This window comes from Endocarpon pusillum, assembly GCF_000464535.1.
Source record: "Endocarpon pusillum Z07020 unplaced genomic scaffold scaffold2147, whole genome shotgun sequence".
Lineage (NCBI taxonomy): Eukaryota > Fungi > Ascomycota > Eurotiomycetes > Verrucariales > Verrucariaceae > Endocarpon > Endocarpon pusillum.
In genome coordinates this window covers 1-58,744 of record NW_006916143.1, presented here as the reverse complement: position 1 = coordinate 58,744, position 58,744 = coordinate 1, and the positions used below count along the sequence as shown (strand labels likewise).

General features: G+C 47.8%; 14 protein-coding genes across 14 annotated transcripts; 7 read left to right on the top strand and 7 right to left on the bottom strand.

Moving 5' to 3' along the window:
- Window positions 1-4,432: 4,432 nt before the first annotated feature.
- EPUS_08704 (uncharacterized protein) lies at window positions 4,433-7,012 on the top strand (the record flags this gene model as incomplete). Its single annotated transcript, XM_007803279.1, has 4 exons — window positions 4,433-4,749; window positions 4,838-5,109; window positions 5,170-5,554; window positions 5,641-7,012. 4 exons carry the CDS (start codon window positions 4,433-4,435, stop codon window positions 7,010-7,012), a joined length of 2,346 nt encoding a protein of 781 aa, XP_007801470.1.
- A 10,389-nt stretch (window positions 7,013-17,401) lies between these two features.
- Window positions 17,402-18,452, top strand: EPUS_08703 (uncharacterized protein; the record flags this gene model as incomplete). Its single annotated transcript, XM_007803278.1, has 2 exons — window positions 17,402-17,855; window positions 17,941-18,452. 2 exons carry the CDS (start codon window positions 17,402-17,404, stop codon window positions 18,450-18,452), a joined length of 966 nt encoding a protein of 321 aa, XP_007801469.1.
- Window positions 18,453-19,093: 641 nt separating this feature from the next.
- Window positions 19,094-21,091, bottom strand: EPUS_08702 (uncharacterized protein; the record flags this gene model as incomplete). The annotated part of the gene is made up of 1 exon (XM_007803277.1): window positions 19,094-21,091. One exon carries the CDS (start codon window positions 21,089-21,091, stop codon window positions 19,094-19,096), a length of 1,998 nt encoding a protein of 665 aa, XP_007801468.1.
- An 896-nt stretch (window positions 21,092-21,987) lies between these two features.
- On the top strand, window positions 21,988-22,767 carry EPUS_08701 (uncharacterized protein; the record flags this gene model as incomplete). Its single annotated transcript, XM_007803276.1, has 1 exon — window positions 21,988-22,767. The coding sequence occupies one exon, from the start codon at window positions 21,988-21,990 to the stop codon at window positions 22,765-22,767; it is 780 nt and encodes a 259-aa protein (XP_007801467.1).
- Window positions 22,768-23,692: 925 nt separating this feature from the next.
- Window positions 23,693-24,712, bottom strand: EPUS_08700 (uncharacterized protein; the record flags this gene model as incomplete). Its single annotated transcript, XM_007803275.1, has 1 exon — window positions 23,693-24,712. One exon carries the CDS (start codon window positions 24,710-24,712, stop codon window positions 23,693-23,695), a length of 1,020 nt encoding a protein of 339 aa, XP_007801466.1.
- A 467-nt stretch (window positions 24,713-25,179) lies between these two features.
- Window positions 25,180-26,262, bottom strand: EPUS_08699 (uncharacterized protein; the record flags this gene model as incomplete). The annotated part of the gene is made up of 2 exons (XM_007803274.1): window positions 25,180-25,561; window positions 25,613-26,262. 2 exons carry the CDS (start codon window positions 26,260-26,262, stop codon window positions 25,180-25,182), a joined length of 1,032 nt encoding a protein of 343 aa, XP_007801465.1.
- A 2,807-nt stretch (window positions 26,263-29,069) lies between these two features.
- On the bottom strand, window positions 29,070-29,898 carry EPUS_08698 (uncharacterized protein; the record flags this gene model as incomplete). Its single annotated transcript, XM_007803273.1, has 2 exons — window positions 29,070-29,531; window positions 29,602-29,898. 2 exons carry the CDS (start codon window positions 29,896-29,898, stop codon window positions 29,070-29,072), a joined length of 759 nt encoding a protein of 252 aa, XP_007801464.1.
- A 2,124-nt stretch (window positions 29,899-32,022) lies between these two features.
- EPUS_08697 (uncharacterized protein) lies at window positions 32,023-33,611 on the bottom strand (the record flags this gene model as incomplete). The annotated part of the gene is made up of 2 exons (XM_007803272.1): window positions 32,023-33,078; window positions 33,171-33,611. 2 exons carry the CDS (start codon window positions 33,609-33,611, stop codon window positions 32,023-32,025), a joined length of 1,497 nt encoding a protein of 498 aa, XP_007801463.1.
- Window positions 33,612-37,125: 3,514 nt separating this feature from the next.
- Window positions 37,126-39,319, top strand: EPUS_08696 (uncharacterized protein; the record flags this gene model as incomplete). The annotated part of the gene is made up of 3 exons (XM_007803271.1): window positions 37,126-38,069; window positions 38,119-38,405; window positions 38,457-39,319. 3 exons carry the CDS (start codon window positions 37,126-37,128, stop codon window positions 39,317-39,319), a joined length of 2,094 nt encoding a protein of 697 aa, XP_007801462.1.
- A 575-nt stretch (window positions 39,320-39,894) lies between these two features.
- Window positions 39,895-40,575, bottom strand: EPUS_08695 (uncharacterized protein; the record flags this gene model as incomplete). Its single annotated transcript, XM_007803270.1, has 1 exon — window positions 39,895-40,575. The coding sequence occupies one exon, from the start codon at window positions 40,573-40,575 to the stop codon at window positions 39,895-39,897; it is 681 nt and encodes a 226-aa protein (XP_007801461.1).
- Window positions 40,576-41,909: 1,334 nt separating this feature from the next.
- Window positions 41,910-43,328, top strand: EPUS_08694 (uncharacterized protein; the record flags this gene model as incomplete). Its single annotated transcript, XM_007803269.1, has 4 exons — window positions 41,910-42,223; window positions 42,267-42,439; window positions 42,485-43,248; window positions 43,296-43,328. 4 exons carry the CDS (start codon window positions 41,910-41,912, stop codon window positions 43,326-43,328), a joined length of 1,284 nt encoding a protein of 427 aa, XP_007801460.1.
- A 3,856-nt stretch (window positions 43,329-47,184) lies between these two features.
- EPUS_08693 (uncharacterized protein) lies at window positions 47,185-54,630 on the top strand (the record flags this gene model as incomplete). The annotated part of the gene is made up of 8 exons (XM_007803268.1): window positions 47,185-47,202; window positions 47,274-47,411; window positions 47,467-47,600; window positions 47,656-48,557; window positions 48,617-48,859; window positions 53,434-53,680; window positions 53,803-54,156; window positions 54,213-54,630. 8 exons carry the CDS (start codon window positions 47,185-47,187, stop codon window positions 54,628-54,630), a joined length of 2,454 nt encoding a protein of 817 aa, XP_007801459.1.
- Window positions 54,631-55,262: 632 nt separating this feature from the next.
- Window positions 55,263-56,087, bottom strand: EPUS_08692 (uncharacterized protein; the record flags this gene model as incomplete). The annotated part of the gene is made up of 1 exon (XM_007803267.1): window positions 55,263-56,087. One exon carries the CDS (start codon window positions 56,085-56,087, stop codon window positions 55,263-55,265), a length of 825 nt encoding a protein of 274 aa, XP_007801458.1.
- An 823-nt stretch (window positions 56,088-56,910) lies between these two features.
- EPUS_08691 (uncharacterized protein) lies at window positions 56,911-58,019 on the top strand (the record flags this gene model as incomplete). The annotated part of the gene is made up of 3 exons (XM_007803266.1): window positions 56,911-57,000; window positions 57,055-57,770; window positions 57,824-58,019. The coding sequence occupies 3 exons, from the start codon at window positions 56,911-56,913 to the stop codon at window positions 58,017-58,019; spliced, it is 1,002 nt and encodes a 333-aa protein (XP_007801457.1).
- Between the last annotated feature and the right edge of the window lie 725 nt (window positions 58,020-58,744).

The window sequence follows — 58,744 nt, the reverse complement described above, 5'->3', positions numbered from 1 at the left end:
AACTATCGAGTCAAGATGGTTCGTGATCAAATAGACCAGCGCTCTACTCTATATACTCCTCTATTAAACATAAGGGGTGTTACTAGTTAACTTACGCAGAGGATCCGACAGAGTATCTATAAGGCCAGAAGCGCTGGTCAACGAGAATCAGACACACGCAGCGGCGTTTGTACTAACATTGGCAGCTGCTTACAAGGAAGAAAAAGCCCTCCGTCTGGAGAAGGAGGCCGAGCATCGAGAAGTCCTCCAGGAGAAGGAAACTTGGGAAGAAAGATACCAAGACCTTGACGGAGGCACCAGCATCGAGATTAAGGCTCTGAAGGATCGACTCCGTGACAAGGAGGAGATCATTCAGAACCTCCGCAACAAGATTACCGTGATACCAAAGCCGCAAGTTCGGGTGGAGTCTCCTTCAGAAACTCTGACAGAACGAGAATCGCTGCCTCAAAGGCAAGTCTCGTTAGAAGCAACTCCAAGCCCTTCGATAGTGCTTGGCCTGAAAACTGAGAAGCTGCCTTATCTAGAGGTCTTTGAGGATGGATCTCCTCAGAAGTTTCGCTCTTGGTTGTCAGCTATAAAGATGAAGTTTATAGTTAACGCGGCGCTCTTTTTGACAGAGCTATCCAAGGTCATTTATGTATAATCACATATAGGCGGCGACGCTCAGGAATTGCTTAAGTTATATTTCAAGAACTTTAAAAAGACTCAGATTTCTAATATATTTATAGACCTTTTAACTTGATTTAATTCTTTATTTTAACAAAAGACTATTTATAAGGAGTATCATTACTTATAATAAGAGCAGCAAGACCTTACTGCATTCTTAAGGGATTTCTGACAGCTTTCTTACAAAGCAGAAGTCTAAGAAGAGGATCAGATTATAGACCTTTAAGACAAGATTTAAGATAATCTGAAGCAAGTAATTATTCTCTGTAGATATACATTAATTTAGGAGATGATTATAAACCTAATATACGCTAATATAAATAGTTAATATATTATCTTAAATAAACTAGTAGCTAGCGTTAATATATTAATAAAACCTTTAGTTCCTAACACCTGTTAATCTGCTAGCAAATTAATAGTAAAGGAAGAGAGACTAGTAGCTAAGCCACAACTTCTGAGAAATATGTCTATAGTAAGATACTACTATTGCAAGAAACTAGGACACTATATAAAGGATTACCCTTAGGTACAAGAGCAATTAGGAAAAGAGCTGCCTGCTACTAAGACGTTATAAGCAAGCCTAGCAACATAACTAATAAAGAAGCTATAAAGATCCTTATTGACTTGTCTTAACTAGTTGAGCCCTAATATTATATAATAAATATAAAGAGCAAGTAGCAATTAAGCAACATTAATATTCAGAAAAAGATTATCTAAAAAGAAGCAAAAAACGTATATTAAATAAATTTGATGCAAATACTATGTAAGGCGAATAATAAGGGCAAACGTTAGTACTAGATATATTATAGTAAGCTTTGTAAGCTCTTTTTTGATAACTTGATTAAATTTAATGCCTTCTTAAGGGATATTCTCTAGTCCTTTGATACAGCTATGCTATAACTAATTATAGACGTATCCAGCGTTGCTAAGTACCTATACCTTATAGCCTGTTACGCGGAAGGCCGTGCAATAGGGTATGGGGGTGTTATAGGGATAGCGGAGAGTCACGAAGAAGCTATAGAAGGCAACTGTATGACTGACTGGTATGAAGATGGATGACTCTCTAGGTGCTATGGAGGCGAGGATAGAGGTATGACGCGCAGGGCGCCAAGCCTGCCCTAGCCCTCAGCCCTAAGACCGGATGCGGCATAGCACTGGTGGAGCATTTGGCGCGCAGCCAATGCTTAGCCAATGCCATGCCCTGCCCTAACGCCTCTCTAGGCCATAGGGCATTTTGTGCCGTAACATAGCCCTCCTTAATTAGCTTATTTAGAAGCTTGACCTTATAAGTACTATGGCCTCTATAGGCTATTATAGCCTTATTAATAACTAAATAAGAGCTTGGATACTAATTCTCCTTATAATTTTGCTTAACTATAGACCTAATTAGCTCTACTTGCTAAACAAATGTCTTATACTCTTGATAAGGAGCAGTTATATAATCTTGAAGTATAAAATATTAATAAATCTGCTTATATCTTACTAGGCTTATAAATTAACCTAAATAGCCAGACTCGCTCTAATGTTCTTTGTATTTGGATAATCTGTGATATCCTATATAAAGTAAATAGCTAATATATCACTAAATATCGATTATATTAACTAGTTTCCAGGGTCTGAAAAAGGATTCAGGATCTTTGCTTAACTATAGACCTAATTAGCTCTACTTGCTAAACAAATGTCTTATACTCTTGATAAGGAGCAGTTATATAATCTTGAAGTATAAAATATTAATAAATCTGCTTATATCTTACTAGGCTTATAAATTAACCTAAATAGCCAGACTCGCTCTAATGTTCTTTGTATTTGGATAATCTGTGATATCCTATATAAAGTAAATAGCTAATATATCACTAAATATCGATTATATTAACTAGTTTCCAGGGTCTGAAAAAGGATTCAGGATCTTCTTCTTCTTCAAAATCCGTATTTCGAGCGTTTTGTGCATAGCTGTTCGTTAATTCAACGATTCTGTCAATAATAGAGGGCGTAAGGAGTTTTTGGAACGTATTAAGCTGCAAGAGACCTTGTAAAAGCGAATTTGAACGCTCAAATCGTAATTTCAATGGCGGTTCATAAGCAGGGAGATCAGGGAGTCGATTGGCGTCAATTTCGAGCGTTTTCGGAAGAGGTCCACTGGCAACAGGTTTGAGCGCCGTTTTCTGCTCCGTTCGGTCAGTTCTATTGGTGATTTTGGGGTCTCTAGCTGCAGAAGGAGCACCCTTTTCTTCCTATATAGTTTTAGGCTTTCGCTGGCGTTGTGACCTGCGTAATTCCATGTAGAAGTTGGCCTTGATGGCGTTGATCCTCCAAATTGGAAAAAAAGTCATGCCAAGACCCAAAATTCTTGGCACGCTAAAAGGAAGCAAATTCACCACCGGCGCGTGGGATAGGGCCCTCTACTAAAGCCTGCAGAAGCAAGCAATAGAGTTTCTGATACCTAAGTTCTTAGTAATACAACTCGCTCGGCATTTTGAATCGGAGATAACATTTCGACCGACATCGGGTTGTAGGTCGGTGGGTGCTCTTTAAAACTTACGTGTTTATGACGCTTGAATCACACTCTGTCAGTCAAATTATTATGAAGTTTCTGAGTCCTTGTATCACTTGTCAAGACTATTTAATACGTACTTTATCTTATTTATAAAGTAAGATAGAGTAAATACATTATCATTATTCTTCTTACGCCTAACAAGCTACCTAGCTCATAAGGGGGAGCCATTATCAACCCATAGGAGAAACCTTCCGGGAAGAACATCTACAAGCCGCTCGGAACTATTGCTTGTGACCAATACCGAGTAGACGCGTCTTCTTACGAAGGGTCGCAAAGAGACACTCTCTTTTATATCTTCCTCCCCTTATTGTCTCTTCAGCGTTCGCCACCGTTCGTAATTGGTTGGATCTCACTAATGATGGTTGTAACTATGGCATTCAGCTCGCCGGGTTTCGTTAGGTTTGTGGCACCGGCGTGCCCTTTTCCCTTGCTCCACCCAACGCAAAAGCGCCGTAGAAGTGTGTGAAGAGGGCAACTGGGTCGTATCTCTCTGCATCTGAGTTGGATGACTGCTTTGTCTTCTTTTCTGACCTAAAATTCGCTTTCCCAAGCTAAAGTCCAAAGCCTTTGAATAAATACATTAGAAATACATTTTGACACATTGTTATATGTACGTGAGAAAAGTGCTTGAGAAGCTGTATGGGTATTCGGAACTTCATAATATTTTTGACCGACAAAATGTGATTCAAGCGTCATACACACTCGGAGGGTTTGAAGAGCACACACACCGACCTACTACGTACACCCCGAGTCCTGGTCATGTTCTGGCAGTCAATCCCGATGCCAAGCTTGAACTAGGGCGCTTCAACGGCTGGCGGCAACGTCACTTGTGTGACACAGATTCTTCAGGGGACTCACTCCTTGGCCTTTAGGGGACTTGGCCACCAACTAATGGCACTGCAACCTATGACGTAGATTAGCTTTCACACGTAACGATGGCTGGTTGAGGCTGTATCTCAAATTGCGATGTAATAGTTTGGTGTTGCACAATACCGTATCTTGCACAGAACCGCGTACGACGTTACACACGGAGGGTTTGAAGAGCATCCACCGACTTGCGCACCCCTTCGCTATGCCGTACAGCCAATTTATACCGATATCGTCGCCAGCTTCCCCCCCCTCTAGCTTATTAGAACAACTAGCTTTTTGCGTATCTCCTGCAGACTGTCACACAGTACACAATTCATTGCTGGTAGTAATATATTGGCCGCCATGGTAGCTGCCGATCCATGGGTGAAGGAGGACGCTCTCAAAGTCATCATTGTCGGCGGCTCAGTAGCGGGGTTGACGCTTGCTCACTGCTTGTACCGCGCTGGCATTGACTACGTCGTGCTTGAAGCCCGAGAAGACATCGCTCCGAAGCAGGGTGCGTCGATCGGCATATTCGCGAACGGGGCTCGCATTCTCGACCAGCTGGGCATTTACGGCGAGATCGAAGAATGGACCGACCCGCCAGTATGGCATGAGGTGGTCACCGGCAAGGGAGATGTAGTATCGAAGCTCGATCCTCTGGCACTGATTCAGACACGGTAAGGACTGGAATGGAAACCCTGGAGACCTCCTCAGGCACTCAAGTCAGGATTGGGTATGACGATATTGCTTCTGACAACGCTACAGGCTAGGATATCCCATCAATTTTCTGGAGCGCCAGCAGGCTTTCAAAAGCCTTTACACTCAGCTGCCTGACCGTAGTAAGGTCCTCACAGGGAAGAAAGTCACATCGGTGGTACAGCAGGCTGAAGGTATCATTGTTAGCTGTACGGATGGCTCCCAGTTTGTTGGAGATGTCGTCGCTGGTGCAGATGGCGTACACAGTAGAGTCCGCCAGGAAATGTGGCGGCATGTCGAAATGGATGGGCTAGCCAAATCCCTGGCGAAAGACAAGAAAGGTGAGTTCTAGTCAATGGCACGTTCACCACAACCAAAGAAAGAATCTCACATTACTCCAGCGATGTCGGCGGAGTACAGATGCCTTTACGGCATGTCCTCTGGCGTGCCTGGGTTGGAAGAGAAACACCACTATCGAGCCGTCAACAAAGACTGGTCCTTTCTCACTGTGGTTGGCAAAAGCGACTGCTGCTACTGGTTTGTCTTCGAGAAACTGGATCGTATATACCACACACCAAATATTCCGCGATATGTCGAAGCCGACCAACTCGAGTTCATAAAACCATTCTTGGATAGATACGTCTCACACGACGTCCAATTCCAAGCTTTGTGGGAAAGAAGAACTGCAGCGACGTTGGCCTCCCTGGAAGAGGCTCAGTTCAGTCGATGGACACATGGCCGGATCGTTTGTCTAGGAGACTCGATACATAAAATGACGCCAAGCATGTTGGTCTTTCTTTTCCCTTTCCCCTTTTCCCTCTACTTGTATCTACTCTAGCAGGGTCGTGATCTTGCTAACAGTGAAATTGCAGTGGCCAGGGAGGTAATTTTGCCATAGAAAGCGCTGCAGCACTCACGAATCGATTATACGCATTGGCTCAGAGTCATCGCCGAAGTCGTCCTGGCTTCAAAGAGGTTGAATCTACCCTTGCAGATTACCAAGATCGTCGACATCAGCGGGCACAGGAGGTCTACGATGCTGCTGCCATTACTACTCGACTGGAAACACTCAAGACACCTTGGCACCGGTTTATGCAGATGCAAGTCGTGCCGCGTATGGGCGACATGTTAGTGGATGTACATTGTCAAGTTCTCATCCAGGCACCCCAGTTGGACTTCCTACCTGTGCCTCCCAGATCCGTGCGCGGAACGATGCCTTTTCAGACACCCGAAACTGCTCTACAGAAAGAAAGTATGCTGTGGCGTGTGTTCCGTGCGGCTCCACTCCTCGGCCTTTGCACCGTTGCCGGCCTCGCACCTGGTCCGTCAATGTCTGCGCCACAATATTTGCAAGACTTCGGATTTCTTGGTGCCCTGATATCTCTTCAAGTCATCGGCATCATTGAATGCATCCGCCGGGGCAACTATTTTACTATTTCCACGCTATGGCCTTTTTTCTTGACCTTTGCGTTGTGGAAAGACTCGCTGGCCTCCATGATCCCGATCTTCCATTTCTTGCACTACGTCCAGTCACCGCTCCGCAATTACGCTGCTGCTGACAATCGTCTCACTGTCGTGGGCTACGCGAAAACTATCGTTGTCTCGATCATCTTCGGATTCTTAGTCCCAACAATACTTTACGCCGCCCGTTTAGGATCATGCTCCCCTTGGCCCCTTATGGATGAAATCAGCCATCAAGCACTGTCGCTGTACACCCTGTTCTGGCAGCTGTCTCCACTGTGGGTCATGCTAACACAGCGGATACTAGTATTGACTACCGTCGTCGACACCACCGCTCGTGACCGCATTCAAAGCCCCCGTGCGGATCTGTCCTACTTGCGCTGGGCATATGGCTTTGCTGCGGCAGCCAGCGGTATACCTCACTTGTACGAATGGGCACATGCGCCCAGGCCAATAACCGGGTACATGTCGTCCTTGGTGGGAAATCGGGTCACTGGAGCTGCAGCCACACTGCAAGTCCTATTCTCGCAGTTTGACCAGACGCTGCTATCACCCTACCATCTTGGACGAATGGTCTTGTCCATCAGTGGCTTGATCTGGGTGCTGCTGCATGTTCGGGACCTCAAAAGAGCGAAGAGAACACAGACGAGTTGGCTTCGGATCCTAGCTGTAGGAAGCATAACTACGCTTTTGGGAGGATCAGGGACGGCGATGGTTGTGGGTTGGGCTTGGAGGGAGGAGATCCTTGCTGCGGCTGGGAGTCAGGGGGACTTGAAGGAGTGATGGCCAGCGTTCGGAGACAGCACAACAAGACGGTACAAGGGGTCTGTACCGTACCATTCCAACCAGGATCACTACTAGTATCTGTACTGATGGTATAATGTACCATTTGTACGTACCGATGGTACAGATAGTGATAACGAGAGGAAAGAAGGATGAGGATCTATAGACTTTCTAATTTAGTACATATGCTACCCGCCCTTGTACGTTGTGCGTGTGAAACAGTGCCACTAGTACTTAGTAAGTATGACCGGTGAGAATACATGCCAAGAAAAAGATTTCCCCCGGCTCGACATGGCCCATCACTTGTGCAGACACATGCTGCCTGACGACGTTAGGGCAGCTCGTCACGATGGAATGCAAGCGCTGGTTAGTAGTGCAGCAAATGACACGATGTCACCAGGGCTCTTTTGCAGGTCGGGTACGATGTGTAGTTGGTTTATGGTCACTGTTCGGAGGCAGTGCCGGTCACTTTTGGCCTGCGCTAGTATCAGCAGCAGATTGGCTGATAAGTATCTGTCCTGGGTATTATCTGTCACTTGAACAAGCAGGCAGTGAAAACTCAAGGTCTGCCCATCGTGTTCAGCGCAATGGCAACCCCGTTCAAGGTCTTGGTCATTGGCGGAGGGATCGTTGGACTCTGATACTAGAGGCTTGTGGATTCCAATATGAGCTAGTATTGGAGAAGCACGCCGATGTTACTCCTCGACTGGGTGCTGGTGTTGGTCTTGCTCCCAATGGTGCGCCCATTCTCGCCAGTGTGTCCATTTGAATCAAATTGAGTTAAGTAAACCAAATCAAATGCTTAGCAAATAAACTAAATCTGTGCTTTCGTCAAATCAAATCATGACTTTGAAACTTGACAAATTAGTCTACTGAAAGTCTTGGCGGAAATGTATATTCATGATGGGAAAAAAAGTCTTGGCAGACTCTCGTTGTGAGATGAATTTACGAAAAGCCAGTCCTCTTGACAAAATAAGTATTACTTGCTAACATTTGACTCCATTTGAAAAACAAGACAAATCAAATTAAATCGACCTCTGGGATTGGGTCAGCAAATCAAAAGGGGTCAAGATTTGGTTTCATTTGATTTAATGGATACACTGCTTTCAGGAGGGGGCGTGAAGGATCGGGAGTTTAATTCTACTGGCTATGCTTCAAAAATGCCCAAAAGATCCAGGGTGTCGTACCCAAAACAGAACCTGGTGCAGGAGAAGAACTACTACTAGTAGTGGTGCAACGATATGCAAATGATAGAATCTGGCCGTGCATCAGTTTTGGGGACCTCTACCAGGTCTTGGAGAAGTGCTTTTACAAAAATGTGCTTCTTCTCTGCACTTGAAGAATTTGCTTTCTTGGCGGGCATTCTCTGGGATCTTCGTGAAGAGGGCGCTCTGAAGACACCAAAAAGGTTCAGAAAACCCTAGCGCAGTTCCGATCAGAGTGATATACGAGCGCTTCTGCTGGCCTCTTACATGGGCAGCAAGTTGCTTCGACTCATCACAAACTTACCCAGGGGAATCGACGCAGTCTTTACAGATGTCGATGTCCCTTATCAAAAGAGCTTCCAGATGACGCTTCTGCTCGGTTCGAGCGTTGTTCGTGTGTTCGCTGCACTGCACCACGCTGCAGAACTCCTTCAGGTGGGTACGGATCTGACCATTTGGCCTGTCGTTAAAGATCTCTTGTCCTTATCGGCTGTCATATCCGTGTGGTGTCTGTTCGTTGCATGGGACCTGAAAAGAGTTAATGCAGTCAGCATTCCATTCCTCCAGTCCTGCGTCTACATTCTTGCCATGGTGATACTGTGCGGTCCAGAAAACACTGGCCGGAACCATGAGCTGGCGCGCAGATCATATCATCAAGGCGAAAGGTTTTCGGAATCGAAGAAGGTCGTCTTCTGAAAATCGTTGAAGGGCAAGCTAGGGTACCTGCCGCTACTTTATCAAGAAGAGTGATCGATTATCCGATAGTGATTGCCATAAGAGGGTACCGGACTGTCTCGGGCATTCTCAAATTCCCTATGCAGATGCCTTCCGGCAGAGAAATCTACTGCTAAATTCGCCAAATCTTCTCAAAGCGCCGCTGACCTCTTAGCAGAAGGAAGCCGTCTTTGAAAAATGGTAGTAGAGCCATCAAAGTGCGCTTAGAGTTCGCCTAACTGCAATGGCAATTGAGCTGAGAGCTTCCTGCTTATCCTGTTGTGAGCCTCTAATGTGAGGATGAATCTAGAGGTATACGAAATGAATGAGATTTTTTCGCAGTCTAGGAGTCATAGATCTGGAAACATTTAGCTGTCAAAACTTATATCCAAGATACATTTCCAGTGTATTGTTCAAATTGTAGCACAAATACGAACGGGCAGAGGGCGGGTGAAACATCCCCTTTATGGGATCTACGTATTTGAGTCCGACCTGTGTGGACGGTGAGGTCCCCGGAGCAGTTCGACCCCTCTTGGTCGAATGCACACGTTGGACAGCCGAGCGGAGGCAGTATATGTAAGCAGGAACAGCCAGATGGTGCGGCCTGTTATACTTTCGAGCGGTTTGCATTTCTCGTCATCCTTGGGCCAGGTGAGATCTCTGGCGGATAGCGTGCATTCACATCAAAGCGTCGAGCTGCTTGTGAAAGCTGACATCAGTGCCCCAGACGAAGTTCAGACCGATACACACAGGAAGTCAAACGAGAAGCCCTAAAAAAGCCTTTGGAGGTTTGAATAAATCCTTTGGATGCTCATGCAAGATATGCCACGTCTAGGCTGGAACCCCGATTGTACAGAGCGGCAACCACCAGAATCAGTTATAGGCCCTGTACTTATTCACCGTAGACTTGCATCACCCTTTGCCACTGGTTATATGTGGGCGCGACTCTCTTTCGTTCATTCGAAATGTGGCGTTGCGCATTCAGGGCTCTTCTTCCCTTCTCACTATCTTGGAGGCTTCGTATCGAGTAACCCATACAGCTCTGTTGTCTGTCGTTATTCCTTGCCAGTGCTATGACACTCACATAGTACCAGCTTTCAGTAACAGCAGAGCTATTCATATATGTCTTGGACATCAGATGGGAGTGTAATCACAAAATGCTGCAAAGATTGCGGCCTCCTCTGTGTTATCACATGTTGAACTCAAAAATACGGTCTGCGCTTATTTTTGCTACGTGTGTCACCAGCGTTTTGTTACAGAATTGATACGCGTTTTGCATCAGCCACGCATGTATTTTTGGTATTTGCGTTTCACGCTACTGCGCTTCATATATCGACTTTGTATGTATAAGTACGCGCTGCTTTCGCACTGAATTAGATAGAACAACTTGCTATTTACACACTATCCATTGATTAGTCAGCACAGTTCATCATCACATGACTGTCCCGCACATCCCTGCAATTACTGCAAAAAGGGTGGTCACTTAGCAGTATGCTGTCCAGTGCTTGAAGGTCGCGGTCTTGAGCGACGCCAAGGGCGCAGGACATACAGTTTCAACGAGTCACAGCGTAGTGATACCTATCTACAACCGCCAGCAAAGAGACCGCGTAGAAATTCATCGTCATCAAGAATAAAATCAACGCTAGGTCCTCGAATACGAAATGAAACCTACTTACCGCCTTTAAGGCCCATTGCGAATCACTTGATCCAGATTTTATCTTCAGACAAGTGCCCGAAGCATTTGTGTGCTTCAAGCTCCAAATTGCAAGGTACAGCTCGAGCAGAGATTTCACGGATACTTATCATGTCAGGGATTGATACAACAATTCGTACTGTAGAAGCTCATACCATTGACTGTTACACACTGCAAAGAGTCGGAGAAATTCAAAAGGTTGACTATTCACTATTTAATTGCGACGGTGGCTACCAGGATTTCAGACTCTTCAAAATGGACATCCGCCAAGCACAAAATTTCGCGGATCATATAATGTCGGACGCGAATTTTGCGCGTAACCCCTGCGTTTTACCTGCTTTTGATTGGTCAATTTCTAATGCAATTTTTGCAGCCAATTTCGCTGTCCGACAGGGCAATTTGTACTTATATCTGCACTCGCTGTGCCCCTTATTCAAATTTTTGAACTGGCTATCTCAATTCCATTGCACATAGCCACGTTCAACACATATTAACTAGGCCAGCATCGAAGCAGCGTTGCAATCGGAGATGTCACGACTTTACACTAAGTATTTGTCCTAGCCACAGGTGCCGCATTTCGAAGTATGAACTTTGTTCGACTTTTCCGCTTGGATTTAGACATATTCCTCGATCAGGAATATGCTGCCATTTCCCGTAGTAGTTTACTAAAGTTCCCCATGACGTTCGACTTCCAGACACTACCAGCGATATAGCTACAGAAGTTCCTTCTAGCAGCTTCAATCAAGACTCCTCTACGCACCCTTCACCTGAATGTACCAATACCTCGTTATCAGAATGTGTGTGGGGCCGTCACATACCATCTACAGCATGCAACCCGGGATATGCTACAAGAGAGCTGGCATATAAAGCCGACGGTGAAGTGGAGGCATTCAAAAATTTCTCTTTAGTATTTTGGAATGATAGTTGTGCCTTTTCTATTCTTATTGCACAAGGAGCTGCTTGGGAATTGCTCTTCGAAAATAACCCTTGGCTCTTAGTAGGGTATGACCTGACCTTGCGGTCATTTAAGTTCAAAGTTTGGGCTACTCGTACATGGCAAAGAAATTCAAAAGGTTTTCTTGGTAATTCCCCAGAAACTCTGTTCTTCTTCCAAGGAGTTTTAAACACTTGTTAACGTTTTACACATGCCCTGCGTATGGTATGTCTGGCGTTCTGAGCGGAGTCAAAGGACAGAAGTGGAAACTATTCGGGCAGGAGGTGCTACGCAATGATCCTTTGAGCTTATGCCGCAAAAGATACAGAGTCTGCGAGCCTAAACACACTTGATCAGCATATAGTGGAGTGACTCTATCATAGGGGTCTTCAAACAGCAGATGACATCGGGGAACACTAAGATATCTCGCCGAAAAACTCACTGATCCAAGTGTGTTTCACGCTTATTGTACTGATTCCAAAATATTTCACCAAAATCGATCGTAAGGTTCTCAAAGCGAGGGGAGCCCGATCGCGAATACTAAAACCACAAAAGATACTCAAGAACACTGCAATCGCTGTAAGGCAGCTCTTCCAAAAGAAATTTGGACAAGATGCTCAATATCGGTTTTGGTGGGTCTGATTCGGTCAATATACTAAAACCAGTGAGTCAAATCAAATTAGTCATATCAAATCAAGTCAAGTGCTTGGCAATCAAATCACGTTTGTCAAATTAATGAAATGGGGTCTTGGCAGAAAAGTTGTGTCTTTTGGCATATTTTGGCATATTTTTATTAAAAAAAAACTTGGCGGACTCCTTTTGCGAGATGGAAATTCTTAACAGCTATCCTAACAAAATTATTGCTTACTAAGATTTATGAAATGGGGTCTTGGCAGAAAAGTTGTGTCTTTTGGCATATTTTGGCATATTTTTATTAAAAAAAAACTTGGCGGACTCCTTTTGCGAGATGGAAATTCTTAACAGCTATCCTAACAAAATTATTGCTTACTAAGATTTGACTCGTTTGACAAATGAATCAAATGAACCAAATCGACGCTAAATTTGGTTCATTTGATTTGACGGATACCCTGATTTAAACCACTCGATGACAATCTTTTTGATGCTCAGATTGTGAACGAGCGCGGAATGCTGATCCATGAACCCACTGAAGCCGAAGTGGCTGAGACACTAGCACTACTCACAGACAATTGTGCCGAGGCGTCAATAGAGGCGTTCAGCTTGCGGAGAGTTGACACTCAGCCAACCAAATGTTGGACACCAGACCCTGAGGGGATCGGGCTCGAAAAGACCAGCCGTACCAACGGAGGTCGAAACCCAACTACAACAAACAGAAACTCACAGAGAGATAGACCAGTCAAAGGACTTCTCACCGGTAAACTGTCATTTTCCTTGGGCCGAAGTGAGCGGACTCGACATATTTCTCTGGCTGGCTGGCGCGCTGCTATCGCTGTTACATTCCCAATCGATAAAGACAGTTTTATCTACTTAATGGTCGATACCTCCCTCACCTCCTGATATCCACCACGAATACACATGCTTCGAGTCGAATCTACCTCGCCTATTTCGTCGCCTTGCATACCGGATTAGAACCTCTTCGCCAAGTGGTGAATCTATTTTCTGGGCACGAAGAGTCAAAGCAGAAAGCCGGGAAATGTTAGAAGAATTTTTTGACCGACTCATAAGCGAGAGTAATGGTGAAACAGAAGGTAAGTAGGATATCAGACATGCGGCTAAATACAAGACCTCGTACGTAAGCTTGGGCTTAGCCCAGCGGTGTGCATGCAGAATAGATACTAGTAATAGTAATCCAGGAGAAGAATGAGCAATAGACCGCTGAAAAGACCTCGTCGGCAACATCTGGTCGTAAATGGCGGCAACCCTTAGTTAGATGTCTCATACAGGAAAGCACAGAGAGGTAGTCAATATGAAATTGATTCACAGCAGCTTCGGAAGTCCAGGAGAACAGTCTTGTTGGACCAAAAGGACCGCGGCCCTCAGAGGACCGTTTACTAGCTTTTGTTTGACAAGTCTCAACGCAAACTGTCAGAGCACCAGCTACACATACTTGGCAGACTTGGCACGGATTGATTGGCCAACCCTTGGCGGACAATTGTCAGAGTTGAAAATTATTAGTGACTTTCCTGTCACAATATCCTCACAAAATGAGTTTCCTACAGTTCCACGTGAGAAGACTTAGAAAGTCAAATGGAACAAACAAAAAAACATTTCGTTCCCGGGAAGGCTTGAACTTCCAACCTCCCGATTAACACTATAATTTGGTTAGCTCTCTGAGAATTTGGAGAAGGGAAGAAAGACATACGTCGGACGCGCTAACCGATTGCGCCACGGAAACTTGATAATCGAAAGAACAGCAATAACATTACAAAGCATTTAATGCCAGACCGCAGCAACGAAATTGGGACACGTGATACCTACGGTGGTGCACCAGACTTGACAGTTGAAATTTAGTAGTAAAATGCCGTATAATGAGAACCACACAGTTATCTACACAAGTCAATGGAAATAAAGCTATAAAACTGTTGTTGACTACCTCAATTGGTGTTATCTAAACGAGTGCTAGAGCAACATAGGACGCCCTTTAGTGGCCTCTAACGGCCTCACTGTGTGTAACAAGTGCATTCGCGAAACAGGACCTTCTGGGGTGGTTGAGTAGTCTTCAAACATCCTGTCGGGGGTCTCCTTCTATTGGTTTAGGAGGTCTCCGGATTTAAGCGCTGTTAGAAGGGGCATCATAGAGGATCAACGGTTGTAGATGCAATTCTCAACGAAGATCCTGAAGGCGTAATTGAGAGAGGTTCAGACAACGTAGACCATACGCCAAATCACGACGGAGACTTGAGCCTGAGGAGCGACGTCTTGGACGGTGTGCTTGACGGCCTTCTTGCGCTTGGATATGTGATGAGCGGCCCGAATCTCGCGTTCCACAGCACCTCTGTAGAGCATAAAATGGGCCGGTGTTGGCACTCCTGGTCACTCACTGGTCATCCTCGGGGTCGTCGGTTTATCTCCAGCTACTCCGCCAACATTCCCAGCCTCATGAGATCCCGTAAAACCTTGTTGCGAGCGAACCAGCCAATTAGGAGCCCCCGCAGCGCCGCAGCAGCAAATGGACCCTCTCACGGATCAGTGGGGGTCTCAGATGAGCCAACAGCGCTCTCAGCTGGTCAGGATCTCGCTGCGCTGCAACGCTGCAATATCGCTGTTCCTGCAGGGCAGTACGTCCAAATAAATCAAATTAGTAAAATAAACCAAATCCAACCCTTTGAAATTTGACAAATTGGTCAGATAGAGAAGTCTTAACAGGAAAGTCTTTTATTTTGAAACTGTCAAACAGGTAGAAGAAATGGCTCTGTTCTCTCTCAAAAAGGCGCAGGGCGCGCAGAAATTAGTGCACATTACAGCGAAATTAGCTGCAAAATTACGGCAGAGATTGACCAATCAAAATCAGGCGGAACGTGCAGGGATTTCGCGACAGATAAAAGTCTCGGCGGACTCCTCTTGTAAATGAAAATCCTCAACAGTCAACCTTTAAAAAAAATGTCAAACGCGATTTCTACGCATAATCTCTACGTTTTGCCTGCTTTTGATTGGTCAATTTCTACTGCAATTTGGCAGCCAATTTTGCTCTACGACACAGCAGTTTGTACTTACTAGTATATCTGCACTGGCGCCTCTTATTTAGATTCTAAAACTGTCTATCTCCACTTTCATTCCACGTTCAACAACATTGCTTGTTAACATTTGGCAAATGAGTTGAATCAAATCGAACCGAATGTCGCGACCTCTATGTTTAGATAGGTGATTTGATTTGATTTGATTTAATGGATACATTGCTGCAGGGATCACTACACTCGTTTCTCTGCAGTGGTCGTAGTAGATAGAAAGCAGTAAGGCCAGTGCGTCTAAACCCACTTCACTCAGCACCATTTACTAACCATATACTACGCCGAGGACTCCTGACTTCGATATGAGGTCTTGGAGCGTCTTGTAAAGCCTGCAATTACTAGTAGAGGATGAGTTGTTGTCACGTGCAGAGCCTACTTGGCATTTCATAGATTGCGATACTAGTAGCTTACCACCTAAGTTACTCCGTACTTCGCTAAACAAGACACCTGCAAGACAGACCTTCTTCTAAGTAGGCCGCCAGACCCAAAAAGAAGTCCTCTGGAGCAGATTTTTCCACCCAACTACCAACATCCAAATCCACCATCTCAGCTAGTCTGTCGTTACTGCGGAAAATGGGCGATGAGAGACACTGCATCTCAACCTGAAGAACAATTTCCGAGTTTGCGGTATCCGGTCACTCAACTGGGTGCCCTGACCAGGAGATGTATTATATTGCAAGGCCACGTGCAGACCTGGGATTTGTATTCGATGCAACCTATTTTGTCTGGTAAATGAACGGCTAAAACGTTCGCCTTCTCGTGAGTACAATCAATGACTCTCTTCAAATCCGTTTCTCATCAGTTGTAAGAACCCAGAACTCTCCCTTGAAACATGTCTACTCGTAATCGGGGTGGCAAGTTCATGGTCGGCACCAGAGCACATAATACTCATTGAACAGTGTGTCCATCAAATCAATTTGGTTCAATAAATTAAATCAAATGCTTGATAAATCAATCAAATCGGTGCTTCCGTCAAAGCAAATCGGCCTCTGTCCTCTGTAAATGAGTCAAATTGAAGGCTTGGCAGGAAAGTCTCTGAAGTATTTTGAGATATTTTCGTTGGAATAATAATAGTCTTGGCGGACACTTGATCTGGCGAGAATCCGTGATAAATCCTAATACCAATATATTGCCTACTAAGGCCTTGAATGCTCCCTCCAGCTCGACAAAAGAGGAAGTTGAGCTTGGGGAAGCGGATGCTTAGAGAATTAAACCAAGGTCTCCCAAACAAGTGTGGGAACCAGAAAGCGACCCTGGGAACGAAATCCACCGAATCATCATCGACCACCACGACAAACATGACACCATGAAGAAAGCAGAATATCCAGATATTATCGACCACAAGCGAACAGCGATGATATCTATCACGATAGCACAAAATTTTGGAGGCTGTTGTTGAAAATGTGTCTTATATAACCATTTTCAATGGAGGATACTAGTACATTGTACTGCAAGTTGCTACCAATTCAAAATCTCTCAACTCCGACCGAATAGTCTCACTTCAAAACGTAACAATGTAACTTGTTATGAGTGGTGATACATTCACGATCATTTCGAATGCCCTTACCCGATATCGGAATAACGTAACATGGAGTGAGCCCGTTGTAGTGATACATCCACGACCACTCCAGATCCTCTCGCTTCAAATCGGACAATGGAGAAGATGGAGGAGCAGTGGGCTTTTTGTAGTACGTATGTGAGAAAACCGGCAAGGCGGCGCCCAACCTCAGGCTAACCTCAGGCTAACCTAGAAGGGCCAGCCCAAGTAGAAGTGGATGTGAATCTTCGATCGAGCCTGATGCGAGAGATTCTTTGAGATGGTTGAAGCATGCTACATGCGCAGGCCTCAGGCTGGCCGTTCGCTGAATCGCGCCTCATGAGTCGTCAATTGATCGTTGCAAATAATGAGAGTGGAATAGATGACTGGCCAGCCTGAGGGTGAGCAGATTTCACTATCCTCGGCACCTCTTCACGTCTCTTGGCATGATGTCAACTATCCACTCCTCGAGACCTCAATCACAGTCCCACATGTTAGTGGTGGAGTACTAATGTCCTACTGATCCACTTTCTACAAGGTTTTTTGTCCAAGAGAAGAGAGCCTCTTTCGCCTGTCTTACATATCATTCAATATTCAACATGCAACCTCTTCGTGTAGTTAGCCGCAACCTCCGAGTGTCTGCCTCCAGACCAAGCCCCATCACCTCCCGCCTCCTCTCCACCACCTTCCCCCGCTCCGTAGACCACAAAGACAGACTCCATTCCAATGTCGAAGGTTATCGCGAAACACAGATCTCGAAGGCCAACAACCCTCATTTGACCAATACCACATCAACCATCGCCAATGACATGCCTTCTGTCGGGGCGGACAAACCCTCACCCGAGTTTCTCTCCACCGTCGATCCCAAATTCACACCCAAGGATTCTGTACCGGAGAATGTGGAGCGAATGACGGGCGGAACACAGAAAGGCGTCCCTGAAGATGGAGCGAATGCCGAACTCGGCGTCGGCGAAATGGAAGGTGCCCAATTCAAGGTAGAGCCTCTACGCCGGGAGGGAGAGGATCCCGCAACCATGAGAGCAAGATTATTATGTCCGTGTCAGATCCAAGCACTAGAAAATAATATGACATGAGTCCTCACCACATCCAACAACGCTAACACCTCGATGCTGAACAGACCAAAGCCGCAAAAGAGGAACGCTAGAATCCGACCTCCTCCTCTCCACCTTCGCCTCCGCCCACCTCCACACCATGACCGCCTCCCAACTCCAACAGTACGACCTCTTCCTCGACGAAAACGACTGGGACATCTACTACTGGGCCACGCAATCCCCGGCCAACACGCCCACGTCGCAGGAGACGGCCGAGGGGAGCGTCAGCTCTGCCACGAACACCTCGCAGACCACGACGGAGTATCAGAGCCCTGCGTCGCCGGGCCAGGCTCAGGAGACGGATGGCTGGCGGCAGGGTGCGCCGAGGAGCGGGGAGTGGGCGCAGACGGTGGGCGCGTTCAAGCCGGCCTATCGGCCTGTGCCGCAGCGGTGGAGGAACAGCGAGATTCTGAGTCTGTTGAGGAAGCATGTGAGGGAGAAGAGTGCCGGTGGGGTGCTGGAGGGTGTTAATGTGGGAGGGGTGAAGGTTTCGGGACAGGGACTGGGGAGGATGCCGGAGGTGCAGACTTTCGAGTGATAGTAGGTGGTAGATCGCTTGCGTCAATTCATATAGATGGCTTCAATCTTGCCGCTTACTGCTACTAGTGTTATACAAGGCATAGAAGTGCTGACCTGAGTATCCTGAGATAGTACTGCTCAGACCCATCCATCCCTAAAGTCGAGTAGAACGCTGCAATCCGACTCTGACGACCCATATCCAGATCGGAGATAAAACACCCGTACTCATACATCTCTACAACAGCGGATGCAGAAACACATAGTTAGAGGCAGAAATACTAGTATCTAACCAGCTACCCACGTCCTTGCACAGACATGACATAACGTAACGTAAACGTGGCGGAAGATCGAACGCGGTTTGCATGTCTACACTTACTGTACAGGAGTCTCCTACCCAAGCCCCGGGCTCCGATGGCGGTATATGGCGGATGGAACGATTGCGACACCTCGAACTAGCTGGCTTGTTTCCTTGCTTGTTTCCTTGCTTCCAACCATTTATCCAGCCTTGCACACATAGAACGATGGCATATCGAAACACAGAAGCAGGCCGCCATGTCTTACGTCGAAGCCGTATCGTCGACGGTGCCGGGCAACAGCAATGGCAACATATCCATCTGCCTCCTTCTCTTATTCTTCTTCTTCGTCGTCTCGTAAGCTCCATCAGTCCACATCATCCGTTCCGGCATTCGGATTCGACGCCATTGCGCCATTGACGGCTCCCTTCCTCTGCTCGGGATAGAAATCCACAACCCCACCCCTCCCGATCATGCCCTGCCGATCATACAGCGATCTCGCGCGGATGAACGGGTCCAATTGCCAATAATTCTGATTCAGCCTAGCGGCCAATTGATCCCGCTCTTTCGCCAACTGGACCGCGTCGGCATCATTCGACGCCCTCGCGATCCACGCGAAGGTCTTTTTCTGGAATTCCAGCACGTCGATACTCCGCTCTTCTTCCAGCCTCTGTCTGCTTTCCGTGTCCTTCATGGCGTTGTTTTCTCCTTCGATGGGCTCGATGTACTTGTAGTCCCAGTCCTCGTCCCCACCGAGCTCCTTCACGATCTGGCTTCTTGGGATGAATTGTTCGAGGTCCTCGACGGATTTGGTGAAGTGCACCTTTGCTGCAACGACGGGGTCGAGCCAGCCCTTGATCATAGTCCAGATGCCTTGAAATACCCAGGGGGATTTATGGACCAGCACTGCGCCGAGGGATTCCGGGTAGTTGGCCTCGAAGATCTTGATCATGAATTTCAGGGGCGCGTAGTCCATGTTGGAGAGGGTGAAGGAGGACATGTCGAAGAGGATGGTGGCTGTCTCGACGGGAGGGCGTAGTACCAGTCTTGCGCTCTCGATGATGAAGACGGTGTACCGCTCCATCGCGCGCTCGCTCTGCTCTCCCGGCCGGTGTAATCGCACGCGGACAAAACAGAGGGGTCGGCCCTCCTTGTCCACTCCATGTAAGAAGCTCTTCCCCTTCCTCAGCTGCGACAGGAAGTCCTCGCCTTCTTTCTTCACGAAACTGTCACTTCCAGATTTCGAGTCTGCGAGCGCTCCACCCTCGCCGGACCGCATGATATCGTCGTCAACGTGCATGTCTTTGCTGCGCCAGCGCATCGTCGAGATGAGCATGACGAGCGCGCGTTGCACGTCCCATTTTCGGGCGCGGAGGAAGCGGAGGAGGAGCGCATCCGGGTGGTCGCATTTCACCATGGACCAGAATGCGGTGCGGAGTTCTTCGGGCGAGACTTCCTTGAGGGTTTGTTGGAATTCTCTCGTTTGGCCGTACTTGTCGTCCGCATCGCCGGTGCCGGGGCCTAAGGGGTTTGAGTTGTTGGTCTCGGTGTTGTCATCGTGGTGCTTTTTGCTGCTGCTGAAGAGGGAGTGGCGCTTCTTGCTGCTACTGTTGTTTTTCTTGGAGGATTTGAGAGACTCAGTGTCTGTATTTGGTTCGCTGGTGGGGGGAGTTGTCGCGGGAGTGCCGAGCGCGGCCGGGTTTGGAGAAGAGTCTTTTGCTCCAAAGGTTTTGAGGGTCACGGACCAGAAGTCTCGCAGCTTCAATTCTTGTTCTGGAGTCAAATTGCCCAGGTGGCCTGGAGGTATGGGCATCTCAGAATAGGGAGGAGCGCGTGGGGGCGCACTGTTGGGATCTTGAGGATGTGGTAGGTCCGCTGAGTCTTGAGATGGAGTGAGAGCGTCAGGGGAGTGTTCTGGTTGGCGAAAGAGAGGACCGAGAAGAATAGCTGCTGCGAGCGCTGCGCCGAGGGTAACGATTAATGACGAGGAAGATGATTTTCGCGTAAGTGTAGTTGGGAAGCCTCGAGGTCTTGTACCGACTGTGCTCAGTTCTGGACGGGTGGTTCGTGTTCCGAGAGAGCGGCGAAGGATTCCAACACAGGATATGGGGGTGAGGCGGAGGGAGAGAAACGGGCGATGACGATTAGTTGTAGGTATGGGTAGAAGATATGTTTCTGTGACTCTCAGCCCACGCGCAATCATGTAGAAGCGAAGAAAGTCAGGAAATTTGGTCGATTCAGACAATTCAGACAATTCAGACAATTCAGTCGCAGCAACGTCATTACATTTTCCCCCAATGAGACTGCTTACACTGAAGGATGGAGGGATGTAGGGATGCAGGGATGGAGGGATGGGAAATGTCATCATGTCTCGGCCAAGGAGACAGCTATACACGTGGTAATAGTACTGTACAGTACATCCTCAGCTCCGACTTTCGACCCAACAAATCTTTCTTTCACTGCACAGAACTTGAACCAAATTGAAGTTGAACTGCATTCAAACACATCACATGAGTACATGAGCTGGGTGGTCGAAAGCTGCTGCAGTGGTGATGCAAAATCTCATTATAGCGCTCCGATGACCATCCTCCCGTTCCCTGCTATTCAATCTACGACCCTTCTGGGAGCCTGCTCAATCTGTTGGACAAAGTCATATCTACTGGAAATTTTGCTGTCCGCCAAGACAAATTAATATGTGCCATGATTTCAAGATTGCTGCAACTTCAGTCGCAGACAAAGAGCAGCGAGCGCCCGTATTCCAGATCGATGCTTCTTGATCCACCCATTACCACGTTCTGAATTCTATCCTGCTGTCCCAAGGCTAGCTATGCTAATGTCAAAGTCGTTTCTAGTTCATTTGGCTATCATACTATTAGATTTCTGCTTTGCTCACCAAAAGAATATGGACAATACACTGCTACTACTACATTTATCGACTTTGTCCAGAGGAACAAAGATTTCTATGTCTCATTATGTGGAATCGAACAAACTTCCTTTTGTCTGCTGTGTTGAACATGCCCACCTTATCCTCATACTCTTTGTTCTACCGCACAACTATTTCCTTCATATGTCTCTACCCCACAGATGGTCTATATATCGTCAAAACCTCTCTTTCCGAGCCGTTAGTTCTCGACTTCACTGAGCTACTTTGCACTCAAATTGGAGCCAGAAAAGTTTTGCATTTGCATTCTATCCTCTGAGAGATCGTTCAACCAGCCCTCTTCCATTTGGTCTTATATGCTTTCATCTTGTTTTACCAACATGACCGACAACGACACCTCACGCGGCAGGTCCGCAGGGCGTAAGCCGGCCAAAAAGCGGAGATTATCCTCCAAGCGCAGGTTCTCCTTCACCTGGACATCGAGCGATCCGGTACCAACATCAGAAACTGATTCCATAGATTACACCCCATTTCTTCCGTCACCTCCCTCCGTCTCTGAAGCTCCTCGGCCTACTTCGGAAGATATCTTTCCACTTCACAACCGTACGGACCGGTTTCGGCCACCGAGTCCTCCATTGCTCACGCCCAAACAGAGCGCTCAACGTTACCTTCGCGTCGCCCGCCTCGCACTCCTCTATCGACTCGGTCATCACCATCCGCTTATGACTCGTGTCAGGTTGAACGGTTCGCTAAAACCTACTGCTTTCCAGACATATGGAGGCTCGTCTCCTACTGGGAACATGCTTCAACGACCAAGACCAACTTCCTTAGCTGAGAAGACGAGACGAGGAGCGCAGCGCAGAAGCAAACTGTCCAACGAGGTTCGAGGCGACGATCAGGACAATAGCCTAGAGCTGAGTTTTGACGAGCTTCTTGTGAGCACTTGCTCAACTACACAGCTCGTCGAGGCGTACATCAAACAGGCAGAGAAGGAGGAAATGGAGCGGATGAAGGCACAGAGGAAAGAGGCGAAAAGGGCAAATGCACAGCTCGAAAAGGGGATTCGCAGTCTGAACGAGATACTTCATCAGTCTGCTGTTTTGACAGGTGAGATGGAGGAGGACATGATGTTCCCAATGGAGGTCGGGATAGCTATATAGGGCATGGCTTGATAAAGTAAGTGCTGGTGTCGGGTGGCTCTGCTTTCCCTTTTCGGTAAGTATTCAGAAGGGAACTAACCTGACAGATACTAAGTACCATATTGCCTAATTGAGACACAAACACGGTCTCCTACCGTTTTCAAGGCTCCCAGTGTGTAAACATCGTTTATTGCAACAGTTCTCTTCACCCGTTCAACATTCTCTTCGTATCCTTCTGGTCGAATTTCAATGCTGTTCTCAAGACCATCCTAAAGGAATTGTGCCACCCTTCCAAAATCATATCTTGCCGACAGGGCAAATTCCAAGTCCGCCAAGTCTTTACGAATCGCTGCAGCTGGACGGTGTGGAGTTACTACCATGCTCTCCTCTAGGGATTCAATTATAGTTTGAAATAGACTGGAGCGTAATTAGAGTATACTTGGAGCATAATTAGAATATATTTGAGCGGCGTTCAAGTGGCATTCGAGTGTGACAGAATAGTTGATTATACTGGAGTAGGCCTGATTACATTGAATGCTTGATGACACTCAAGTGCCATTCAAGTGTTTAGTAGTACTACTTTCTTCCACTAGTATTCGTCATGGACCTGTCCTTCGTCGTCGTGATAGAGTTCGTCATGGGGCCCATTGTAAAAAAGCCTATGGAGATGGTGGAGATGAGAAGTAAGGATCACTCCAGTATGCAACTTGCGTTCTATTGCTAACGTTGTATCATGCCCATTTACATATTCCGGCATCCAACAATACTGTATTACAATACTTTATAAATAAAAATACCAAGTATTTTTATATCAGTTAGCAGCGTGCCTCCCAGATGCCGGAGACCCTTCATATTTCAACCAACAGCAAAGAAGGGGGTTGAAGTTTCCTCATGACAGGACCTTTGCATTGTCCCGAACGCGTAACTGGTTCTCCCCTTGTCGAGGTTATTTCTTCTTTGCTGACGGTGGCAATGCCTTCTGCGCTTTAGTCGTTTGCTCCGCTGCTTGAAGTTCTTCCACGGACTTGCCAGCTTTTGTATCGGCTTCGCCGGTAGACTTATTCAGCGGTGTTACTGTAACTTCATCACGAAGCGTGTGCAGAATAGTTTCCAGTAGTTGAACCATACGATCCGCCTTGGAATCTCCGAGATCAATATGACGATGATGCGCGATGACTTCCTGGTGCATTGCAGGAGCTTTGATGACATGAGGCTCTGGCGCTGGCGTTGGGGAAGGTGATGGTGAACTGGATGGAGAAGTACCTTCGATAGTGACTACCTGTTCATCTCCATAAGCATCCCGGCCCTCGTGCGCATCTGCCGTATGATCCTCCTTAGGATCTTCCTCTGTTTTAAGAGCTAACTCGAAGCCATGGTCGATATGGCGATGATGTGTAATTGCCTCCTGATGTATTGTAGGAGCGTTGATGAATTCAGGTCCTGTAGCTGGTGGTGGAGGTCGTGGGACTGTAGTCGTGCTTGATCGAAAAGGCTTTTCAACGCGGACTTCCTCTACAAGTCCATCGTCTCGGTCATGATGCCCATCCCGCCGAATGACAGGTTCTCGTTCCCGACAAGTCCGAGCATCATCCTCGTAACGGCGTATGACAATCTCCTCCCGCAGGTAGGTCCGAATATTGCGCTGATCACGGGGAATGGCGATCTCCTCCCGGTCGACTTCCCGTTCCCGATGCACTGGATGCTCACGCTCATACTGTGGGATGATGATCTCCTCCGTTGATGCGTCCCCGCAACGTATTCGCATTTTCTTCTCTTGCTTTTCTCTGTGGGCCTGTATGACTTTGTCTGTAACTTCCCACGATACGTTAGAAGACCGGCACATCCGTCTCAGATCATTTTCCCATTTCAAGTCGCTCTCTCGAATAATGCGATCATCATGAATCTGCACTCGGGCGGGCTGTGGTTCTCCTCGCCCATCCCATCTAAATGATCGAGATAGTGACATATTGAGCCTGTTGAGGCCCAGACAATGGATGGATTGATATTATGTTGGGGACAGCGAGTGAATTAGAACGAGTGAAGTGCTGGCGTTTTGAGGATGTAGAGAGTCCTTCAGCTTTTCGCATTGTGCTGCAGTTAGAATGGATGGGTGGTTAGATAGAGATTCCAGCCCACAGCTAAGCCACTGAGGCTCATGCGGTGCTTACTACGTATGTTTTTAGCTTACCTGGCCAAACATCGGGTGCCCTTGCTGTGGGCCAATTCCCCGTGGGTCAACACCTCGTAGCCTCTATTTAGCCATGCTAGTTTACTTGTACGCTGCACCTGCTGGGGCGCCGCCTCGGGCCGAAGCCTGCACAACAACCGCTTCCGATCCATATAACCACCCGTCCGTTTCCCAGATCCCGTGCACATCCTATGCACATCTGGTCGCATTTATTTATAGCCTATCTCGTATCCTAACCATTGAAATCAGGACCGATACGCGAGGTAAACTTGCCAAATGCCAGTTATGCTCGAAATAATACCAAAACAAACGGTCAGTACCAAAACAAGGAATGCAACCCAGAATGTTGTCCATTGCACCCGATCTCTTCGGTCAAACCACCACTGCACAAGGCCTGAGGGCGTCTTGTGATCATACATCCGTTGAATTTCGGCGAGCTGTTCGTGCCAGTAGGGGTATTGTTGGAGATCAACATTTGGATATTCTCCCATAGCAAGCTCCAGGTCTGCGTCGAGGTGCTTCTCCATGTACCGAATGTTCCTGCGAGCCTTCTTCGAATCAAGTGGCCGAAACAGAAGATAGAGTGTCTGCAGTGTTTCACTGACGAAGCCATCAGGGAAAGGATCACTATCATCGGTCAGTCCGATGGTTAGCCTCATCAACCTAAATCAAACCTACCTATTAGGATCTTGCTGCAAGGCTCGAAGCATTGACGAATTCCTGAAAACATGCAAAGTTCGACCTTTGTGTGAAGTCAAATGCTTCTCAATCTCATCCGTCCAAACAATCCGAATTCCTCCTTTCCTCCAGAGGTGTTTGGCGCAGAAATCATTTGTCAGATGACCGGAGATCTTATTTGGGTCAGATCTTTCGGGCAAGCATGCTTTTATGACAAGACGAAATGAAGATGGTCCTCTGGTGGACAGGTCTGGTGAAGCGTGGAGCCAGAGCTTGGTCGCAAAACTTAGTGCCAGCTCGGCTTGCTGGTCAGACAGCTTCAGCGTTGACTTCGAAACAGAATCGTAGTGCGCGCAGATGGCATCTTTAATCTTTGAAATATCATCATCCAATCTGTGCTTGACCAATCCGACAAGGGCGATGACGGTACCACGATCTTGGAGCTGTAGAACTTCGTCATCGTCGGCGGCGTCGATAACGCAATTCTCCCAGTGTTTCATGTAAGGGTCGGGAGGCACTCCACGATGTGCTTTTTGGTAATCCCAATCGAGCTGCCAGACACCCATCATAACTCCCTGACAGACAACATTGGCGACATCTTGGTGGCACTCGAAGCGCCGGTTTCGTCGGCGACCAAATTGTTTCACCATGTTGGCTCTACGTGGATGATGCGTAGAATTCTAGAAAATAACCAGATGTTCATTCGAAGTTGGCTTTGTTATACTTAGAAATTACACTAGCAGGCTGCCACACAAGGTGAACTGAGGGGTGGTGGAGTGATTGCATGGGGCCGAAGATCAACATGCATGATTCTCTGGGACTACTACGGGGGCGCTTCGGGCCGAAGCTTGGCGCCAAAATTCTTTGCAGTTCTCAGATCCCCTTCCTCTCCCCCCCTTCTTCATTCCTCTATTTCTCTACCAATACTCACTCAAATTTAGGGAACAATGGATTCTGAACGAGGAATTAGACGCCGCGTCTGCAGAAAGTCTTATTCGATTGATCCTCCTTCTCCTGCAGCCCCACGAAGGAAAAAATCGATACTTGATACGCCGCGCCGAGCGCGCCTTCTTGCTGACGCACGCCACACAGCTGGCAAATTACCCCGTACAGAGCTATTTAAGATACATAATATAGCCAGTCGAACTGGCTATCAAATCCTTAAAGAAGGAACTGCGCGCCGCGGCGAGAAAGTCCATAATCGAGGCCGAAAACGAATACTTGCTCTGTACGAATGCGAAGCAATTGAGGCAGTAGAAGATGCCAATTTTGGCTTCGCTTCTTCTAGCCATTTCAAGGTCGCAAAGACTATTGGTATAGCTAATGGCTCTGAACGTGCTATCCAAAGAAATATGAAGGATTTTGGCGTAGGGACTTATATAGCCGCGCAGAAAAAAATGCTCTTACAAACGCATATGGATGCTCGAATTAGCATATTGATGCTCGAATTATATGGGGATTTGAACGTCGATATTGGCAATTAAAGCAATTTAAGAAGTTTCGATGGTGTGATGAGTCTCATTTCGCTACTTGCTTGCAACAACAGGCTCGAATTCATCGTTGACCAGGGTTTGAAGCATGAAATACTCTATCAAAGACTCAATTCAAGCTCAAACGTCAAAATCAATCAGTCCATGTGTACGCTATTATTAGATGGAATTTCAAGGGTCAGCTCCACTTCTATACTGGCTCTGGTATAGGGGGACGGCTTATTCAAGCTGATTATATGGTAATTCTTGAGCAAATCGTCGCTCCTAATTAGGATAAAAATTGCGTTTTGATTGAGGATAATGATGGGCCTCATGGTACCAAGGGCAAGGGTCATGTCAAAGCACTCAAGGCCCGTCTAGGGATCCAATGGGAAATGAATCCTGCTAATTCGCCAGATCTCAATCCAATTGAGACTATTTGGAGGATAATAAAGCAGCGCTTGAAGTCCAGGGGGGTTATCTTTGAAGAAGCTGTTCTGCGTCAAGCTATCCAAGAGGAGTGGGATAAAATAACTCTGGATGAGATTAATAGGGCTATCTCAACAATGCCAGATAGAGTAGCTGCCCTAAACGAGCGAAATGGGCGTCCTATCCCCTATTAAAGGGGCGTGTAGCATAGCAGGAATCTGAGAACTGCAAAGAATTTTGGCGCCAAGCTTCGGCCCTCTACTCCGACTCCCCAACCACCGGAATCCGCAGCTGGGTAGCCTCACGCAGCGCGTCTGCATCGGTCTGGTTACACGCAGCCTTCGCAACAATTCACTTCGTCGATTGGCACTTCGCCTTCCCCGCGCCCGCGCGGAACAGATGTTGTGGTGGATAGCGTGCGTCCTCGCCTCGGGGCGAGCTTGGTCTTCCCCGGCCTGCTGGAGGCGAAAAACTACCGCCCCAGCCGGAACCACACCTTCTACCTGGCCGGCTACAAGACCAGGTGGCCGTTGCGCCTGTTCTTCACCGTGCCAGCCTCGCTGCATCTGGTCGCACGCCTCTTGACTGTCACAGTGGCGATCTCGAGTTTACGTGCATTTCCGGTGAGCTCCTATGCTAGCGTGCAGTGGGCGGCGATCCTGCCTCATGTGTAGTAATATGTGCTCGAGTTTGTTAGGTAGAAGGATATTTGCTGGTGCTGGGATTCGAGGAAGACGAGATCGTAACTTTTATACCTCCAATGATGTATCTTATATGTACCATGGAGCGAACCAAGAGTGTAGAGCGGATCTACTGCCGATTTAGCGTTCATCAAAGTCCTGTCAAAGCCTCATTGTGTCTATTGAGGATTCCAATTCCCAAGAGCGGTCAGATCGAAAGCGCTTTTCAAGCCCCGCCGACTACCAGCAATGCCAATCGATTTATTGGTTTAAAAACGGACATTCTCCCCTCCCAGCCTCAGACAACCTCTGCTTCATCTCACCCATCTCCTTCAACCCTTTGCCGCTAAAGGCGCTAGGCCCAACCTCGCTCGAGAGGAACCCTTCCGGGCAGTACCTTTGCCCGTCGTCTCCAGGTAACGTCCCACCCTGGAACCAGAGGATCCAGGCCAACAGAGACCAGCGGTTCTTGAAAGTTGGTTTGACATACCAGGGGTGTACACGATATCTTCGCAGATGGAGCCTACCGGACGGAGTAGGTATGGGGGGGAGATTCTCACTGCGTATTCGGGGGAGGCTGAGATAGCGAAGGACGAATTTGCGGACGGATACGAAGATCTGGATCAGGCGGTAGTAGGTGGCAGGGGGTTTGTCAATTCTTTTGGATAATGGTTAGTTTTCAGCGCTGGGCAGAGATATTTTTGGTTACTTGTTTCTTGAGCCAAGTGGAAGAATGGGGCAAGAGGCTTACAGCATGGCTCCGCGAAGCTTATCCTCCAAAAGAGCAGCCACCAAGTTCTTACCCACGGCCTTCATGCTGACCGGCAGTGTCCACAACAAGCGGTCAATCGTCGAGTCCGCTAAACGCTTGTTGCTAGTTTAGGGTATCATATGGCCGCCTTCGTCGGCGCTACTCCACTCGCTAAGCTCGCGCAGCCACTCCAAGCCATTGCGCCACCCGCAACGAGATGAAGGGAGAGCATCGTAAGGGATCTCCATCGCCTCACCGATGCTTTTCCAAAGCACGCCGATCGCGCAGAGCTCCAGCTCCGTAATCTGGCGCCACTCCAATCGGCCGACCCACCTAGAAGGCTCAAGCGCAAAGAGACTTAGCGTGTAGAGCATGTCGGCATCCGAGATCCGGCCGCGTCGTCGGTAACCAGCGTGGATGTAATTGATGCGAGCTACGGCGGCGATGGCTCGATCCGAGGCGGGCGGGTTCAGAACCGCCTCCAGCAGAAGCGCTCCCGTATCTGCCATGCGTTTCGTTCCGGTCCGGCCGTCCGCTGGGATCTGACCCGTCGTGACGAGCAGGCTAGAGACTGAAGGAATGCCATAGGTCTGCCAAGGCATATACATGAGGTTTTGATTTTGAAAGCACTTGTTCATAACACAGAAAACGCGAACCGACCATGAACAGCGCAAACACGGTAGCGATAGAAACGACTGTGGGAAACTCGAGCTGGACGAGGTTGTTGTGGATGGCAAAAGCCTCATCGACTGTCATTCCCGAAAACGCATCTTTGGGGAGGTGACTGTAGCGCAGATACAAGCCTTTAGCACGACGGAACCGCAGCAGGGAAACCAGGCAGAGGTAGGCCAGGAGGCTCGGTCCGAGGAGTAGCTTCCACTGATTCGAGGCTGCTTGGATGAGGAAAGATGTCTTCTCCCAACCCAAAGTGAGATGCTGAAGAATGGTTGAATCCATGGCTGACCACCGGTAGGTTATTTGAGGGCTGGGAATATTGTCCTTCACAATGGTATCAATTGCGTCAGAACAACATTAGTGCAACGGCTCATGGCCATTGTTGACGGTGGATTCGGGAGAAGTTCTCGTACAAGGTGAGAGACTCAAAGTCACAGGATTCTACATGACGACCCAGCCAATGGTAAGTTGGCGCAGCTACTGCCTGCTGGAGAGGCCTGAAGAGATGTTAGTTCAGCGCTAGTATTTGCTCAAGACCGCTATGTCCAAAAAGAGGTAGTTTTACTAATTTGACTGGTCAGAATGATGTCCACAGAACATGCCTTGCAGTGATGATGCACAGCACTGTGTCCCCAGAATAAGAATTAGCCGCTACTAGCACCAGACTAACATTCCTTCCACCGGCAGCTTTGACGAATAACCCCGCGGACTCAACGTGAAACCAAGCAGGGCTGCAGGGATAAGATCTTGGATGATCCACCTATTTTGTTCCTGAATCCGGAGTATGAGGTAACACTACGTACTACTGGGTGGTGCTGAGACGTCTCCGCGAACTAGCATGGGCAAGCATTTCATAATCATTGGCCTCTCTAACATAATGACCTGAGCTTAGCAGCCATGAGTCATGAGAGACGCACAGTTGGATTTTAAATATTCATACACACCAGGAACACAGGTAAGGCTTGCTTCTGTATACCAAGCTCCCACTAGAGATGTCGACGAGGCTCTCATGCCATTGCCACGGTGCCATCTCATGCGTTTCGTAAGGAACGAGGCTCTCTTGACAGCACCTCTACGAAGTGAGTACGTAGTAAGCACCAGTCACCTTGCAATGGGAGTAGCCTATTTACACGGGAATCAGAAAATGGCGACTTAGCAGAGGTTTTCACTCCCGGGGGCGTGGGGAGGGAAATGGTTGGTTACTCGAACAGAATGTCCTAATCATGGGCAGTGTTATGGACAGTTAAGCGAAGCACCTTAGTACTACGGTAGGAGGCATATTAAATGTAACCCTCCTCACTAGTAAAATTGTTATTAACGACCTTCATACAGATACTCTTGGTGCGCTTGTACGAATGAATGACGTACAACTTTAGGGGGTCATTCACCGCGTTTGATGTATTGAGCTTCCCCTACTAATTATACCTCATTATACAACTACTCTAATCAATTCTAGTAAGATGCTAGGTAGTTATATATGTTAATAGGATGCACACTTGATGTAAGATAGATAGTAGATTAGTCCTAATCGAGCGATTTCGTGGCGTTCTATCTTGGCGTTACAAGCTGTTACTAGAGCAGGGGTTACATTTAATATGCCTCCTACCGTAGTAAATAACGCTGCAACCTAGTAATGATGCACTCCCTTCCGAACGCCTTTCGCGCACTATGTTCACATTATTGTGCATTGCACCATTGAGCGCCTGCAGCACTCCTCATTCTGTACGTACAATGTCGTCGATCATTGACAAGGCGGCAGAGTAGGCTTTTTCGAACCCTACGACCTTGATTCGCCATACAGCGCTGTCTCGTAGGCTGAATGGGGGCCTCACGCGCCGGGAGGGCCGTTCTAGCCCAACAAGAACTTTCGCCAGTGCAGGAGGAGAAATGCTTGTTAAAAGGATTTTGGAGCCCGAACGCTTAGGGTACGCTCCTATGCATCAACGAATACGCGTAAGCTTCAAATAGGCTTGTTTCGGAGCTGTCAAACGCGATTCCTGCGCGTAACCCCTGCGTTTTGCTTGCTTTTGATTAGTCGATTTCTGCCACATTTTGTACTTCTGCGCCTTTTTGAGAGAAAACAGAGCCATTTTCTTCTACCTGTTTGACAGGAGCATACCGAGCCTTACTACGTAGAGGGGTGTCAGACTATATAAGCGCCTATTGGCCAGTACTTTTACGAGTAGATCTGCGTTCTGCCTGCTTTTGATTGGTCAATTTCTCCTGCAATTTCGCAGCTAATTTCGCTGTACAGTACAGCCAATTTGTACGTGTATCTACGCACGCTGCCCCCTTAATTAGATAGAACAACTTGCTTTCTACGGACCTCCTGTAGATTGTCACATTTTTATTATCACAAGTAAAAAAGTAAACAAGTACATTTTATTTTTGTAATTCTTATGAGTTTTATTCCCCTTGCTCTTTATCCAGGAATGCCTCAATCTCCTGTTGCTGTCGATAGATGATATTCATCGTTTCATCGGTATCGTAAAGATCGTACCAACCCGGACTTTCATGAGGTGGATCACCCGCCCAGACTATGCCAAACTGATCCGCCTGCTGAGTCTCCGGCCGATATACGCCGCCATAAGCCCATGGACAGGTCCCCACGTAGGCGGCTTGGGGATCTTTGAACATGGCCACGGCAGCGCCGATGATGGTCTGGAAATATCCGTCCTTGTTGCTGGTGCTGGCCGAGCTGAGGTACTGGTACTCCTTGCCTTCGTTCTCCCAGTTGTTCCGGGCCATCCCGAACTCCTCGAGGAAGATTGGCTTGCCGATCTCAACGGCCCAGTCGGACGTGTTGGCGACGAAGTCCCTGGCGAAAATCTTGGCCTTTTCGATGTTGCTGATCGACGAGTTGAGCATGTCGTAGATCCCCCAGTTTTGGACCCAGCAGTGCGAGGTGCCATAGTCGATGGTAGAGAAGTTGTGGACGGCCTGCCAGTACCACTTTCCTTGTTTGCCCTCGAAGCCAACGCTGACGAGCTGCTTCGGAGCTAGGCTTTTGATGTACTCCGAGGTCTCTCTCACCCACGGGATCAGAGGGTCTTCTGGCGCGGGTGGGAGTTCAAGCCCGTAAGGGCCGAGGAATTCTTCTGGAACAATAGCTGCCTGAGGCTCATTTGCCAGTTGCCATGCCATGATGGTAGCATCCTCGTTATATTTCCGGCCATTGACACTGTTTACGCGGTTGACCACAGCGTCAATGTGGTCACGATACCACGCCTGGGCTTGAGTATCAGTATAGAAGCGGTTGGCGAAGTCGGTATAATTTGACCAAGGGGCGGCATCAACGCCGATCACGGTGTAATTGCCCCAACCGGTGCTAGGGTTTGAACGTTGAGGTGGTGCAGACAGATTCCACGAAGGCGGGTAAGGAATTTCAGCATCATGGTTGGCCCAGGATACGTATTGGCCGAAACCGCCAGACCATTGCCATTCGTTGTTGAGGGTCATGGTCTAAAGTTTCAGGATAGTGAGCACGCTTTCCAAAAGAGCCCTCGGAAAAATTTCAAGAATCTACTAAGGGCATAGGACTAGAAAAATCTCACTGCTCGCATTCCCCTCTTTTCCATCTCAGCCAAACAAGTATCTAGTCCAACAAAGATCTCTTCATTATACTGGCCTGGGGCTGGCATCAAAGGTGGATTCATGCGGAAAGGCTGAGGGGTCGAGGCTCCCTCAGACGAGGCCATGACGCGCAAATGGTTGACGCCTTTGGCGGCCATCTGGTCAAGCTCCGTGACAAGTCGCGAGTAATTACCACCGACAGAGTCATCAGCAGCGAGGTTCATGCACGCCCAATAGTTGAGGCCGGTGATATAATGGACGCCAACGCCATCATACAGACGAAGGTTGTCGGCATAGACGAAGTCATTTGCGTCAATTCCCCCGTTCTTATATGAGGAGTTGGCTTGAGACGGTCGAGCTGTGCTAGCTGGGGAAAAAGCAAGAGCAAGAGCAAGCAGAATAGCAAGGCAAATGGAAGTCATTTTGCGTGTGCTGCTATCTATCTTAAAGAAGATAGTGGTATGCTATTATCAACACACAGCAGAGCGAGCATCATTGGAGTTGCCCAGATAAATACTACGATATCAAGCGGAATTTTTGTGCCCCCCCGGTCATAATTCCTTACTAACGGCCTCTTTACATACACATCCTTGTCAGCATCCCTGTCGCTATTCTGCACGCTCATCCTGCTCATCCTGCACATTTTGCGCATCCTGCGAATTCTACGAGTTCTGCACATTCCACGAGCTACAAATAGCTGATAAAGCTGCGTGGATGCTGTACCTTCTGATTATCTTAAGGAGCTGCTTCAGTCGATGCAGACAAAATGCCAAGCAGTTATAGATGCCAATTGGATGCAACTCTATTTGAGAGGCTATTTGGGCCATTTCGTGGGCGTCTATACTCAATTCTGTGCAGTGAGTTGTTTGCGAATACTAGCGTTTTCACCAGGGAGGGTTACAGAAATTCCTCCTGATACCGTAGTACTTATCATGATTGATGTCTGCAACCGTAATCATAACGACATTGGGTTCCGTACTCATACTAATGACTACGACAAGAGATGCGATATCGTCCCGCTCGAATTGTGGGGAATTTTGGAAGGAGCAACTGCACGACATTCAGGGCTTGCATTAGCCATCTTGGCCGCATTAGCCATCTTGGCCGCATTAGCCATCTTGGCCGCATTAGCCATCTTGGCTTGCATTACAAAGTACTACCGGATACCGTCGCCCAGATGAGAGGAATAATACATCTACCGCTCCACCAAAGGACACCACTTTTAGGTTTCGAACCTAACTAGTAGATGTATTTTTCATAGCAGACTACATGTAGAGGGGAATTACTCTCGCATGAACTCATCTTGTTGGAGGTTCTTTTATCATTATCGAAGCCCCCAGTCTACAGGGATTTGGTAATAGGAAACTGGGGATAGTCGAACTTGCTTGATTTCCAATCTTCCGGGGGATCGGAGGCAACTAATTATCATCGTGATGAACAGTGGTCAAAAACTCTCCAGAATCCTTCTTCTGCTGTTGCGTCAGTCACTGCGACGGGCAGTAGCGGGCCGCAAAGCGGTGCTTTCGTCACGTGACTGCTCACAGGTAACTACTCAGTTGAATGCCTGATGGCCCCAAGGACTTTGCATGTTCTTCCAAAAATACTAACATGGGAATAATCTGTTGACTTTGAGCCTGTCTGTAAGCGTGACATCCGACGGGCCGAAACTAGCTTTATTTTGGCGCTCAAAGCACTAATGGCGTAAAGTGATCAATTGGGTAGGTATGTAGATAACTAGCTAGAAAATCTAAGTACAAAGTCCGTATGGAATAGCTCTGCATGTCGATGTAAAATAGTAATCCTGAAACCATACTAGTACGGTACGTAGTAGTTACTTGGCGCTGCCGGAAAGAGCGTTCTAGCCCAGTTTTAAGGCCATCGACTATTCTTAGAATCGTACTCCGTAATTCTTGCAAAGGATTTATTGGCCAAAACTCTTCAATCTCTATCCTCTAAAGTCATTCCTGCCTCTACGCTTGACAATGAGAGCCAGCTTGTCTTAGTAGTCATCGATAAGACGTTAAGCATATAATTTGAGGCCCTTGTTATGTGACTGAAAACAGTAGGTTCGTCCATACAAGTTTATGTGTTACTACTTCGCTGACAAGTGATTTCTCTACAATGTCTTTGTCTATTCCATGGAATGTCCGAGGAGAGCGATAGAGCCATTCAACCTCGTCCCCAAAACAAAGCACAATAACCCAGTTACAGCCCTCACTTCTGGGGGTTTGCGATAAATCACAGCTGCAGGGTACATTTCGAAGTCGCTCGGCCAGCCGAAGAACGGCCAGCAGATGAATCCGACATGTTGAAAAACGCACATGATGCAGAATGGATGGCATTCTGTGAAGGTAACTTTGGAGTTGTTTGGTAGGTCGAAAGATATTTCCTTGGATATGGAGGGCCTAGCGGCACCTCTTCTAAGAGCTAAAAGGAAAGCTTTTGTGTAACAATCTCTCTAGCTACAGGGGGGAGCGTGCGTACGTAGTAGATATACGTACAAATCGGCTATACTGCACAGCGGAAATGCAGGAGAAATAGACTAATCAAACGCAGGCGAAACGCAGGTGCTTCGCGTAGAAATTCTAACCAATCAGCGCTCATACAGTTCGACGGCTTTTATTGTTCAAAGAGGGACTCTCTGAAAGCATGTCTTCGAAAAATCAACGAACGTGCTGCAGCAAGTATTTGTTAAGGTGGTAAGTGCCAGCAGCAGTCCGCACGGCAGATGTCTAGGATGATGGGCATTCGGGCACAATACGACCAGGACATTAATCTTGAATCTCGACATCCTTAAGAAAGGTCGCAGCCCAGAGCAGACGCGATCAAGCCGTGGGCGTCGAAATTACTAGAGCTTCAAAGGCCATCGCCCCGAAAGCAGAAGACGGCTCGTCGATGAAGACCATTGCAAAAGTAACCATTGCCGTTTCTGTCAGGCACGTTCGTGGCGTCTTGTTTCGCCGTGCCTTTGTTTAATTAAGATGAGCGTAGTGGCGGTGGAATGATCATTCCGCAGATATGGGTCTACTGGGCCATCGTCATTCCTTTGACGGTTCTCACCTTTGATGTCCATTGGGCATGGTTTCACTGTCATAACAAACGAGATTCAGCTGCAAATGCTGGGGTTCTTGAGGATATCCATCTTTTTGGCAGAAAATGACGGTAATTGCCATAGCTCGAATTTCCGGGCCAAGTCACCAATGGCCTGGACCAGCTCAACCTTAATGCTTTTAAAGTTTCGTTTGTGGCGTGCAAGGCGTCTGTGGCTATTATGCATCAATCATGGAATTACCGTCATTTTATGGCAGAAAGATGGATAACGGTTGGGAAGGGTGAACATCAGCAAACGCAGTCAGCACGAGGCCAATCAGCTTGATCTCCATTGAAATTTACGATGCCCTTTGAAAAACGTTAGGCACACAAATTCTTAGGCTTAGTGGCGTGATGTACTTGACTTGTTACAGTGTGTGGCAAGAGATAGCATGATTTCCGGAGAAGGTGGGCGGGGTGTAAAGGAGAAGGATCATAAGCGCTGGTAGATGTAACACACCTCAGTCTGACAAGGGAAGAGAGAAATACAGGAATTGCTATCAATTCTGCTGCCTATGACAATCGGCTTTAGCTGATATAAGAGGAGGATTCCACATTTACTGCGACCTCTTCTTCCTAGCTTCATCCTTCCCCTGGTGCCTGATCGTGCGACCGATATGATATGATATGATACGATACGATACCTGGCCCACAAAAGATCGGTACAGCATTAGTATTTGAGATGGAAATACTAGCGCCGGACTAACAATAATCATGCCTCCTATCCGTTCTCCGGAATTTACTTTGTCCCGAGGCGGAAACTTTCTGTTCTTATCCGCCTTGTGCGCCTTCAGCCATGTTCGACACAGAAATGAATCTGCGCTCGAAGTCAAGAGCTGAGAGGCAATGGCCGGCGTTCAGCAGAAACACGCGTGCACTCGGTGTCGGGTAGCGAAGCTTCGGTGTTTACGCGATACCCTTCAGGACCACGGGAAGTGTAGGCGCTGTCACGAGGCTAATGTAGAGTGCATCTTCGATTCGATAGCTCCGCGGCAGCGGCGAAAACGTACGGACACCAGAGTTGCGGTGCTTGAGAAGCAAATTGAGGACATGAAAGCCGCAATTGACAACAATCGCTCAACCCAGAGCACAAACTTTGGCAATGAGAGAGCTATATGCCATGAGCATGGTTTCGACGATCATACACGGGACAAAAGATATGGTTACGACCGATCGTCTGAACGACAATCTGGGCCGTCCCAGAATACAACTGGAGCTTGTTTCTCTGAAACAGGGGAGAGAACGACACCCGAAGATGAACATTTAGGCCCCAACGACGAGACAATTCCAGGTCTCGTTAGTTCGAGCTTGCTTCCTGTTGATGTTGCTGTCAACTTGCTGGCAGACTTTGTCTGTCATGTGCTACCGGAGTATCCGATATTAGCGATTACTGATCGCGAAGATTTCAGTTTTCTCCGGAAAGCTAAACCCAGGTTGTTATTGGCTATGATCACGGCGGCAAGTAGGGCCTCAGATCCATTCTTATTTGCCAAGCTTCATCCGCGTCTGATCGGAACTCTAGCGGAAGAAATAGTTGTATGCGGTCACAGAAGCCTGGAGCTTGTCCAGGCGCTTCTGATCATGGAGGTGTGGTATGATCCGCCAGACGACATGAGACGTCTGAATTTCTATCTATGGATTCAAATAGCTGGCACCATGATTCGCCAACTGGGACTGTGGCCAGCGAGCGGCATATCATCACCTGCGAGGACATATGTGCCAACAGAGCCGGATGATCGCCCAATGATGGAATTGCGGACTGCCTTTGCAGTGTACTTGTCTATGTCGAAGTAAGGAGTCCGCCCTCAACGAGACACCCAGAAGCTGATCCCTGAATAGCGTTGCTATTAGCTTGCGTCGACCAATGACCATGACCTTGACAAAAGGAGCGCTAGAATGCCTGGAGCTGTTTGAACAGAGTAGTATGTGTATCAACGACAAGCGTCTTGTCGCATGGATCAGACTGCAGGCAATAGCGGAAGATGTTGAGGCTTTGCGAGTCAAGCTGTTAAAGTGCAATGAGGAGCCTACATTCTCTAATTCAAACTCTGTGCACCAAGACCTCGTGCAACAACTGGAGGATAGATTTGGTTCGTGGAGGTATGCTGCACAGGCGGTAATGAACTGTAAGCAGAATCAGATTCATTGCATAAAGAGGCACTCAATTTCTCCCACAGTCTCATTGCGTATACATTTTTTTCATTGCCGAAACAAGCTTTACGAGCTTGCAATATCGGTAAACCAAAATCCAGGCACGTCGCTGACTACCTTAAGTCTTCAAAATGAAACCCTACCACTCACGCACAAGAACAAGGCTACGGTTGATCCTGGTTATATCAGGGTTGTAATGTCACTCATTCAGTCAAGTCATAGCGTTCTCGATGCACTGCTCCAGATCGAACCTTCCACCTACCTTAAGTGTCCTACAGTCACCACAATCAGAGCTCTTTACGCCCTTCAAGAAATCGGGACCCTTTGGAGCTCTGTCAATTGTCAACAGACACATCTCTTGGGACTTATTACTGAAGAAGTCCTCTCACTTAAACTTTATGCACGACAGATGAAAGACTTTTTTGAGGCAATGTCGGGGCCTGAAGGCTACCAGATTCCAAATATGGCATTGAATGTGCTCTCCAACATCACCAATCACGTCTTGCTGCCCGAGAGAACAAATCAACGACAAACGCGACAAATTCCTGTCCCGCAGCAATCTCGCGGCATCATAAAGGAGGCTAGCGGCGCCCCTAACAACGATCTCGAGGTCATATTAACGACCGGCATGACTGACTCAGAGCCATCCAAAAGAAGCTTGTCGCCAGTTGAAGTGCAGAATGCAGACTCGCCGATCTCAGATAGAGCCACAAGAAACGTGACGCCCTCGGGAACTTCTCCCGCTATCCACGATGGCTCGAATGACACGAACAATGAAGCATCAATTCTCTCCGAGTTCGACCTGATGGTGATGCCTGACGCTGCAATTGACCCAAATTGGTTGTTCTCCAGTGAGGATTACGACTTTGGACAATACAGATTCGGGTAGCAGTCCGCATGATTGTGTCTCTGTTGTGGGTGAGTTGTCACCGAACGGAACGCAGGGACTTCCTTAAAGCGCCGAGCTCGAGGTGGCACATAGTTTCTCCGTTAGTAGTTTGCCCTAGCCTTGATGCTGCCCTGGGTTTCGCCCTGATTTGCAGAGGTGCGATGAGCTACACTAATCGGGAAACAAAATGATCGATTCTCTATTCATCGAGTCAAGTTGCAGTAATATAATGGTCAATATACTCCCAATATGAATATGACTAATACTCGTCTTCGTTTATTTCGCTTCGGAGCTCTTTGCTTACGGCTCATATTTTATCTCCTTGCCGGGTCAATCGAGAAACATCTGTCGCCTCACCATACTTTATTTGCGAACTAAAAGGTATAGCCGGAAAACAGTGACTTGAATGCAGGGCCCACAAAAGGGCTTAGATACACGGACTTTTAAAACTTTCTCTCTCTCTGGCCAGAAATGTCCCATAGACTGACTCAAAATCGCCATGACGATAAATGATACAACTGTGGAAAGTCAAATACATTTGGGCAGTGAAACTTGACTCTGTTGAACCCTCCCCGTCATTCCGTTTTCACATTTCCAGAATAATACTCTGGATAAGATGCCTTATACCCGAGCAGAAACTCTCCAACAAATCCAACGACAAACATGAGAATCGTACTCACTACCAGGTTCAACCACTCGGGACCGGGAACCTGCACCGCCAACGGCATCCAGTTATGCATGCAAAAGACCATCATCTGAAAGATCGAAGGCTGCATCCCTGCCTTCCGGCAATCTCCCATATAACTGAAGGTATTCCTGAAGAAACATTCCTCCATCTCCGCGTGTTCTCGGTCAAATCGGATCAGAACCCTCAGCGGTACATCTGAATCGGGCGCGCTCTCGAAACAATGCCATCTCAAAGCAGGGACCACGATTTCGTCTCCCTTTCCCAGATGGACTGTCTTTCCGCCCCACAGGCGCCAGATGCCGGCCCCGGACTCGACTTTGAAATGCTCATCTTGGAAGAGGTGATAGTGGGCAGGCGGGTTGAAGAGGCTCGGTCCGCCATCTCGTCGATCGCGATGGTTGTGCGGAAAGACTTGCTTGGAGAAGAAAGCGCCGGGCGGTGTCGGTGTGTAGAACTCAGTGGCAAAGGACCGGTCCAGCGAGTCAGCCAGAATGCACGGATTTTGGTGTTTTGTTGTCGTACGTGGTGGCGAGCGGCTGCGGAGGAAGGCGAGTGGAGCGAAAAACATCGTTGACTCGGGATCTATAGACGTGAAAAAGGCGGAGTGGGTCTGGGCAAGGAGACTTTTTAAGGAAGTTATTTGGTTCTTTAGAAAAGGAGGTGGGTGTTAGGAGATATATAGAAGTATGTGTTACGGCACAGTCGTCATTGCCTAGCCAGTAGCATGTGTAACCAGCTTGGCACTAGTGGATAGTTCTTCTCAGTAGATATCCTTGAGAGAACCTACACACACTTGCCACTGATCATAAACGACCCTCTATTGTGCTTCCGCCACAATATGGCTGTTCCTAAAGGGTTTGAATCGTATGTGTGTGGCAATGCGATATTATTGATTATTAAAGGGATATGGTTCGTAAAGCGCGAGGATGCTCCGATCCGGCATACTTTTTTCGATACATCGCGGTAAGAGGTGGACCTGGTCGAAGTAGAGCGCGAATTTTGAATACTTCGGTCGCAAGACGCTCCGAGGACAACAAGCTCAGGCCGAATCAGCGCAATCGGTTGTGTTTGACCCGAGAATCCAGTTGTGGCATCCCTAAAGACGCGACGATGAGGGGCTTCAGGCTCAGTCGGCGAATGTTCCCACTACATTATCAAAGTGGAGACATGAGCTCACGTGTGAATTATGTGATTCACGTGCTGCTCGTCCGTGTTCACCATCAGACTAATGCCCAGGAGACTGAAATGGCCACTTTTCCGAACGTTGGAAAAGGGTCGTTTGAGATCTGATCTTACACATCTGCTCCCAACATTTAGTTTTCGAGTCCATTGTTTTCAGGCAACAGTTGATTCGGGTCACGAATGTATTCCTGCTCCGTAGAGGAGACAAGTAAGCTGGATATGGCATTTTGTAGACGGAAAGATGCTTGCTTTGGTTAATCATGTATGCTTCGTCGATATTCGCTAGCCTGGACCCCTGACGCCAAGCACTGACGCTAACTTAGCCTAGTTAGAACCGGGGATACTCCGAGCCGAGTTTCAAATGCCGCATGCACAACAATCGCATGAAGTCAGAGTAATACACTTGGAAGAATACAACAATGGTCTGGACCTTTGCGTTTAGGGTGGTCTCTGGAGTTGGCGGTCTAAGTCCAGCCAATAGGTGGGTTACAATGAACAAACCTGTTACTCTCCGAGCTTTGGGCTTGCCGGACACATCTATGACCCGAAATCCTGTGAAGGGTGAAGTTTCCTAGGCGAAGACATATGTCCTCATGTCTTGGCTGAAAAAGTTGAGCCCGACTGGCAGCGTCATCAGTGCCTTGGATGAACATTTAATAGTCCCTGCGCAAGCCATGAAGGCTTGGAAGAGCAGAGCTCAATGAAATATTTTCAAGCAGGATGATTTCTTCACAGACAGCCCCATTCAAGGTCGTCATTTGCGGTGCCGGCATTGCTGGGCTCTGCGCGGGCATCGGGCTGGCTAAGCAGGGCCATAGCGTGACTATCCTGGAGAGCGCGCAAGAGCTGGCTGCTGTCGGCATCGGCATTCACATCCCTCCGAATGCGACATTGGTGCTGAGGCACTTCGGAATCCTTGAGAAGTTCTCAGAGGATGCCATCCATCCTACGAGTTTCGTTTTCCGGCGGTGGGCTGACGGCTCGGTCATTGGCAAAGTTCCCGTTCGGCGCCCAGCTCAGGACGATTCTGCGCCGTAAGTATGGCGGTTCCTGGCATTCATTAGCTAAACCTTGAAGGTACTGGAGCATAAGGAGGTCTGACTATCAGCGCCATCTTTATGAAGCCGCGGTCGAAGCTGGTTGCCAGGTCCGCTTGGGCGCCCGCGTAGAGGCATTGAACGAAGATATTCCGTCGGTGGCTTTGACCGGTGGAGAAATCCTCCATGCCCACTTGATCGTCGTGGCCAATGGTGAGATGGTTACAAACGTTCCCATTCCGATGCTAACATTTCCAGGAATCAAGTCAAAGCTACGTGATTTCGTGATTCCCGAGGAGGACGTCTCCATGGTTATCAACCCGTTATCTTCATATCGTGCATACCTGGACAAAGCTGATCTGCTCTCCGACCCAATCACGGCGCCAGTTTTCCAAGAGACTGCCACAAACGTGTGGGCCGGATACGGTCGCCACGTCATCGTCTACCCATGTGGAGGCAACGTGTTCACGCTCGGTGCCACACATCCTGCAAAGGAACTCGAAGCCATGGAGTGGAACCGCTCTGCAAACCCAGAACAAGCTCAAGAAGAGTACCGTGACTGGAATCCTGTGGTAAGTCGAGTCCTATTTCATGCCAAGGACGTCAAGATATGGAGGCTGGCCGAGGTCCCGCGCCTGCCGAGGTGGACAAGCAAGTCCGGCAAGGTAGTGCTTATGGGTGACACAGCACATGGCATGGTTCAATTCCTGGCTCAGGGTGCAGCCATGGCAACCGAGGACGCAGCAGCACTTGCGGAATGCGTGGATAGGGCAAAGTCGTCCAGCCACATACCGGCGGTCCTTCGAGCTTATGAACGAAGTCGAAAGTGGAGATGTGAGATCGTTCAAGCTCAGTCCAGACGCAACGGAGACATGCTGCACATGCCAGACGGAGAGGAACAAGAGAACAGAGACAGGAAGATGGCAGGGCTGGCGCAGAGTGGAATGTGGGAAGCCGACACCGGTCCGATGATAGATGCGGACTTTCGAAAGTTCCTATATGGACACAATGTCGTCCAGCACGTATGTCCATTTCCCCCAAGACTTGAACGAACACTGACTTCTTTCAGACAAGGAAAATCCTGGATTTGCTGAAGCTCTGAAATGTGATTGTAGAGATTTCTGATAAGGGGGTTCTCATTCCACTAAATTGCTGAGTGGGAGCGCTAATTAGCACCGAGGGGGCCAATGCGATCAGCATTACGGCAGTAGCTCACTGAGGTTTCGTCGGGACGATCGAGCCGGGGAAGTGTTTAGGACGGCATTTAAAACAATAGATCTATACCGGCCAGTCCTACTATTCTGTCAACTTGTCCTAGCTATGCTTTGACCCGTAGAAGGGGGTTGGTGATCTCTGTTTTTATTAGTATTCCCCTAAAGACTATAAGACAACAGCCCTGACTCTTTCAGTATCCTGCACCGCATCTTAACCGCGCCTTGGCACCCAGTTGGGTTAGTCGTTTCTGTTGCCTGACTCAGGAATTAGTCACCCGGCTTAACTTCGGCTCAGCCTCTGCTCAGGCTTCACCACCACTGCTCCTGCTACTCACCCTCTTGCTCACCTTCTGTCCTAGTGCTGCTTAAGGGACTTAGTCTGGCTTTACTTATACTTAGTCCTGCTTTTGAATTCTTACTATTATTAGTAATATATCTTGCTTATAATTATTATCCACATGATAGTTTGTTCAACTGAGTGAGCATGTAGCCGAGTCAATAGAAAAATACCTTCGTGAGTCCACTTCAAGATCCGCCTCGCTCGTTCACCCTGCCGTCAGAGTTTAAGCCTCGAGCGGTCAGGAACGCGTGGGGTTGCGTGACTGAACTACTAGACAAAATGTCTTACTGCTCCGGCCTGGTTTCCATGAGTAAAAGTCTCAAACCTGAACGGTTTAATTGGTTAGAAGTTTAGAAAGGACAAGCTGCCGGAATCACACTTCCGTCACCCAATCATTTTCATAGAGCCGCAGTTCCAACCGACTGTTTACACTCACCGACATCACAGGAGAATTTCCAGTGTCATTGCGGTGCCTGCCTGCCTTGATCTGACCTACTGCTCCAAGAGGGATCATGGAGAACTGGACTGTCGGAATGCCGACCCCATCCAGGAAGACTGGTCAAGTTTCGCTTTCTCAAGCGACCGTTAGCATCCGCATAACGTGCGATCGGTTAGTTACTTGGCGCTTTCCATCGTCGATAATTACGGGCCACATTGACTGAAAGGACTGTGAATAGAGCGTTCGGTAATAATTTCACTTACGACATACTAACCATATTTATGCCTGCAACCGTGGTACCTCTATCAGTCTCTTCCATTTGTCTTGCGTCTCGGTCGGTCGGTCAGCTGTGCTGGCACCAATGGGGGTCTTGCGACCTGTCGTGTCTCCTACAGCCCACGCTCATACCTGAACGCTCCGTGCGGAGGGACTTCAAGCACAGGGAAGATCACCTCTTCTGGCCCCAAGCTGTGGTTCGGACTGAGGAGATGGTGTCGAATCACAAGATAGCAAGGAGTAGGGATGACGATTAAGTATAGCGGACTGAGTTAGGGCCGGAGCTAGGTGACGGAAATAATGAGACTTCCGTCCCACACCACTCTATTACTTCTATATTCAAAATGGTATAGGAAGACCATTTCGCTCATTTACGGCAGCTACTCTTTTGGGCATCGTAGAAATTGCCTTATTAATCTCCTCCAGAGTGATTTTATCCCATTCCTCCTCAATTGCTCGCCGCAGCTCCTCCGGATCAGTAATAAGGCCTCGATTCTTCAGTCTCTGCTTCAACAACCTCCAGATGCTCTCTATAGGGTTCAAATCAGGCGATTCTGGGCAATTAGCTTCCCATTGGATCCCTAAACGAGCTTTGGCTTTTTTGACTTTGTTGTCTGCCTTGCCACGAGTGCCATGAGCATTATCGTTATCCTCTAGAAGTATCCAATCCTTATCCCAATTAAGAGCGATAACTTCTTCTAAAAAAACGAGATAATCAGCTTGAGTAAGCCGTCCACCTCCTCCTGCGCCTGTGTAGAAGTGTAGGAGACTCTTGTAATTCCATCCAATATACGCAAATACATGCCAAATTTGATTGCGCCGTTTCAATCGAAATTGGATCTTTGAAGAAGCATTTCGTGCTTCTGTGCCACGGCGACGATGTACTATAGCTTGTCGTTGCAAGCCACATGCAAAATGGCACTTATCGCTGTATTTTTACTGCTTGAATTTCTCTAAATTCCAATGCCGACGTTCAAATCCCCATATTTGGCGTATCTCAATATGAGGCAGATGCAGCACGAAATAAGCTATCTTCAACTGTCTTAATAGCCTCGCAATAATGAGGCTCTAAAACAGGTTTTCGACCGCGATTGTGGACGTTATTGCTGCGGCGCGTAGATTGTGATTTGAGGATTCGATAGCCTGTTGCTTTTGGTATACCGAGTGATTCAAATAGCTTTTTTCGAGGTAATTTGCCAGCTGTAGCCTGCGCGGCGCAAAGAAGTCGCGTACGCCGTGGAGTATCGACTATTATATGTAGCCTGCGTGGAGGCTCTGTGGGTATCGAAATTGACGAATCAGGCTGTTGACAGTTTTTTCGAGTAGTTTTGCGAATTCTGGCCATTTTTTAGCTGATTTGAACAACAATTGGTGGAATAATAGAAGATAAAAAAAAGGGGTTGTTTTGAGGATGGGACGGAAGTCTCATTATTTCCGTCACCTAGCTCCGGGCCGTACTACGGGGGGATGCCTGAAGTATTGTTAGTTAGTAGTTCAGCACTAGTATCGTTGCTTGTAAGGATCTATGCACAAAAGAAGTTAGACACAAACATTCGACTTATCAGAGTACAACGAATCATAACATTGCATATTTGTAAGAAGGACTCCGTAGTAGCTGCTCCTAACCTAGCATCAGACCAACAATACTTCAGGTCCCCCCTGTAGTACGTAGTACAGGTCTAGGCCTTAACTTCGAGGAAGAGGAGGCATGAGAGCCAACCTCAACGAGGCTATAGCGCCACAGGGACACGTATGCCGCCGGGGCTAAAGAGGCGGCCCGGGGCCGCAGGAGCCATTTACTTAATGTAGTATCCTGGTAGGTAGCTAAACTAATATGGATCGGAAACCTGTCCTCGTTTCACATGAATAAGTGTTGTTGAACCAAATGCTGCGGCCATAATTGGCCGCTAATGCGCTATTTGTCTCACAACTATCTCAATAATTACCTGTTCTGGTGTTGAAGCTATTATCATTAGTTCACCAATTCATGCTACAGCATCCGCCTTCCCAATGGTTTGCGACTACCTAGGGTGTCGGAGTATTGGTGCTACTTGCTAGAATGGTACTTTGTTTAATGTAAGTGCTACGAGGAGACCCGGATGGCTTTTGCTCGCCCCCACTATACCATTCCTCGATACGGAACACTCTGCATTAGTTATCTTATTTGAAGTCGCTCTCTGTCCACTGAAGCCTCTACATCTATAGCGGAGCCTTGGTGGCGCGAAGAATGTTTCTCCCTTGTCCACGTCTCGTGAGCATTCTATTCGTCTTTTCGTTTCTCGTCACAATCATCCTGCTCGTGTTGAAGTTCCAGCCTTGTTGGGCATGAAGTTTCGGCTTCAACTTTCTGTCCTCTAGCATGGTTGTCTTTATGCAATGCATTTGTGGAGGGTTTGTCGGTCTAGTTCTGGAACATGCCGCCTCCGCCATCTTCATCACGGCCTAAGACATTTACAGACTTGGGGGTTGGGTGTGAATGAAGTCAAAATATATGCCCTGCCCGTTTTAAGTGGGTATAAATTGACACAAAGTCCCCAGCCATCACGGACTCCAAGTTGATGTTTCTTTAGGACCTCCTCACCAAAGCTTCTCTCAACATCATAATAACATTATTTATTATTCAGACTATTTTTTCAATGGTCTTCATGCTCTCAGTGTTCAGCCTAGTGTAATTCGCCTTACTAGAATTATGGGTGCTTACGTATCTGTGGGTGGCATTATCTCCAATCCAACAGGTTCTCCTCGCTTCCAATTGATCACTTACCCATCTTCGGTTAGAAAGAGCAATGTGAGGGTTTTCATTCTGTGGAGCTGAACTGCACCATACAAAATGTTACTGTCACGAACCCATATCGCGTCATTGGTGGCCTCAATCACGGCGAGTTCGAACCAAATCCAGATATTGCCGGCATTGGGGTGAGTCATACAAATATCCATTCTGGCATATCTAGCGATTAAATGTGACGGGCAGATCCTCTATGCATTCTTCTCCGTTGCAGCTGTCGCGCTGCTCATTAGCTTGATCTATCTTGTTCTTCAGACTACTCCGTTGATGAATTTTACTGGTCTCCACAGTAGTAATCATCAGCTACGAAACCCCAGCCGGTAAATTCCCATTCCCATTGCAACCCTAGATAATCCTAATCGCCTTTGCAACCAGTGCGCGGGAGGGTCACTCCTATAGAACCACCTGGGCCGACGTGTTCGAAGGTATTATCCTCAGCTGTAGCGACCAGCAATTGTTCACATCCGGTGCCTATGCCTTGACACTCCGTTATGCTCAAGGCTGCAAGATCTCCGCCTATCATTACAATGTTGTCGCCAACATGATGCTCATTACTTGTGCGACACATCTAATGTCCATCACTGTCGTCTCTCAGTACTGGAAGCACAAGTTGCTCGCCATTTTGCGCATTCTTCTTGTTACCGCACTATATATTGTCACCGCTTTGCTCCTCTCTAACCAGAACGCCGGATTAGAACTCCAATGGCCGACAGCCACGCCTAAGCAAAACGAGACCGAAACTTTACTCGTTCTACCAGCGGCGTGCTTCCAAAGCAATCGAGGGGCCGTGGACAAGACCCTGAAGGACAGCTTCGGCAGAGGTGGGCAACACCTAGCGGTGAACGCCATTGGAAAATCTAGCCCGAACAATCACATCGTAGGTTGGAACTTCTTCATTCTTATGGTCCTCTGGTACGGCGCCGCGATAATTGCTGAGGGATGGCGTTTCTGGCTTCACTGGTACCATCGCCGTGATGACATTCGGGGAAACGCGCCAAGTCGCTTCCCCCGACTTAGAGCCTTTTTAAGCATTAGCAACAAATGGATCAGCAGGTTATTTTGGGTATATCAAGCAGTTGGTACGATATTCTGCATGGTAGCAATCGTGATGACCTTTCTTTATATCCAGAGTTTGAGAGGCTGGATGAACAGATCTCCTTGGCTGAAGAAGGAAGTGGACGGAACGAATCCAGAGTACGACGCCACGAGTTTCGGACAGCTGGTGCCACTGCTACTAACCTTGTTGACGGTATTCACTACCTTGCAACTTATAGGGGGTAAGTCTCCACATCTCTAATGTTCCAGATTTTAGCGGAACAAACTGATATCTTTGTAGATAAGTTTAGTGATTTCTGGCACCAAGAAAAAGGACCTGATACAGAGGCAGCGCAGCACCTCAATGCTGTTCAAGACACAATCTCTCAGGAAATGCCGGAAAAGAAGCACGACACAACGTTGCAGGATTCGCAGCAGAAGAAGGACCAGACCACCGTCGAAGTCATCTCGGTTCCTCCGACGCCTCTTCTGGAACTGAATGAGCCAGAGTTTCTGAGCAAGTCACCGAGACCAACAAACTCAAGTCATTAGTGTGTCCATCCGGGAGGAGTACTGAGCTTCGGAATCGATGAGTACCTGATTATCTTTGAATTAAAAGGATCAATCGGATTGATTTGCCTCCGCATAGACTATACGGAGGAGAAGCCGCCCGCAAAGGGTGGCTGAGCGAAGTGGAAATCCTTGAGTGTTAAAAAGATTGAATTGCTCTTTATGTCTTTCACTAGTATACTTTGGAAGTGCCACTGCTTAATCATATCCTGCCCCCCTCGCCTCCCCTTTCTGGGAGACAGAGATTATAAGGAGGGTGGCGTGCGCAAAAAAAAAGAGTCACTGAAGACTTTCATGTGATCTAGGTCTTGGCAACTGCACCGCTTTTCCCATTTTCCATTTTCCATTTTCCATTCATTTTCCATTTTCCATTTTCCATTTTCCATTTTCCATTTTCCATTTTCCATTTTCTACGCACAGCGAAAGGTTCCGTGAGTACCCTGACAACGTCAAAACCTTTATCTACCCATTAGCCCTATTGGTGCATAAATTGCCTACATATTCGACCTGGTGAAATTGGATTGAGCACGGCGGTAGCGTCTCGGACCTCCAGCCACGACTTTTGGGACCGTCACTATACAACCGCACTACCGAGTGGCCCGATCACGAGCCAACATCTGCGCCTCGAACTCTAAGTTACACTGCAATCTCACAAGGTTCTCCGACTTGGCCCTGCCTATAAAGATATCTCTACCTTCACGGTTAGATCGAATGCTCTTCCTATTCATCGTTCGAGAATCCAATCATCAAAAATGACAATGTCAAAGCTAAGCACCGATAAACGAATGTACTCGCAGCCTGATCTGAGCAACAGACTCTAGATCTACCCTCACAGATTTATCAACGACGAGGAGGACACGCTCAAATTATTATCGTCAATTGCTCCCGAGGCGCGTCGGAAACATTCGGTATCCTTCCAGCCTTGCTCTGCCCTTGAATGCACTCAGAGGACAGGCTACTATATAATCCGTCTTCCGCCTTTGCCACACCTGTCCAGTCCACGCGAGACGTTCACACTGAGGACCGGCATGTCTCTTCTCAACGCAGAAATTGGAAGTGGAGACTCTTTGTCTTTAGCCTCAACCATCTTTACCAAAGGTCGCGTTTAACAAGCACTCTTGGGCCTGGATCTCCCTATCTGCAATCATACCCGTATATCCGACAAACTTGTCCTCGACCACTATCAACCCAAATGTTTGATCTTTGCGAAGCTAGACGGCCGCTTCAGACCTTGTGTTTGTACAAGGGCAGATCCAAAACGCTGGCCGTTGGGGGACCATTTCAAGTCTTGCCCACAATGTGAAACTCAAGACTGTTCTACTACTTTCGGATTCAGAGCCGAAGAACACGAATGTGATGGACGCAGATACCTTAGCCTTACAATCCATTTCTATCGACGGTTGGGGGCATTGGATGGTTCTACCCCATTGGACTGGACCTGTCATTCCTCCAAAGCATCAGCTCTTCGCACACTTCCCGACATGTACCTGAAGTGGGTGAGATCAAGGAGTTCCCAAATTCCACCGCATGAGGTGGACCATCAGCATTCAAGCAAGCACACGGCATTACGAAATCATATCGCTGAGATGTTCCACGCTACTCTCACAAATATTCGACCACCAAAATATGTGGAGGAGGAGCAGGCAATGCGGTCTGCCCGTGAGGCTTACTTTAAGCGACGTAATGCTGAGCAGGGTCCTTGGCATACTGATGCGAAGTCTCAGGGCGGAGAGGAAACTGGTACCACTGGTCGGAACATGCTAGACGATCCGCCTCCCTATGTCGCAATGGAAACAAAGTCATGATCTAGAAACAAATGAGCCACCACCGTCAGTGGTTTAGCATTCGAGCAGCCATCACTTACTTTACATGGAGCATTTATCCCCCTCTGCACCAAGACTCCTGACTCGCCAAAGCTCGGGTGTCCGCCAAACTGGCAACTCAATGTATCTGGCCTGCCCAACGATACGCAGCAATGCATCTTGATATGATTATGTCTATCCCGAAGTCGCATCAACGCATACAGGAGAGATATTCTGGACCCTACAAGGTCAAATTACGTACAACTAGTCCACTAGGGCGTGCGTGTTAGAAAGAGCAGCAATTGGTGCACACGACCTGGCATTGGGCATTACCACCTGGAGCTAGAACCCCACACAAAGCGCTCGAAAGAAATTGAGACAGATCACGAGGCTGCCACCATGGATGGATGACCTACCTGTCTTGCGAAATACTTGACAAAGTCGTGCTCGCATTGCTGGCGTTTCTGAAACCTCTGCAAGAAAGCTAATGGCCAGGCACACACGTCTTTTAGTCTATATTGAGTGGGAGCAAATAATTATGCACTTGGGCCGCTACGAAGTACCTTCGTTAAGACTCCTATCCAATTATGCCTTTGTCACGGAGCGTAAGCTTTGCAGAAGGATAGCAAATAGGATTCACAAATTGACAAATCACAAGTGTCGAAGATCGATCGTGACAACCTTCCTGCCGCTAACTATTGGAAAAACATGTTGTGCAGTCTTGACTTCCGTGGATATCCCCCCCCTTGCAGATTTAGCAACGGAGCCCCGCTGCTGACGGGATTTAATGATATTCTAGACCCCCAAGCTGGCTGGAAGGTAAAGCCATCATCAGCATTATGAGCTCACAAGCTCTACATTAAAACAAATCCGAGGCCCAACGGTGGTTGCTTGTCGAGATGCAATACTCTCTCCTCCTACTATTACCCCCTTTCTTCCCCAGAAGGCTAAGCTAGGTAAATAGCCACCCCATAGGAGCCCGGTCCTCATTATTCCAAGAAGAACCTCTTTTTAATGGCCTAACTAGCACCAGGAATCGTGGATCTTTTTGACGTAATAGTGGCACAGAGAGAGAGGGGGGAAGGGAGAGAGAGGGAGAGAGGGTTGCATGCACAGAGCTGGCCTGCCCGAGCCTAATATGGGCCCATTTCCCTGATTATTGGGAAGAAGAGAAAGGATTAAGAATATGGTACCGTGGGGACACAAAATGGATGCCAAGGTCTCAGTTGGAGTGAGATGACGAGGTGTGAGCAGTTCTTAGATGACGAGATGACCGCTTCCGGGATGTCCTGATTAGGCAAGCGAGTAACTATTCTAGATCAGAGTGAGGTTCGTAGCCAGATTTCGATGCTGAAAAGATAATCCATAACGGTAACTACTGGTCCCTTGATGATTTTCTCATAGCCTAGATTCACTAACACCCCGTCCTGTGGAGACGGAGAAAAGTCTCGATCAAGCGTTTTCTGTCCATTAACCACTGAAACTTGCTCTACTTTACTGCCAGTTCTTTCACCGCAATACCCAGTGACAACTTTTTCGCGCGAAGTAGAGAGTGGTTCTAACAAGTATATCCATGTCTTTGTCCATTCATGTGTGGCTTTGAGCAATAGGTCTGCGGCTCGCTTGTACAGTTTTGTTGCCAGAAGTTGCGACCCTCAGAAAATGAAAATGTAATTCCCTGCAGGCTAACGGACTGGTACATTCTGTTTGTGAACCTACCACGTATCACTTTCTTTTCCCTTGATATACTGTCCGGACTTCTGCGATTTAGGGAGGGATTTGGAGCTTGGGGCTCGAGAGGCTCGAGGCTCTTTGAACCTCTTGTAAGGTCCCCATTGCCTCCGATTATATGCTTGTGCACGAAGCTTGCTTCATATCCTTCTTACTGAAAGGCTCGGTGCGCATCCTGTGCAGACTCATTGGTTGTCCACCGGCTCTACAGCCAAGGATTCGGCCGAAAGAGAGTCAACCATACTGCTGTCATATTCAGTGCAGGATACTATAATAAGAATCAATCATCTGGAATGTTATTTCTTATGAAGAAGAATCAATAGCGACAAAAAACAAATCTGGCGTTGGATGCACCCGGAATCGAACCGGGAACCGCCCCTACCAAAGTTGTCACATAAACTTGAGTTTAGTGCTAAAGGGGAATTATGCCATTAAACCATGCACCCGACGTTGAATTATTATAATATTTGCAAAATATATTACTTTACAAACATGGAAATCCGCTTCGAAACAAATTAAGTTAGTGTCGATATATTCCCTCCGCTGGCAGTGTAGCAATGAGCGTATTTGGCACAAAACCTCGAGCAAAATGACCACTCCCTAAATTCTTTGTAATTTCAGCTTTACATCACACAACGAGCATGTCATTATTCGCTCTCATGTAATTACTCACTTTTGGGCTAGGCCTAATTATCACATAACGCCAGATCTCAATTGTGGAAGCTTTGGATTGATTGCGTCCTATGCACCAAGAAAGTATGAGAAACTTGCGCTAATTGCTACATCCATCTGTTGCCCGCGGAGAGGATACGAACCCAAGACAAATCCATCGTCTCTTTCTTTACTACTCGTTATTTAAGATACAACTGGCGAGTACGGCGATGCTGCGGCTAGGGAGTATATAAATTCAGGGTGTTCACAAGTGTGGAGTGGTGTTACCTCGGGGCCTGTTTAGTCCCTAACATCGTCGACGGTTCTGGACGCAGTGTCCTACAATAAAACGCACTCTCTCCAGAAACCCTGACGGCTCCTTTCAACATCACCATCATTGCCGCCAGCCCAGCTGGCTCGGTCCTCGCCTGCTCGCTGCTCGGTACGGATGCCGGAGGCCTCGTATTCGAAGCAGAGGACTCATTCGACGCTCGAGGCCAAGATGGGACCTGGGAATTGTACGAGGAGACAGGGTCGCTTACGCTGCATGAATGTGGGCTCTACGATGAACATCTTGGTACACCCTTTCCACGGAGAGACCATCAAGGTCTGTGACTAGAATATGATTTACTACACCAACTTCGGCGGCACGGCGCTTGGCACGGCGCTAGGCACCTCACGGGGGAGGTCTGAAATTGATAGGCAGAAACTATGTTTGACCCTACCGGGTCAGAAACGTCGACGAGGACTTGAACCTCCATTTCGCCAATGGCATCAAGAGGGGATTCGACGTGGGCGCGGACGGGACATGGAGCAAGCCTCCATCTCTCCTCACGGACAAGAAACCTTACTACTCCGGTGTTTTCGGCATGTTCTTTAAGATTTCGGACTGTGAGGCCTGCTTCCCTGATGTCCACAGTTTTATCAACCGCGGCAGCATTTTTTCCTCTTCTAACAGCCGCTCCATCACCGCACAGCAAATGGGCGACAAGTCCATCTGGGTGGGCACCTCTAGTGTCAAGCCCGCAGATTACGAGAACACCTGTGGGTATGATGTCTATGATGCGGAGCAGGCGAAGAAGGCACAGTTGGCTGAGTACAAATATTGGGCGCCCTTTATGTGAAAGATCACCGACGCCGCAGACAACGACTACATATCGGGCAAATCCCCTTGCACATGCTCCCCGTCGGCCATCGATGGACGCGGGGCCCGGGCGTCACCCTGATGGGGGACACTGCTTACCTGATGACGTCGTATGCAGGCGAGAGCGTCAATCTGGCAATGAAGGACGCCATCAATGTTGGCCGAGCTCTCAGTGAAACCCAAGTTGCCAGCACCAAGGGCGGGCTGGACAAGAAAGTCAAAGTGTTTGAGGAGGAAATGTTTGTGAGGGCAGCCAAGGTGAGGGCGATGATCCCGATGCTTCTCGGAAAAGGGGCGCAGAGGGCGACGATTGGGAAGTCCATTGTCATCAACATGACGGACGAGGAGGTACCTTGGTTTGCAATGCCCATTTTCAAAGTTTGGTCCATATTCTTCTTCTACAAGATGGTATACTAGAGAGGATGTTTCCTGATCATTGTACAAGGAAACAAGATAATTATACTATGGGTTTTTTGCCAAGGGTACCATGCAGTTTCTCCCTCGGGAATGTTGCTATTCGCAAATACATTCTCAGTTGTGGCATTCTTGGGAGGGTGGTTATAATAGAGTTAGGACTCAGCTAAATATCCACCTCAGAGCAGCCTGAGGGATCTTTCGACATCTTATAAATTAAAGCAGGATGAGTGGAGCTGCTAGACTACCAGAATATGAACGCCGGAATACTTAGGTGTAGATGAATGGTGAGGACCGAGAAATCGTGGCATGAATTTCTATCAGATGCTGGCTCAAAGATCCATCCGGAGTCAGTCCACGGAGAACTCTCTAGTTAACGAAAAGACTTATTACTCGCATTCTTGATACATTCTTAGGAATCTCTGACTTCCTGGGCGTCAGCTCCATGCTCACTCCAAGTCTGGGCAAGGATACGATCGTGTCAAACCACGTTCGATTCATGTTCTGTATTGTGTTTTTTTTTTAGGAAAAGGAGGAACTGCCTGTATGAGGTGCACTAAGTGAAATGCCAAGATTTCAAGCGAATGAACAAAATGCTTAGGAACCACAAAGACTAATTAAAATGCATCATTCAATCACGTGACCATAACATTAACAGCACCATCTGACAGATCGCTTTCCGTCTGCAAAGCCAGAAATTCTTGGTCTGGTTCTGGTCGCCAACGTTCCTCCCTGTACTTAGCTCTTAGAACACCAAGTTCGTACCCGAGTATTGCTCGACAAACCAAGAGCGAAATCAAATAACGACTAATAACGGTCACGGCATCCCTAACAGTGATGAATATCAGGCTTGAAAAAGCAAGGGTACCAAAGATGAGATGGCAAACAATGTTAAACGAGACGAACCAAGAAACGACAACTGAGAAGAGGGTTTCTTCGCAGGGCTCGACTCTCAGCGGCTTTAGTTCTGCTACAGGAGTAAACTGGATGCTGAGCCAATTGATGAATGTCTTGTATGGCCTCTCGCAGTTGATATGGGCCCATAGCACCCATGAACAGTACATATGAGCAATAATGCCTAAGAATGCCCACAATATTGGCAAGTACCATAACTGCGGTGCAAACACACAAATTGTTTGCAGGCCTAGCTGACGACTATTTGTTGCGTTGTTTGCGACGGCCCCAATGGCGAGAATGAATTCAAAGATCATCACTAGATACTGGGAGAGAGGTGTAAAGCGTCGTAGACGCGCATGAGGGTTCCTGACTTGCAAGTTCTCGACCGCCTTTTTATAGTCGACAGTTCGGAACGGGTATAAAGAAGGTGTTCCAGCGGCGAGACACATTCCAAGAAGAGGGCGTCGCGCGATAATAAAGAGCGAGGACGTCTCTTCGACTGAAGGCCCGAGAGCAGCGAGGATGGACGGTGTAAGACCAAGCAACACGGCTGCACCAGCCATGTTAACCTTCATCCACTCCGTAGTGTGGTCGAAGACACAGCTAGCGGCCGGAAACACTAACTGGCTTGTGTTCACTGCCCCCATCCATCTGTCATGGTGTTCGAAGCGAGTCGAGTTCTTTTGGCCAGCGAGGTAAAAGGCATATTCGTCGCTGCAATTCTGACGTAGAATTCTCTGATATATGTGACGATATTCAGGGTACCAGCCCTGAAACTGGTTGGTAGCTGCGAGGACGGGAGAAAGGAGAGCGACAAGAATAAAATGAAACGGAGTCTTAAAAGTCATGTCGTAAAGCTTGGCTCTGCATTAACTCAGTTAGCAACTGCAGTCATCGCGAATATCGTCGAGAAACGTACTGATACTGAGATGTCTGCCGAATATGCTAGCTTGAGGATGTGCACGCTTCTAACGACTAATCTCAATCGGCGGCGGGGCTCCAAGAAGACTTAAACTCTCGCTCATTGCTGCGGCTCAAGTTGCAAAGCTGAATATGCGCAGCGCCTTCAAGCGGGAAAGCAATCTGAATCAGGGCCAGTTGAAGGCTGCGGGCCTCCAGCTTGCATATAAGCCATTACATGGCTACTGATTGGACGGTTGCACCCAACAGTAAGCCTGACGCGACGACGTCCACTCTTTGAAGGCCTAAAGAAACCGAAAGTGGTCTGGAGGACAAGGCTGGCCCCCAAATCCTACGAGGCTGGACCCGATGTGGGCGTCTGTCCCGCGTTGTTCCGCGTGCTGACTCGCTAGCCTCTAAGATATCTTCTCTACACGTCTTCACAACATCACAAGCTTAGTCATTTTTACCCATCAAGAGGCTACAATGCCATTTCCTTTACCATCTTTCCCCTACCCTCCAGCGGGGGACGGATTCTGGAGCCCGGTCACCGCCACCCTAAATTGGTGCGAAGAGGTACGTGTCTAATTTCGCATTTTTGACACAACGAGGCTAAATAAATGAAACTAGGATTATTACGCAACGGTATATTCCGCTGAGATCATCAACACTCTGACAAACGTCTATTTTGTGTATCTTGCAGTTAAGGGCATCCGGAATTGCCGACAGAACGACCACGACCCAGCATGTCAGGTTGCGTTCTTCAATATGCTGTTCATCGGCACTGGAAGCATGTTCTTTCATACGACACTCAACTGTAACATGACCCGGAAAGGTGTATATCCGAAGACTAAATTCGTGCCAGATTGGATGCAGCTTCTGGATGAACTGTCGATGATCTACCTCACCTCCACCACATTCTTTGCCATGTTCTCCTTCGGCCAAAGCAGGGTTGTCAAAATCCTCGTCCTACTGTTCACAAGCTCATTCAGCATGTTTGTGACGCTGTACTACCATTATTTAAAGGATCCTGTTTTTCACCAGAATTCGTTCGCCATACTCGCAGTAACAGTGATCTTCAAAGGCGTGTACGAGATGGAATATCTTCTCCGGCCGTCTAAACGACTGAAGAACCCGTCATATTCAGAGAAAGAGCAGAAGAGGGTGGATGAGAGAGATTTGTCAATACTGCACACCATGTGGGCGCTAACAATTTGCGGCGTGGCATCAGTTGGCTTGGGCTTCTTGATTTGGAATCTGGACAACATATACTGCTCAAACCTGCGCCGTTGGAGACGAGATATCGGGTTGCCGTGGGGGATTGTGTTCGAGGGTCATGGTTGGTGGTAAGTGATTTTCACTACAGTCACGGCTATGGACACTAGTATTGCATATCTAGGCATCTATTTACCGCCCTTGCCGCTTACTACAATCTGGTATGGCTTTCATGGCTAAGATATTGCCTGAAAGACAAGCAAGACGATGTGGCTCTGCAGTGGCCATCGCTTTTCACGTCGCTCCCGTTGGTTTACCGAAAGGAGAATCTTCCCGCACGTGCAGCGGAGAATAGTGCGAGTGATGTGAAGCTGGAATAACGTCGTGCTAAAACCTGGGTCCATTGGCTCAGAGAGTTACTAGCCCTGGGAAATCGGAGTTTAGATACTATGATGAGACCTCGAAGCACGACTCCGTGTAGCTTGGTAAAATTCTGTAGTCTTAGCGCATATCTTTAGCTACCCTTCTCCTGGTAAGTAGCCGGTGTTGGAATTGGCCGTACGCGTACAGCCAAACCCTTGGCGGTCCCGTGTCAGCGCCCTATAGATTAGCCTTCTCCTCCTTCTGAGATAGATTCTGCAGGTAGATAGAATTCCATTCATCCACTTCATCAGCCGGATGGTACCAATGTGAAAGGACCGCCAAGTTCAAGTAATTGGCTGCAAAGTGATGTAAGCTAAAAATGCGGCCCGCGAGGATCAGCGTTCTAATTAGATAAAGTTCCCCTCTTCCTTCCTTCTTGAGATTAGTTGTGGATTAAGTACTAGTACTAGTAATGCTTGAGGGCGCCAAGTGCTATTAGTAGAATGACAGTCATTCTGTCAAATGACCACCATACTAATATGATAAGAGAAGCATATTTTGACCATACTATAATCATATTTTCAGTAAAATACTTTATAATTAGTAAGATTTTATTAGATTATAGTCGACTAAGCTGTACATCCTTGTACTCTCTAGGTAATATCATAGTTAGGCTTAGTCTAAGCGCACTTTGATGGCTCCCTTAGCATTATTGTTGACCTTCTGAGAGGGCTAATTGGCC